Below are 68,815 nucleotides of genomic sequence, written 5' to 3' on the forward strand. Positions count from 1 at the left end.
AAGGCAGGGTCAGCATCCTGGCAGGAAAAGACATCAGGGGTTTCAGGAGAAGAAATCCCGGGGAGGGACCCCTCTGAGCTGTGGGCAGGAGGGGTGTGGAGCCCCTGGAGGGGAGGGGGGCTGCCTATGACTACCCCAGAGCTGAGGGGCGTGGAGGGGCCGAGGGGCCTGAAGCCAGTGAGAGGGGAGGCAGGCAGGAAGGCCACACACAGGGACCAAGGAAGGGAGCAGGGGAGAAGTCCCCCTCCTGGTGCCAGCATTCCCAAAGCTCTTATTCTCTGAGCTCTCGCCTGTCTGCCAACCTCGGAACCTGCGGTGCAATGTAAACAAACCTTGTCATCAAGGTGAAGGTCAGACCAGGCGGCTTTCCTCCCGGGATGAGGGAGTTCAGAACCAGCCTGGTGACAAGTTACACCAGGAGGACAGAGGCCTCCCCATGGGGACTGGCCAAGTGAGCGAAGTGAATCTTGGGGTGAGCCCGGCCGTGGTGGCTCACTGGCTGAGCACTGACCTATGAACCAGGAGGTTGGGGTTCCATTCCCGGTCAGGGCACATACCTGGGTTGTAGGCTTGACCCCCAGGGGAGGGGACATGCAGGAGGCAGCCGATCAATGATTCTCTCTCATCATTGATGTTTCTATCTCTCTCTTCCTCTCCCTTCCTCTCTGAAATTAATAAAAAGATATTTTTAGCCCTAACCGGTTTGGCTCAATGGATAGAGTTTCAGCCTGCAGACTGAAAGGTCCCAGGTTCGATTCCGGTCAAGGGCATGTATCTTGGTTGCAGGCACATCCCCAGTGGGAGGTGTGCAGGAGGCAGCTGATCGATGTTTCTCTCTCATCGATGTTTCTAACTCTCTATCTCTCTCCCTTCCTCTCTGTAAAAAACAATAAAATATATTTTTTTAAAAAGATATTTTTTAAAAATCTTGGGGTGTGAGGGACCAATCCTGTAGCTTCCTAGAAGCCACCAACATACCAAACCTTCTAAAGCAGCCCAGTGCCAGCCCAATGTATTGTAATTCCCCCCTCCATTTTTATTAAACTTCTGGTTTACCTGAAAAAAAAAGAAAAAGAAATACCCGCTCCTGTCTCCTCCCACCCTCCCATCAGCCAGTGCCTCCCGGCTGAGCACCCACTGCCCCAGCACCCACTGCCCCAGCACCACCGTCCCAGCACCCACTGCCCCAGCACCACCGCCCCAGCACCCACTGCCCCAGCACCACTGCCCCAGCACCACCGTCCCAGCACCCACTGCCCCAGCACCACTGCCCCAGCACCACCGTCCCAGCACCCACTGCCCCAGCACCACCGCCCCAGCACCCACTGCCCCAGCACCACTGCCCCAGCACCACCGTCCCAGCACCCACTGCCCCAGCACCACCGTCCCAGCACCCACTGCCCCAGCACCACTGCCCCAGCACCCACCGTCCCAGCACCCACTGCCCCAGCACCCACTGCCCCAGCACCACCGTCCCAGCACCCACTGCCCCAGCACCCACTGCCCCAGCACCTCTGCATGAAGGCGGGGCAGGGCAGGGAGCAGGCAGAGAAAGGCCCGAGGGCAGCCAGCGAGCAGAAAGTACTGTGAATAGTAATGAAGGCGCCTCCTTCAGCAGGTGGTTACAGCACCTCCGTGGCCAGGCTTTGTTCTGGGCCCAGAGGACAGGCTGGGAACTAAGACAGACCAGGACCCCGCTCCACGGAGGGGAGAACGAGGCTGTGAGGGAGGTGACTGGGCCACAAGAGGTGTTTCAACCTGAGGAAGTCCCTATAGGGCAGCGGTTCTCAACCTGTGGGTCGCAACCCCTTTGGCGGTCGAACGACCCTTTCACAGGGGTCGCCTAAGACCATCCTGCATATCAGATATTTACATTACGATTCATAACAGTAGCAACATTACAGTCATGAAGTAGCAACGAAAATAATTTTATGGTTGGGTCACAACATGAGGAACTGTATTTAAAGGGCCAGAAGGCTGAGAACCACTGCCCTATAGGGTGATCAGAGGCCACAGATGGGGAAGCTGAGGCCTGGAGGGAGGCAGGCACTTGCTCAAGGTCACCAGCAAGTCAGCGTCATGGGAAGGCCCAGTGCCCCACCCCTGTCATTTTTCCAGCCCCAGAGAGGATGCTCAGGCTTGCAGGGGGTGGACCCAGGAACTTCCGGCCCATCAGCGCCTCCCTTGGCCATTCCAGGCCCTCAACCCCGTGTGACAGGGTGGGCAAGGCCAGTGAGGGAGCCCACCGCGGGAGAGCGGACAGCGAGGGGAGCCATGCGCTTGAATTCCCAGACATTCCTGCACATTCCTGCTGGGGTGCCACGGTGCCATCCCCAAACCCCACCCTGGCCCCCACACACAGTGCCCATTGTCTGCCCCAGACACTTGGCGCTGCCTCTGCCCCCGGCCTCCGACACCGCCCCACACCCTCCCCCCACCCCGTTCCCAGGTGGGGCTCCACCAGCCGAAGCACCCCTGTCCCGGGGCCCAGACCCGAAAGGCAGCCATGGCATTTACCTTGGAACCCAGCTAGGATCAGAGCGGGGAGGTGACTAGCCCCAAGTCACATGGGCCAAAACCCAAATCCCAGGGCCCCCAATTAATTACTCTCCCTAGGAACCCCTATATCTGGTGGGCTGCGGGGCGCCCCAGCTCCCGGCTCCTCCAGGGGGCCAGGCCTGGGCTGTGATGGCCCCATTTTGCAGTCCAGGAAGCTGACTGAGGGAGGGAGGGAGCTTGCCAAGGCCACCCAGCGAGGAAGCAAATGAGATGAGATCTGGCCCACGCCCTGTGCTCCTGCAGGGAGCAGCCAGCACAGGGCAGGCCTGGTGGGCGGCACGGAGAGAGCATCCAGGAGCAAGGCCGTGTCCAAACCAAACTCGCCTCGAGGACATGTGCCGGGTCCACAAAGGCAGGCCACTCCGCTCCCGCTGGCTCACGCATCCTTGGCAAGTGTACGAGCCAACAGGGCAGGCGGGCAGGGCCGAGGCTGAGATGAGGGAGGACTCAGAGTCAGCTAGAGAGAAAACAGACTCAGATCAAGTCCGATGAGTGCTCTCCAGGCAATAAAACAGCATTAAACATCAACCCCTGAATATACCAACGACCAATTTCAGCCCCTGAAATGACCGTTCTAATTGCCCCCCACCCCCAGTTCCTCGTTCTCCTCAGTTGTCACGGTGACCTATTCTAGCCCACAACAGCATTAATCAGGACATGTTCCTGATTTCCCGCCCGGAACACCTGGAGAGAGCCTCATGGCTCCTTCCCTCACACCCTTCAGGCCCAGCTCCCCAACCCTTATCCTTCCGTCTGCCTGACCCTCGCCCTGTGCCTCCGGGCTCCTCCCGATCTCAGATTCATGACATATTTACTTGTTTTTCTTGTCCCCCCGCCCCCCGCTAGGACGAAAGGTGCGTGCGAGTTGGGGTTTTTCTCTCCTGTGTATGAGGTAGATGAGGGGAGAGAAGAATCTAGATGGACGATTAGATCTGTAACTCAGCATACCTGCCAAAACAGCTCCAAGGTCAAGACACAGATGATTTCCGGCCCCAGAAGTTCCCTGGTCCTCCCTCTGGTCAGGCCCCCCCTGCCCCCGCCTAAGGGGAACCATCCTCCTGCTCTGCCTGCTCTTGACCTTCACAGATGTGGAGCCACACGGGTGCCCCTCGCATGCCCTGGCTTTTTGTTCTCCGAGTGAGATGCATGGAGTTGCCGGTGACGGGGGAATTTGTCTCTTAAGCAAGTAGGTGAGCATTGGTACCATTTACTGAGCCGGGGGCAGCCAGACAGGAGAGGTTTGGGGGGATCCAGAGTTCTGTTTTGGGGTGTCGGAGTGGAGCAGGCAGCCGGGCACAGGACTTAGGCTGTAGATGAAAGTCGGGCCACATAAGCTCATCAGCGATGCTGGAGCCAGGAGAGTAGGCGAGTGTGAGAATTATCCAGACTATCGGGGAGTCATCTCTTGATGCCACAGATTCCTCTGCCGGGAGGTAATGAAAGGACTTGGTTTGGAAACTTAGTCCTATTTCAGGAGAGGCGCTGAGGCCCTGCAAGGGAGAGTGACTGGCCCGAGGTCACACGGCGGGTTCAGGTTGAGCCAGGAGCCCTTACTCTGCCTCGAGATCCCTGCCCTGTCCTCTGGGCGCACCAAGCCAGCTTGGGGAAGCCCAACTCCCACCCCAATAAGGTCCTAGCCCACAGTGAGGGTCTGGCCTAGCAGAGTAACCCAGGAAGGCTCCCCGCAGGAAGCGGGCCTGGCGCTGGGCCTGAGGAGCCTGGGGCAGGGCAACCCCACTGACGTCGCTGTCTCCCCGACAGTGACATCACTGGCTGGTCAGACAGCCGAGGGCCAGGTATGCGGCCCGGGCCACGTGGGCGGCTGGAAATACGTCATCGGCCCTGGGGCCAACCCATCAGCAGCAAAGGCCTTGGAAGAGGACTGGCCCCCAGGTACCCTGGAAACGAGAGGAAAGGCCATCAACGTGCCCATCACTTCCGGTCCCAGGGCCTCATTTTCCAGATAGGGAAACAGAGGCCAGAGAGGCCAGTGCCTCTCCCATGGTTTTAGAGCAAGTTAGGGGCAGCCCAGCCACCATGGTTCAGTGGTTGGCTGTCGAACCAGGAGGTCACAGTTCGATTCCCGGTCAGGGCATATGATCGGGTTGCAGGCTTGGTCCCCAGTGTGGGCGTGCGGGAGGCAACCGATCAATGATTCTCTCTCATCATTACTATCTTTCTCTCCCTCTCCCTTCCTCTGAAATCAATAAAAATATATTAAAAAAAAAACAAAACCATTAGGGGCAGATGCAGGGAGGAACCAGCCCTCCTGACCCCCAGCAGTCTCTGCCCTCCCAGCGTGTTCCCTGGGATACGGTGCCCAGCTGAGGGCATCCTTCTCAACACCCTGTTGGGTTAGGGTGTTAGGGGAGGCATGGGGACAGGGGTTGTGTTCAAGAGGGGCCCAGAGGCCGCCAGGCCAGGCCGTGGCCCATGCCCCTCAGGAGCTCACCGTGCAGGAGGGCACAGCTCAAACTTTTCCCACCACCTCGTCTCCGTGCTGTCCCCGCTGCCCAGAAAGCATGCAGCCTCGCATCCTGGCTCCCACACCTGGGATGGCAGGGAGCCGGCTCCTCAGACACCATTAAATGCTCACAAATGTTGCCGCCGGCTTTCGAACACGGTCATTATGAAAAACTAATGTATTTAAACTTGCATTCATCACTTTCTAATTTTTAAAAAATCTTCATTGCCCAGCCAGCATGGCTCAGTGGTTGAGCATCAAGCTATGAACCAGGATCACGGTCAGGACACAGGCCCTGGTTGGGGGCTCGATCCCCAGTAGGAGGCATGCAGGAGGCAGCTGGTCAGTGATTCTCATCATTGATGTTTCTCTCTCTCTCCCTCTCCCTTCCTCTCTGAAATAAAAAATAAAATAAAAACATAGTAGGTGCTCAATAAATGCTTGAATCGGTGAATGAATCCATAATGTCGAGGAACTCTAAAACTCCTGGTCTGCGCACACGATGGGATTGAAAACAAGGGTTGGGGATGTGGTCAGAACCCATCTCCACCCTTCCCCTGCCCCACCGCCTGTCCTCCCCCAGGGGCCCCAGCCTGTGGCTCCCTCCTACCCCTCACAGTCCTGACATCCAGCATGCTCCCTGCCCCTTCCCACAGCTCCTCCTTCCCCGGGAGCTTGTTGGGAGAAGCGGGAGGAATTTCTGGCCCTGAGTCAGGGGAGGTGCCCCGGCAGGCGGGAGGCAGCACACACACGCCAGGGACCGCTCCAAATTCCAGCTCCCACGAGCCTGCTGGGAGGGTGCCAAGCGGGGCCGGGAGGGGCAGGGAGACCCACTCAGCCAGGAGGGAACAGGGGATTTGGGAAGGGCCAGGGATGGGAGAAGCAGACAGAGTGGCCATGGTCGGAGGCTGATATGGCCATGGTCAGAGCCCAGATGGGAAGACTGAGGCCCCCTGGTGTCAAACTCTGAGCTCCTGCCTCGTCCTCGGCAAAGATCTTGGAGAACGGGGTGTTGTGGGGGCAAGAGGGGTTGGGGAGTCAGTCTATAACCAGAAACCAAATATCCAGACAAGAGGTGTCTGAGGGTCTATTAACATGAGGCCCCCTGGAAAGAGCTCTGAATTGGGGGTGAGGGCCGGGGGAAGGGGGTGGGTCTTGAAATGTCCCTGCCCTGGGGGGGACCGGGAAGCCCCCCTCCCTGGCTGTACCTGGAGGCCCCACTTGTTCAATGGGCGGTCGCCCCAGGAGGGCCCAGAACTCTCGGGACTTGTGAAACAGGGGCAGCAGGAGAGGGTCCCAGGGAGAGAAGGAGGTGGCGGAGCTTATGGAAGGTCCTCAGCCTGGCCTGGGTCCCCCCACGCCCCCATCCCCTTCTGTCCTGAAGCAGGGCCAGGTGCCATGAGCTCAGGCAGCGGCCCCTGCCCAGCTGTCAGCGCCGGAGCTGCCGCCAACGCCCACACCAGCACACCTGGCCGCCACCGCACCCCGCCACAGTCCCCTCCCCAGTTCCCCCTCCCGCCCCCCAGCCCCTGTGGCACCGCAACCCAAGGTGTGGCATCAGGACCACAGACAACTGGATCCAAACCTCTAGAATCAGTGCCTTTGAAGTAGGTTCTTACAACCAGAAAATTCCAGGACCATCACATAGTGGAACATGCTTCGTTCCGGGCACAAGAACTCTTAGAACCAAATCATCTCAGAAATGCAGCATCTTGCAACCAAAGATCAAAACCACCGAAACAGATTTAGGGAATGCTGGGAGCAAGGCTCTCAGAGGCAGCAAGTTCCCAAACAACAATCCCATTGTCCCAGAGGACATGAGCCCTGCGTTCTTCCCATCACCCGGACCATCAGGATGGAACAAGCCAGGCCTTGGGGGCGGGAGGGGGGGTGCTCGGTCCATCTGGCCCCTGCCTGGAACAGCAAACATGGGAAGGGAGAGGGGAAGAGAGGGGGCACTCCGGAGCAAACAGAAGGTGCTGAGGGCCTCTCTTCGGGGCCCTGGGCTGCTACCTTTGCCAAGAGAGGGAAGAGAGAGAAGGAAAAAACCCTTTGATGCCACAGGTTCGGGCGGCGGGTATGTGGTCAGAGGGGGTGGCAGGGCACCCCCACCCCCACCCAGCTTCGGGAGCTTGGAATTTTCTCCTGGCAGGAAGGGCCCACCCTCCCATGAATGGTAACAATCCTTGGCATCTGGCCCCGGAGGTGTGCAAGGTCTTAAACAATCAGGCATTATTACCCTCCCTGCCTCACCTCCACCCCCCCGCCCCCCGTTCAGTGCTGAGGGGAAACCGAGGCAGGTGGAGGCTCATTCTAAACCAAACACCTGAAGGTGCCCAGGCAGATTCCAGTGGTCCCTGTCCCTGACCACGGAATGTCAGAGCTGAGTGCCGCAGGGGTGGGGCCTCGGTCAGCCCAAGCAGGGCAGAGACCAGAGAGGGCAGCCATTTGCCCCGAGTCAGCCAGCACACTGTGGCAGTCTCTCTTTGCCTCCTCTAAGGCTCACTTCCTGGCCACCTCCTCCAGGAAGTCTTCATGGATCACACTCCCCTGGACCCTTTGCCTCTGAAGACTACCAGTCTACCTAAGGCAGTGTGTTCTCTAAGTATTTTGTGCCAAAATGTCTCATTTTCTCAGCCTATGCTATCGTGGTGTCTTCTGGAACCAGAAGCCCTGGCTGAAGCCTCCATGCTCCTGTTCAACCACCTCCCATGGCTCCCGACTGCCCCAGACAAAGTCCAACACAGCCTGGCGCTCAGGTAAGGAGGGCCCTGTGTCTGCGCTCCAGCCTCATCCCTGGGTCTCATGGAGTTTCTGGAGCCCCCACCGGGCCATTGCCCACCCCCTACGGCACCTTCCCCTCCTCCCTCCTTCCCTGGGCAGAGCATCCTCATCCCTGAGGCCTCTTCTGAGACCACCTGCCTGGACCTCGCTGGACTTTCCGCTGCAGCCCCCTCCGCGGCAGGTGACCTTAGCCTGGAGCCCAGCCCTGAGGCCGGGCTGCCTCTCCCACAAGCTGGGTCTCAGGCCACTACCAACCCTGAGTATTTAACCCACCGCTGGTCTCAGCCCTCACCGCCTTCACTCTTCAAACCCTGGCCACAAGGATAGGAAATGGATTCCTGTCTGATCATCCCCATTTTTCAGATTATGAGACTGAGGTACATTGAGGTTAAGTTGCTTCCTCGAGGTCATAGAGTCGGTGGCAGAGCTGGGATTGGGACCCTGAAAGTCTGGTTCCGGAGCCAGTAGGTCACACAGTCCAGGGATGGGAAGGACAGAAGGCCCCACGGCACTGGGGCCTCCGGGAGCAGCCAGGAGTCAGAGAGCCCGCAGCTCAACCCCAGGGCCCTGAGGGGCCCGAAACCCTTCCCCTCCGAGCACCACACACACAGAGCAGACTGGACACACGCCCTCGGCCTGGGGCGGCTGCAGGAAGCACTCCGCTGCCCCAGCCGTTTTCACTTCAGCTTTTCCTAAAAACGCTCTGAGGAAGTTGGGAGCGCTCCCCTCTCTCTCACGCGCTGCAACCACATCCTTCCCACCCGATTCTCTGGAAGCCGAAGAGCAGTGATGGAAGGGAAGGGAAGGGAGTGGGAAAGAGGCAGGAACCACGAGGAATAAGCTCATCCACAGCGGGTAGCAGGTGGGCGCGCCGTGACAGAGGCAAGGTGAGCCCCGTGGGGCATCCGTGCCGGGCACAGGGTGCAACTGTAAACAGGGGAGTTAGGGGAGGCCTCACTGAGAAAGTGGCATCTGTGTGAACTTCTAGAGGAGGGACACTCCAGAAAGAGGGGGAGCCAGTGCAAAGGCCCTGAGGCAGGAGCCAGCGCCTTGTTAGAGGAGCACTGCGGAGAGGACAGCTGGCCCTGGCGCGTGGAGAGCGGGCGAGACTGGCCCCGGCCCTGACTCGGGCTCTCCTCTGCCTCCAGGGGGGCTCGTCAGGGTTCCGGGCAGAGGAGGGGTGCATTTTTTATTACTGTGGTAAAATACACATAACATAAAATGTACTCCTACTTTTAAATGTACATTTTAGAGGTGTTAAATGCATATATACATTTTTATAACCCTTTTCATCTTGTAAAACTGAAACTCAATATGGAGAAATGTGGGCTGACTTGAGTTTTAACGGGATCGCTCTGGCTGCTGGATGGAGAACAGACATGAGCGTCCAGAACAGAAGCAGGGAAACCGGACAGAAGGCAAGAGAGGGCGGGGCACAGCCCCAGAGCGGGGACCCCCGGCTCCCCCACGCCCATGCTGCCCCGGCCAGCCGTGAACTTCAGAAAAACCACTTCATTCGTGCTTAAATGTGTTTATTCATGCCTTCAGTCCCCTGGGCTTTCCACAGATAGCATTGAACCCCTACTGTGTGCTCACCACTATGCTGAGTGCTGAAGGCACAAAAATAACTGAACAGATATGGCCCTGACTGGGAAGATAGAGCCAAAAACAGCAAAAATGATCATGTAGTGACAGTCCTAGTGCGCGCGGTAGGTAAGAAGCAGAGAGGACAGAAAGAGCGACATCAGCCCTAGCCAGTTTGGATAGAGCGTCAGTGGTTAGAGCAGCCGTGGGCAAACTACTGCCCTCGGGCCGGATCCGGCCCCTTTGAAATGATGTTTACTTTGAATTTATATTAGTTCACACAAACACTCCATCCATGCTTTTGTTCCGGCCCTCCGGTCCAGTTTAAGAACCCATTGTGGCCCTCGAGTCAGAGTTTGCCCATCCCTGGGTTAGAGCGTCAACCTGAGAACTGATGGGTCCCGGGTTCGATTCCGGTCAAGGGCACGCACCTCGGTTGCAGACTCCTTCCCGGCCAGGCCCTGGTCAGGGCACAGGCAGGAGGCAACCAATTGATGTGTTTCTCTCACATCGATATTTCTCTCTGTCTTTCCCTCTCTCTTCCACTCTCCCTAAGAAAATCAATGGGAAAATATCCTCGGGTTAAAAAAAAACAACAGCAAACATCAGAGGACCCTGACACAGGTGGGGATCAGGAGGGGCTTCCAGGGGGAGGTGACGTTGGAGCCAAGCCCAGAGGGCGAGCTGGGGTTTCCCACCGCAGAAAAGAAGGACAGGCATCCCAGGCGGGGGACAGTCTGCACAGAAGCTCCGAGGCACTGGCCTTCTGCTTCTAGGAAAGGCTCCTATCTCGCCCCTCAGAGGTAATGGGCCCAGAGGAGCCTGGGAGTCAAGCCCAGATCCCCTGCTGTGAGTGGGGGCTCTTAGCGCCTGCCTCCCCGCGATGAGGAGTGAATGAGCCAGTGCAGGGCAAGCACCAGGTGTGGCGCCTGGCACGCGCTCTACTGGGGCCACAAGAACGACGTCCCCGCCCCATACACCCCATCCTGGTCTGGGGAAGTGGGGCCCCTTGAGATGAGGTGCAAGGGAGAATCTCAGGGAACCTCCCGCTGCCCACCCTCAACCCCCTCCCCACCTGCTTCCTTCTCTCTATTCCAAACTCATTCCTGAATATGCTTTCCCGCCCTTCCAGAACCACCCATTCCTATTCATGGGAGCCCCAGTCAGGGTATCGCTCAGCCTTCACAGCTCAGCTCAAGCCTCCCTCCTTCAGGAAGCCTCCCCTGATGGCTGCAGCGCGCCGCGTCTCTCGGTCTCTCCTCACCCTGCACTGGCCTCTGGCCTTCAGAGCCCCAACCTCAGAGCTGACAGGGCCGGAGAAACTGTCCAACCTCAGCCCTCCCTGGGCCCCAGGCCTCAAACGAGAAAACTGAGGCCCGCGCACTGAGTTCTCAGGGCAGCTGGGACGGGGCCAAGCCATGCCGGTGCCCGGCCCAGGCTCTGTCCGGTACAGCACCCAGCGCGCAGATCAGACTTACGAGGGAAATGTGAAGGCTCCGCCCACGCCTCAGGAGTCCTCTGGAAAACGCTGGTTTGCCAGGAGGTTCCTTCGTCCGCCTGCTGAAAGGAACCCCAGGCTGCGGAGACCTGGCTTTCCTTCGGCCACGCTCGGGTCCGTGGGCCTTCACATTGTGTCCAGGGAGAGAGAGGAAGGGAGAGAGACAGAGGGAGAAACATCGACTTGTTGTTCCACGTACTTATGCGTCACTGGCTGCTTCTTGTGTGTGCCCTGACCGAGGATCGAACCCCAACCTTCGTGTATCAGGACAACGCTCTAACCAGCTGAGCTGCCCAGCCAGGGCACATCAGGCTTTTAAAGACAAAAGCAAAGCTGCAAACTCCCAAATGCAAAGCCTCATGTCAATCAAGCCAAAACCCCGAAAGCCAAACCAATAGCTGGGGGCTGATTGGTGCTTCGGGCTTAGTGGGCTGTGTGAGCCTGGGAGTCAGCTGCCTGCTCCGAGCCCTGGTTTTGCCGTCTGTGAAATGGGAGTAATGTCTTCTCATATGGCTGCCATCCTCTCAGTATTTACTGATGGAGAGTGTGGGCCACATGTGGAGTGTGAACCCGTGCCAGGAGCCAGGTGGGCATAGCCCTTGCAGGATCCTCCCTCCAGCAGCCTGAGTGCCGTCACGGCCCTGGGGGAGGCTGAGCCAGGACCTAGGCCTGCTGGCTCTTCCGCCACCACATGGAGCTACCTCGGTACAACCTCGAGGCCTGAAAAGGACAACTCTGGTGGCCCCACATGATGCACTGGTAGGTAGACTGGGGCCAAATTGTGAGAAGCCTTGAATGCCACCCCAAGGTGCCTGATGCAGAGTGAGTGCTTACTAAATGTTTTGCAAATATGAGTCCATGAATGTGCAGTGCGGAGCCACGAAAAGCACCGGAGCAAAGAGGGCCTGCCTTTGACGGCTTTGCAAAGCTCAGGGTGGTGCCTGGCCCCAGGAGGCGAGCGAGGTGGTAGGCATGGTGCTGGAGTACTGGGCTTGCCGCTCCAAACCAGATCCACCGTCCACCCCCTGCTCTGTGCCCCAGGGCGCTGCCCTCTAGGGCTTACGCCAGCCCAGCTCCTTTGCGGGGCTCCCAGGTGGGTTCAGCCACGGGGAGTCTCTAGCAGATCAGAGAGGGCGGCCAGTGGTGTTGGTAAGTGTTTCACAGCCAGCTCTCCGGAAGAAAGGCCCGGATGTAGTGTCACCGATGGCCCTGGTGTAAACGCTTCCACATGGAGGAGACGGGCTCACAGATGAATGGGGGATCGCATGATGTCTTAACGGGCCGTGCTGTTGCCATGCTGGCATGTTCAGGGCTCAGGCCACGATGAAAAATGAAGAGCTTGTGTCCGTGCCAAGGTGTGCTTGCAGACACTGGTGTGTGAATGGGCTGGTGTCCCCTCTGCTCGGGCTCCCCCATAACCTGGGGGTGATGAAACTCCTACCCCGTGGAAGGGATTGCTTGAGCAGCACAAGGCACATCCCTGCTGGGCAGGCTGCCCCGAGGGTGGTGGGTCTTCACACCACGACCACTGCCTGGGTCCCTGTGTGATGCCTAGGCGGGGCCACCAGGCCCCACGGATGGCCCGGCGTGGGGTGGGGGCTGCTGAAGGAGCCGTGGGGACGAGGTGGTGGCCCGTGAGGATGGGGAAGTCGGCGGCCAGCTATCTTTAGCGTCTTCTCTCACAGCACTTTTCTCTGCCTGGCTGCGTGGGGCTGGGGCATGGTGGCGCCACTTCTCCAAAGTCACATGAAGCCAGTGACCTGGAGGCCAGCTGCAGGGCCAGGGCCCGAGGCGGGTGGGGCTGGCTGTGGCTCCCCACCCCTACCTGTCTGCTAAGCGCAGCATCCCCTACTGCCCATCTGTCAAGCCAGTGGGCCCATGTGAGCCTGTGAGGGCCAAGGAACACTGGGGCCGCAGTGGCTGCTGGGCCCCCTACCCCCACCCCCACATCTCACAGGAGCCGCCAGGCCCCCACAGTTGAGTGGTTAACACGGAGTTCCTGAACCTGGGACTTGAATCCCTCTGCTTTGCCACTCCTGAGAGTCTGACCTGAGGGGCTGTTGCTCCGTGCGTTTCCTCGTTGTGAAAGCAGGAGTGGTAACAGCAGCACCGACTCACAGCTCACAGCTCACGGCTCGCGGGGCTGCGATGACCACTCGGTGAGATGCAGCATCTAAGACGCCTGGCGGGGCATATTCTGGCTTTGCGACCTCAGAGGATTCTGACTCCCTGGGCCCAGGTTCCCCATCTGTGAAATGGAGATCGCGGTCGGAGGGTTACACAAAGCAACTCTGAAAGGGCCAACAGAAGGCCCAACAGATGAGCGCCCGTCCTTCTCCCTCGAGCTACACGATGCGTTACAGACCCCTAGTAGCATGAGAAGGGTCAGAGTGAAGGGGTGCTGGTCTCCAATTCCAGCCCTACCAGTCAGACACTGTGTGCCCGCGGGCAAGTTACTCACCCTTTCTGAGCCTCAGTTTCTTATCTGTGAAATGGGATAATAATAGACGCTGCTTCAAGGGGAAGATCAAATACACAAATGTACTGTCTATACACATAGTACTTCGGGCAGTGCCTGGTAGGGTAAGGTATTCACGATACCTCTACCTGCCGGCTTGGGCACTGCCCTCTGGAGGCATCCCAAGTCATTATGGGCGCTGGGATTGTGGGCCAGGGACTGTGAAGTGGGCCCCTGGGCATGTTGTGCTGGTGGGCCCAGGGGGCTGATGGATGTGGAGGACACGGCAAGGATCCTGACATTTTAAGTTCTGATGTGTTAATAGGCCCTGAAGGTCCCCGGGTGCTAGTTCCCTCACTCCCAGGCTCATGGGCGTTCTCTCCCTCCTCCAGTGAGGTTTGGGTGAGGCCTCGCCTGTCAGCCTCCAGCCCTGCTTCTGAGCCTGCTGCTGGCAGGGCGGGGAGAGCTATTTGGGCTCCTGGGAGCAGGCCAGGGGTCTGGGCCTGGCAGAAGGAGGCATGATACTGGAGACCTTGAGCGCCAGCCTGAACAGCGACACAGCCCATGGCAGGCAGGGGACCCAGGAAAATTCAGACAAGTAGCTGCGTGCTGAGAGCCGATGGGTGGCTGCTAGGCACCTAGGGGTGTGGGGTGGGGGAATAGAACAGGGACCAGCAGGCAGCCCCCACTGTCAAGGTTGTCAGCGAGGATCCAAGGGAAGGCATTTTGGGGTGAGCCCACAAGGTGGCAGCCAGCTGCCCAACCCCCCATCCCCCAAGGCCATCCCCAGGTGAGCTCAGCAAAGTCACTGGCTGTCGTGCCTTTTAAGGCGATGATGATGGCTCCAGCCACCTCCTTGTTCCCACTTGCTCAGAAATTCCCAGCAGGTTATTTTATTTTTTTTTCCAGGAGGAATGGAATGAGACTCTTTGTTCTGTCACCGCAGGATTCCAGCGAGGCCTGTCTGGGGGTTCTGGTGACAGGAAGCACAGGCCAACAGGCACTCAGATGCACCCTTAGTGACAGGCACAGGCACAGGATGCAAGAGTCTGAGACAGCTCCCCACGACTGCAGGCCCCAGAGGTGCAGGAGGTAACATTTATTGAGCACCTACTGTATGCCAGGCCCTGGCTAGGTAGGCAAGGGGGACCCAGCGCTGCCTTTCCGGAGCTTCCTCCCAAAATCTGAGCCCAGAAGCCTCGTTTCCACCTCAGGGCCTTTGCACCCATTTCCGCAGCTTGGGTTGTTCTCCCCAACCACCACTTAGCACCAAGGCTGCAAGTCACCAACAGATGTGCCTGAGGCTTGGAACTGTGCTGGGATGTGCCCAAGGTCACCCACTGGCCAGGGGCAGGCAGAAATGATGGGGATGTGGGGATGGTCAGCAGCCAAGGGCTCAGCCCCTAGGTCAAGCAAGCCTGTCCCTGAAAATGACTCTATGCATGTTTCATGTGTGGGGACACGAGAGGTAACAGCCCTTACCTGGAGGTGTATCTGTGGTGCTGGATGTGTGTGCATGTACTCAGCCAGAGAGCAGACTACTCTGGGGGGGGCAGGAAGAGGATTCTCTGGACCCTACATCCCCAGAACCATCCTGGCTACTACATCCGGACAGAACCCTGAGCAGGGGTCAAGACCTACCAGGATGGCAGACCAGCAAAGCTCTTCCTACCTGAGCTGGGCTGGCAGCTGGGCTCCAGGGCTGGCCTAACTGGGAAGGGAGGCCCGGCAAGATGACCAAGTGGATTAGGTGGGGCCGGCTCAGCATCCTCCCTTAGACCTGACTGGACATAGGCCCCATGCCTGGCTCTGAGCTGGACTCGCAGGAGTGGAGCTTCAGAGGACACTCTGCCAATCCTGCACCACCCCCACCCCCACCCCCCCAGGGAAAAAAAAGGCCATCCTACGGGGCTGAGGGGCTGGCCCAGCCAGGTGCCACCCACTCCCACCCCCTAGTGGCTCCATCCTGAAATGCAGCTCCAGCCGCTCAACCCTGGCTCATGCAGGGTTAGCAGGGGGCGATCACCTGCATTAGCCCAGAAGTGGCCATTTAGAACCGAGTTCAGAAGGGGTTTCAGACACATGGGGGCCCCAGGCTAGACTCTCACTCAGTGTACACCAAGCCTTACCCTGCCTCTGCCTCAGGACCTCAACCTTCTCTGGACCCTGACCTAAATTTTAAGGACTTCATTCATGGGGGTGCCATGCTCATCAGAAACCAACTTGGACCACCTTAGCATCCTTAGTACAGGATCTCAACCCACCACACCTCCCCACCTGAGGAGCCAGAGCCCAGGTAATTGATGGAAGTCCTGCCAGCCTCATCTGCCCTCAGCTGGGTATGCTGATGTGGGAACAGCCTTGACATGCGAGCTGGGGTTCACGGAGGCCAAGTCCTTCCCTGAAAGGTAGGCCAGAGGGGTCAGGGATCATAGGCCTGGCTGTTTTGAGCTTACAACCAAAACACGCACCAGCATTCTGGTACCAAGCTTGGTCAACAGGAGGTGCTCAACATGGTCAGCACAGATCAGCACAACCTCCTGCAGGGGGAAGGGCAGAGCAAGGCCCGAAAGGGTCCAGTGACCACTTAGCTAGGGGAGCCTGGACAAGGTGTTTAACCTCTGCATGGCCACATTCCTGTGAAGCAGTTTAAGTGAAACCAACAGGGCAGGGCCTTCCTCGGAGTCAACACTGGCGTTTCCTCCCAGCTCCAGGTGCACTGCAGGCCTCCTGCATGACACCCCTCTCACCACCAGGACTTGGCTGCAGGCCACAGACCAAAACAAGCCTGAACTGGATCCGCTCCTCATTTGTGCACAACAGACCCCGGGTCTGCCCTGCCGCGCCGCGCCCATCAGCAACCAAACGCCCGCCACCTCCTTCCCATCTCCACAGCTGCCACCCAAGCTGTGCAAACACTTCCACAGCTGAGCCCCAGCCGCCTCACCCCGACACATTGTACACACAGCCTACTGCCCCAGGCTGGCTTCAAAGTTCAGGGGCAGACCCAGGCTCCAGGTACTGGGCCAGGCAGGGGGGAGGGCAAAGGTGACCAAAGGGAAGTAGGAAGCCATGAGGCCATGGGCAGCACAAGGGTCATGTGGAAGCAGCCAGGAACGGGAAAGGTCAAGTCAAAGGCAGTTCTCACTGGAAAATAACTTTTATTGAGACCCCACCAGCTGCACCATCTGTTCCTGACATTAGGCTCCTTCTTCCTTTGCAATCCGGTCTTTCTTGAGTGGTCCCTGTTGGGAAAGGTGAGGTTAGAGGTGGAGGAAGGCAGCTTGTCAGTAAGAACAGGCCACACTCTGGTGGGACCAGAGATTCTGGGGGGGCAAGTCTCCCTAGCCCCAGACAGGTAGGTGCTCACCATGAATGCTTTCTTCTCCTCCACTGTCTGGAAGCGGCCATGGCCAAACTTGGAGGTGGTGTCGATAAACTTAAGGTCAATCTTCTCCAGGGCTCGCCGTTTGGTCTGCACCAGCAAGGACTGCGGGCCAAGGGGAGAAAAGGTTAGTTATGAAGAGCAGGGCTTTCGCTGCACCATCTTACTTCCCAGCCTTCCCTAGAGGGCAGAGAAGCAGTCATGTCTGGCTGGTTGTATCCAAGGAACTGGCCTGGCACGTGAAAGCAGAAGCAAACAGCTGGGCCAGACGGGAATTTCCTCCTCCAGGACTTCAAAGACCATGTTGAAGGAGCAGCAAACCCCCCTTTCCTTTGAACTCCCCTCCCTAACAGCTCAGCCTGTCTGTGGACTGTTCCTGTTAATAAGCTTCTCTCCTCCCCACAGGTTCCTGGGGCAGGGCGCCACCCGGGCCCAAGCCTCACCTTGCGGAGGGTGAGCACTCGCTTCTTGGTTCCCACCACACAGCCTTTCAGCATGACGAAGTCATTGGTCACTTCGCCGTAGTGGACAAAGCCACCCTGGGAAAGAGCAAGGCCATCAGGTCAGCACGTATCACACAGGACCCTTCAGGTTTAGGTTGTTCCCAGCCACCCGCCCGGGGATGCTCTCGGAAAGAAGGCAGCACGGGATGTTTCTGCAGCGACTCGGGCACTGTGCCCAGGGCTCATTCCAGAGCCTCATCACCAACAGCTGGGCTGGAGACCCCACTTCTCTCCAGCCAACCCCATCCAGTGGACCAATGACAGGCCATTTACAGGGAACAGAGCTGGCTGCTATGCAGGGACCAGTAACTGACTGCAAACTTGGCCTCCTGAGTCAGACAGGCCCAAAGAGCCTCAGGGCCCCAGCCCTACTGGCAAGGGCCTGGGGCAAATTTCTAGAGGGTGAAATCTGCCAGACCCCAGGCCTCAGAGGCCAGAGAAGACAGCTAGCTCCTAGCTCCGTTCCTCACCAGAGGGTTGATGCTCTTGTCAGACAGGTCATAGTCAGTGGAGGCGTTGTTCTTGATTAGCTTGCCGTCCTTGATCAGGTAGCCCTGGCCAATCTTGTAGATCTGCGCAAGGGAGTGAGCGTCAGTAACACTTGGGAAGAGGACAGGCAGGAGACTCCCACACACAGGGCAGGGTGGCCATCAGGGACCGTAATGCCCACTGAGCGGTGGGCCTAGCCTGCAAAGGACTCTGGGAAAGCAGCTCTGAACTCAGTCCTGATGGGGTGCCCCAGGCTCAGAACTTATAAAGAGCTGGCTGGCTCTACATTAAAGACACTGCTATCCATCAGAGTGGACTGAGGCCACTCCAACACTTCCTGGGAAGAAAGGACAGGCTCCCACAGTTCACAATAATCAGCTGCACCAGAACCACCTTTGAGGATGGCACCTTATAAATCATCACACACCAGCCAATCACATGGACAGCTAACTCCATGTGATGCCCAGAAGCTCCCCCACCAATGGTGGTGACAAGAGACTGTAACTCTCCTTCCTATAATGGGGTCACCTTCCCCCCCCAGGGTTGAACCCCCCCTTTTACCTCCACCCCAAGCACCTCACCTTCTTGTTGATCTCAGTGCGGTGATGGTAGCCTTTCTGCCCAGCCCTGGCCACAGAGAAGGCCACCCGGGCAGGATGCCACGCCCCGATACAGGCAACCTTCCGCAGGCCCCTATGGGTCTTGCGTGGCAGCTTCTTGGTGTGCCAGCGGCTGGTGACCCCTGGAATGGACACATGCTGTTACTGGGGTGTCTGGCACTCATGACATTGGCCCTTTTCTCCTGGGAAGGCCCACCTGAGTTCACTGGTTTGTTAACACCCAATGAGAGTGCATTTCAAGGACAGAGGTGGGTTTAACCTGCATGTTACCCTCTAATGGCCATATCATCCCAAGTTGAATGCTTGTCTAGATGTGAATCTAGAGTTCAGTCCTTGGAGACCTCAGTGAGAGGTCATGCCCCCAGTCTGCGACTACAGGGCTGTTCTCAGAAGGAAGGCAGCAAGGAATGTTTCCGCAGTGTGACTCGGGCGCTGTGCCCAGCGCTCATTCCAGAGCCTCATCACCGAACAGCAGGTTGGAGACCCCTCTGCCGAGTTTAAGCCCAGCAAACCCGGCCACTGCAAAGCTCACCTTTGTAGCCTTTGCCCTTGGTCACTCCAATGACATCAATCATCTCGTCCTGTCCAAACACCTGGTTCACAGGGACCTGCTGCTCTAGCCTCTCCCGGGCCCAGTCCAGTTTCTCGGCCACCGTGCCTCCGTTCACCTGGATCTCCATGAGGTGGGCCTTCTTCTGGCGCAGAGGAAGCAGGCGCATCTAGAAGGGAATGGAAGCAGCTCAGCTCCCTGCGCTTCAAGCTCTTCTCCAGCAGAGGAAGAACGTGGTGAAGTGACTCCCCACGGGGCACAAGTCCCCTTTCAGTTCTGATGAGCCAACCCTTGCCACAGGGCCCACACCAAGATAGGTCCACTTAACCAGATCCTGGCACCAACAAGCCGAATGTGCCTGATCACTGACTGTCCTTTGGCCAGTGCCTTTGGGGTACTGCTCTAGTTTGCCTGCCCACCTACCTCGCTGTTACTACCAACAATTCACCTGTACTTTGGAGAGCAGGATGGCCCGGCAGCCACTGTATAAACTGCAAGCTTTAGAAAAGGAAACAAATGCAGGCCTAAAGCTTGTAGCTACCCCTACAGAACTTCTTCCGTGGACTGCTGTCGATCTGCGCTAATGTGGTCCCTAACTCAGCACTCGGGAACAGGGCACACACCCAGCGAGTGGCCAGAGCACAAGGAGGCACTCCTCTATCCAAGCCAGGCAAGGGCTCCTCCTGCCAGGTTTGAGATGCCAACAGGCATTATTTCACCACTGACTATTCACTACTTTCAGTCAGGCACTTGACAATGTTAGTCATGAGTCACCAATTCCTTCAACCAGTTTTCATTAAAACGGGGTATCGTTTCCCTAATAACCAAAAGGGACACAGTGCCCTCTGCTGACAAGTAAAAGACCAACCTACAAGTGGAGGCAGTGGATGTCTTACTCAGGCCACTGTCCAATGGGCCACGACCTGGCCCCAGGAACCCAGGCTTCAAGGGCAGGGCAGTGTCTGGCCTGTTGCTGTGTTAACTTCAAACCACCCCAGGCTGCTCACTGGCCTTTCTCCTACACCAGAAAAGAAGTTTTGAGGAACCTGAACCAGCCTAACCAACCCCCGAAGTCCCCAAGGCTTGGCACCAAAGCACTCTGAGGATGGACTCGAGGTAACTGAACCTCCCAAACAAGCGGCATCTGGTATTCAGAGCCCCACACGACCAGCCACCTCCAGGCAGGAAGCCGCAGACACAGCTGCCTCTCGGGCTCACTGGCAAGTGCTCACCTGGGTGTGGGCGATGACGCGGATGACCTGGCAGTACTTCTTCATGCTGTTGAAGTCCTTCTCCAGCTGCTTCTTGCCGTCGTCATCCTGCCACTTCTTGCAGTATTTGGTGAAGGCCTTCTTCTTAGACTTATGCCTTCAGGAGCAGAGCAGAGTTGGGGAGGGGGGCCGGGTGCAGGCCTTCATCACCCCTCCGAGGGGTGAGAGGAAGGCACACGGGCACCACGAGGGGATGGGGCTCATTGCCGGCTTCTAAGGAGCCTTTTCCACCGGCAAGCGGAGCCTGGATGGAGCTCATCGGGCAAAGCCGAGCGGAGCTGAGCAGAGGTCCACAAGATTAATGTAAGTCACAAACATCCAAGCACACACTAATTCTTGCTCCGGTCTAGCCATTACCCAGACCACACACCCAGGCAGGACTGCTACCTCTTGGCTTTCTCCCGGGACTCTCAATACTTCCCAGAAACCAAGAAAATACTGAAAACTGAGTCCTCAGCCAACACCCACTAAGCTGCTCCCAGCTCAGGAAACCACCAACTGCTTAAGGGCTATCTCCAGGAATTGTTCTGTTCTGGAGGCAACTAACCCCAACACCAGAGCAGCCCTCCCATTACAGCTGAGAAGCTCTGCACAGGTGCTCCTCCTCCCCACCCTAAGCTAGGGTGTCCTCTCCCTTACCAGTTCTTATAAAAGCGCCTTTTGCACTCATCACTGATATGCTCAGCAAAGATGGTTTTGAAGGTCCGGAGGCCCCGGGGGGTTTCCACGTAGCCCACAATGCCCACAACCACCATGGGCGGGGTCTCCACAATGGTCACAGCCTCCACAACTTCCTTCTTGTTCACCTCTGCAGAGAAAGCAGGTAGTCATACTTAAGTGGTCTAACTAGAACCCCCAGCAAGGGATAGTGTTTTATAGAAACTGTTAAGCGCTCTCATAGGCTGGGAGGGCAACTTGCTTAAGGTAGCAGATTACAGAAGCAGGGCCCATGTCAGCATACACTGACAACTTTTAACAAAAAATATAGGACCTGCCCGGCCAGTGTTGCTCAGTGGTTGAGCATTAACCAATGAAGCAGGAGGTTCCCCGTCAAGGAACATGCCCCACTTGCAGGCTCCATCCCCAATAGGGGGCGTGCAGGAGGCAGCATTGATGTTTGTATCTCTCCCTTTCTCTTCCTCTTTGGAACCAAATATATATATATTTATGACCCTAATAAAGCAAATTAACAGCCTGGTTTCCATTCTTTTCTATCATAGAAATCTCCATAGACAGACACATTTCTTATTACCTGGATAATATAAGCATTCTAAGTACAATGGGGTGTCAAGATATCTCTATGGTCAGGTAGACATTAGCTACCATGGTTAAGTAATCAGCATAGTGTCCCACTTGGCAACTTTTCCACTTTAAAACTCACAACCCAAGGCCATGGGTCGTCTTCAAGCCTTTTAGGGCAGCAGACTTCTCTATGCTGTGGCTCCTGACAAATTTACCTACATAGTGCTCCCTGATGTCAATATACCCCTCCACCCACAAATGGCAGTGCCAGCCATTTACAGCCTGGGAATGTGAACAGTCCTAAAACATATTAAGAACATCGTTTGAGATGTCCTGTTGATTTCTTAAGTCTGCCCTTATAGCTTGGCCCCAACTAGTCCAGTCCCCACCCTCAATTCCTAACCCCCCCCCACCAGCTTGGAGGACGGCACAGCATGTACGTACTGGATCCTGGCCTGTCGACCTCCCGCACGATGTGGGTCATGCCGGCCTTGTAGCCCAGGAATGCTGTGAGGTGGACGGGCTTGGAAGAGTCATCCTTGGGGAAGCTCTTCACCTTCCCGCGGTGCCGGCTGCTGCGCTTCCGAGGCAAGAAGCCCAGGGACCCATGCCTGGGAGCGGAGAACTTCCGGTGAGACTGTAAGAAAGTGACCACATTAGTACCTGAACTTGGAATTCACTTCTGGATCCCCAGCTGACCCGATGGTCCTATGAGGAGTCTCAGCAATGCTGGTTTTTGTAGGGTCACACACCCTGCTGTATTCATCTCAAAAGCTCACTTTACAACTCAGCAAAATGAACTAACCCCTTTTCTCTAAATCAGACAAGAGTGTGCCAGATTTTAAATCAGATTAGCAGGTGACCTTATGGTCATAAAGATCCTGAGCACCGAGAGAGACTTCTGGGACACGTGGGTGGGTAGCAGGTAATGGTACTGGAGGCTCCTCTGCCCGCGATGACACCTAGGCCACTAGAACTCAGAGCCAAATCAGAACATGACAATCAGCACAGAGTCTCTGTCCGCCCGTCAGCAAGTTCATCATCTGTGGTTTCTGGGAACTCTAGCGGCCTAAGTTGTCCCCCAAGCGTCCCAGAAGTTTCAGAAAGAGGACTCAAGACCCTCCACCGTCTCCCCGCCTGCCTCCCCACGTCTAGGTCCTCCTGGCTGAAATGCTCACGGGCTCCAACCTCGATTAGCACTAAACTGGTGAGGCCGAGACCCAGAAATAATCCACAGCTTGAAAACGGTCTGCCCCGGGCACCCTAGCCCAGCTCCCGCCGCAAGGCCTTCTCGCCAGCCGAGTGGTAGGCCCAAGGCCAACCACAGGCCTCGGTGTTTCCCGAAAATAGGCCTGGCTGCGGACCCCGCCGAGCTTCCCGTGCTCCCAGAGCAGGTCCTCGGCGCTTGGACAGCCGAGATGGCGCCGATGTACCGCGGACTCAACCATGCCGCCATTGCCGAGGAGGGAGGCGCCAAGAGAGTACATACCATCCTGCCGCCAACGCCGCCGGTAGAGGTCTGACGGCGCTCCGCGTGCGCTATATAAAGCCCAGCCTGGCTCCGCCTCTTCCGGCGTACGAGCGCGCACCCGCGGCGGACGTCGGGTCAGGGGACAAATACCGATGGCCCTTTCCACGCATGCGCGTCCTCGCCCAGCGTTTGTTCCCAGCGAGACGTGAGTTTCAGAAGCTGGCGTTGGAACCGCTACGGCGAGCGGCTGGGTTCAAACTTAGTGAAACGCCGCGGAAATGTGGCGAAGGGCTTGGCTCCAATAAACCTGCCGCTGCAGCGATGGGCGGCAGCCAGATCTGAACACACCGTTTCGCGGAAGGAAGATAGCTGGCTGCGTCGCTTCTTTGCACATTGAATGCAGTCACCTCTGGAATTGAATAACTCAGCTGTGGGCTCCTGCCCAAAACAGTGTCACACATGGGACCCATTCCCGTCCCACCCAGTAGATCGGGTTTGTTGCCATTTTGCAGGCACACAGGTGGAAAGCGTTGCCCTGCTCTAAGTCGGAGAGAAAAGATTGCACCCCTGGTTTTCTGGCTTCCAGCCGAGAGCCGCTTCCACCACACCAACTTGCCTTTAATATGCCCTGACTTGGGCCATAGTCGGATTGGCTCAGTAGAGAGAGCATCGGCCTGCGGACTGAAGGGTCCCCGGTTCGATTCCAGTCAAGGGCACAGGCCCGGGTTGGGGGCTCGATCCCCAGAAGGGGGCGGCCTTCCAGAAGAAGCTGGGGCTGCGAGGGAGCCCGGGTCTGGCCTGGCCTCGATGGGTCTCTCTCACATCAATGTTTCTTCTCTCGGTCTCTCTCCCTAAAAATCAATGGAAAAACTATCCTCAGGTGAGAATTAACAAAAACAAAAAACATTTTCACTTCATGCTGACACCACCCCTGAGAGGCAGCCCTGATAGGTCCTCAGTCCCTTATTTTGAAAATCTTTGCTGCCAGATGTATTTCCAAATCCAGTCCTTGTCATGTTTTAGATAATATGCAACATGGTGCACATGTTGTATATTATGTAATTCTCCCAAAATTCTTTGATGAAACACATTAATTAATTCTGTAAAGATACATGAATAGTCACATGAAGTGGGATAAATATAAATAGCCTCCCACCAACCAGTTCAAGGCTGACTCAGCTGCCTAAAAAATTCAGGTCAATTTGGTTTTTGTCACCAAATGACTTGGGAAGTTTTTTGATTTCAGAATTGTGGAAAGGGGATTATGACCCATATTGTCCCCTCTTACCAAGAAAACTAGGTGGCCCTAGCCGGCTTGGCTCAGTGGATAGCGCATCGGCCTGTGGACTGAAGGGTCCCAGTTTCTGGTCAAGGGCACATGCCCGGGTTGGGAACTTGGTCTCCAGAAGGGGCGTGCAGGAGGCAGCCAATAAATGATTCTCTCTCATCATTGATGTTTCCATCTCTCTCCCTTTCCCTTCCTCTCTGAAATCAATAAGAAAAATATATATTTTTAAAAAGACTTTTAAAAATAGAAAGAAAACTAGGTTTCAGGCCAAGAGGAAATAATTTGGTAAAAACCACACAATTCATGAAGGACAGAGCTCAAGTCTGACTGACTCTAGATTGAGTTTTTCACGCCATTAGGCTCGGGGTTCAATAGCTCCCTCAGTGGAAAAGGAGCTCTGGGTCCTGAGTCCCTCATTCACTTACTGAAATTCTTACTGAGCCTGCTCTGTGCCAGGTACCGCATCAGGCTGTGGGAATGAGATGGCCACCATCACAGACCAAATAAGACTAGTATTTAAAATTGTGATGAAGGTTAAAAAAGATTTAACAGCCCGGCCAATGTGGCTCAGTGGTTGAGTGTCATTTTGTGAACCAGAAGGTCACACTTGGATTCCCCATCTGGGCACGTGTCTGGGTTGTGGGCTCAATCCCCGGTAGGGGGCGTGCAGGAGGCAGTCAATCAATGATTCTCATCATTGATGTTTCTATCTCTCTCTCCCTCTCCCTTCATCTCTGAAATTAATAAAAATATATTATTTTTAAAAAATATTTAACAAACAATGTCACTGAAGGTTCTGGGCAATCTATCCCCAAAAGGAATTCCCCCTCTGCAGTCAAGAGAAAGGAGAGCATAACAGACCTGCACTGCCGTGCCAGTTGTACATAGAGCTCACTGGGATGTTGCCTTGCGTCTCAGTTTCCCCATCTGTCAATCAAGGGATTTATTCATTCATTTAACACATGTGTCCTGAGCCTGCTCTGCCTAAGAATGACTCTAAGGAGACAACTGGACTGGGAGAAGCCAGCCAGGAGGTAGAGGGCTTTCACGGTGGGTGACCTGAAAGGGGGCACTGAGGTGGGCATAACGGAGCAGAAGCAGGAGCTACTTAGGATGGACGGGATCTGGAGACGACTCCTATGAGTCGCTGGGGCTAGGGGTGGAGGGAGGAGACAGGAAGGGCCCAAGTCAGGATATCCAGTTTGGAATATTAGACAGATAGTGTTATTTTTAGAAGGGAGAGATAAGTTTATGTATGTGGGTTTGGAATCACTTATGGGGTTGACTGTATCCTTCCTCCTTCCAAGAACAGGTCTAAGGCTACAAGAAAAAAGTAAGGAAGTGATGAAGGGAAGCAAGACGGGATCTCACCCGAACACACACCGTAGAACTCTGTTTACGCCAGAGTAGCCCTCCCATTCGGTTCTGTGCATCTGTGAGGCCAAATACAAACGATGACTCCGAGGAGTAACATGGTTGACAATATCCACATGATAAAAAGAAGCCATTGCCATGTGAGGATGCAGCAAGGATGCAGCAGTCTGCAGGCTAGGAGGCAGGTCCTCGCCAGAACCTGAGCGTGCTGGTACCTGGTGTGAAACTTCCTGGCCTCCAAAACTGTGAGAAATAAATTTCTTGTTGTTTAAGCCATCTCCCCTCCCCCACCCCCAAAAACAAACCAACCAGTGGCCAGCGTGTACTGTGCCTGAAATAAAACTTGAAACAAACTTCTCTGGGGAGAAGGTTCCCCTAAAGGGGCCAGAGTGGGACGCCACTGCTGACGCCCTGAACACCATCCCACAGTGAACACACAATGGCCGGTCACGCTCAGCGGGGACCAGTGAACGCACGGCACGATGCGATCTGTGGGTGCCGGGAGCCGGTCCATCCTTGCTGCTTGACACAGTCGCTGCAGAGAAGAAACATCTGCACAGCATATGTTTCAAGGGACCTGGCGCATATGGCATACTGTTTGCTCCCCTTCTTGGGGCTATGTGTTTTAACCAAGGTCACCTCTCCGAGAAAGGTTGTTTCCCCAGGTAGGAATTTTTCCCTGAAGTTAGGGAGGGAATAAAACCCCTTAACTAAGTGCCAGGCGGGTAGTTAATCACTTTAAGAACAATCACGCTTAAGCTACATAATCTTTACTCCCTGGAATGGAGATAAGAAACAACACCCTAACCTTTGGAATAGAAATTGACAGGATTAAAATCAACTGGTATAAATACAGATGTAACAAGACAACAGGACACAGAACCTAGCAAGAGAACCTGGCTGAAGAACCTAGAGACCGAACCTAGACACAGAACCTAGAGACAGAACCTAGTGAGAGAACATGGCAAAAGATCCTGGACAGAACCTGGCTAAAGAACCTGGCTGGAGAACCTAGCAAGAGAACCTGTACACAAAACTTGGCTGGAGATCCTGGAGGGAGAACCTCGCTATGCTGATCAACTGAACGCTGCCTCTGTGTCCTTCCTTCTTCGCCGACTCCGTCCACACCTTTGGGAACCCCTGGACCTGCTGGTGCTGGACCCCAGCATGTGGGAGCTGTTTACAAGGGGCCAAAACAAGCAGGTTGGGATACCCGATCCTGGATTGCTGGTGTTTAATCCAAAGATAAAATCCAGAGTCTGGGAAGAAATGGATTGATTTTGTTTACAAATGGTCCTCCATCACCCTAGCCGGTTTGGCTCAGTGGATAGAGCGTTGGTCTGTGGACTGAAAGGTCCTGGGTTCGATTCTGGTCAAGGGCACATGCCTGGGTTGCTGGCTCGATCCCCAGTAGGGGGCATGCAGGAGGCAGCCAGTCAATGATTTTCTCTCATTATTGATGTTTCCATCTCTCTCCCTTCCTCTCTGAAATCAATAAAAATATATATTAAAAAAAACAACAACAACACAAAAACCAATGGTCCTCCATCAATACTGTCTCCAAAATGGAGCCTCTAGGAAGGAGCAGAAAAGGGCCCAAGGTTTGGCTCAAATATCTGAAGGGCAGATGTCCTCTGCTGCCACGTAAACCCGAGGTGTGGTCTGACGGGGCGGGGGGTAGGAGGGGCTGTGGGGGAGCAGAATGGGGAGGCAGGAGGGCAAGAGAGGAGCTGAGAGCGGCCGCTTTAGCCATAGGGGTGTTTCCGTGTTCATCTCCCTTACCCGACTGGAAGCTTCACGTCACGGAGACTGTGTCCTCCTCCCACGTGCTCAGCCCCGGTGCAGGGCCTGACACAGAAGCCTCTGGTTCACATTGGTCAGAGGAGGGCATGCGCACAGTAGGCCCCAGCTGGAACAGGCTGCCTCCCTTACCCGCTGAAGCAATAACGCCCCCACACCCCCTTTGACATAAGCTCACATTCTAATCTTTTGTGCTGTCATTGATTGTTGCAAAACCTTCTGGCCCAGATGACAGGGCACTGGGGCCAGAGGATCAGTCAATATGAGCTTGTGGCATGAGCACAGCTCCATGTCCCCGGGGCAGGAGGCTGGGCACAGAGCCTCTGGGACATGAAGGAGCCCACTCTCTGCACTGCCAGCTGCCGGAGAGATGCCCCTCAGAATGGGAGCCGGCTGCCCACGGGCACCTGGCAGCTCCTGCTCCTGCTCCTCCTGTTCCTGCTGGTGTGCAGCCCCAGCCCGGTGAGAGTCCACACGCCCCAGCTGGGGCTGCAGGAGGCTGTGGCGCATGCTGCCGCCCACGGCCTCTCGGTCTATTTGCTGGGCCTCTGCGTCCTGTGGTGTGGCAGCCTGCAGCTGGGCGGGGGGCTCACCCTCACCTTGAGCCGGAAGCTGTGCGTGGAGGTGCTGCTACCCGTCCAGCAGGCCTTGTGGCAGCCGCTGACCATCACCTGGGCTCGGGGCCTGCAGCTGCTCGCCACCCTGGTCCACAGAGCCCGGCGTGGCCTCCCAAGGCTCCTGCAGCAGGAGGCTGGCCTGGCCCTGCTCCCCGTGGCCCAGTGGGCCTGCTGCAGCCTGCTCAGCTCCCTCCAGGAGAACGGCAGGGCCTTGGAGCAGCTGCTGCGAGCTGTGCTGCAGCAGGAGGCCGTGTCTCTGCTGGTCTGCTGCCTGGACAAGCTGCGGGGGGCCCTGGGACAGGGGGCCCAGGCCATGTGGTGCAGTGGTCTTCGACCCCTGGAACGGGCCAGGCTCTGCTGAGCAGCCTCCAAAGACCTGGATGCAGTTACCAGCATCCTCCCAGCCCCCACCGTCCCTTTCAGCCGGCGCTTCCCCGGGCCCGACCCGGCCACCCTGCGCAGGCTCTCGGCGGCTTCCATCCACCTGTGCCTCGTGGCTGGGGCCAGCAAGGGAGAAGGAGGCTGCCGCTTTAGCAGCAGGTTCCAGAGCAATAGGACGAGCAAGATGGCCGTCGGGGCTTCATCCACGCAGGCGCGGCTCGGCAAGTCAAGGTGACCTGTGTCCTCATCATGCTTCTGTATGTCTGCACCGCCTCGCTCCTCGTGCAAATCTTAAAATAAATGATCAAGTGTGAACCGGCCTCGGGTTTGTCCCTGGCTTCCTCTGTCAGCGAGAGATTGAATAGCATCCAATCTGTTCCCCTAGGGCCAGGGGTCAGCAAACTGCGACTTCTGCGCATGGGCCACGAAGTTTCAATCGCACTGTACGTGCGCGCCCGCACGTGGTATTTTGTGGAAGGGCCACACTCAAGGGGCCAAAGAGCCGCATGTGGCTCGCGAGCCGCAGTTTGCTGACCACGGATAGGCCTGTACTGGGCTGGGGCGAGGGGGGATGATACGCAATATGCAAGACACACGCACAGCAGGGGCTGGGCCGGGGACCTGGTCTCAGCTCAGTCACTACTACGTGTCCTTGGGGAGGTCCCTGGTGTATTCTTCACTTTCTCAGCCTCAGTTTCCTTTTCTGTAGGTATAGATCCGTGGTTGGCAAACTGCGGCTCGCGAGCCACATGCGGCTCTTTGGCCCCTTGAGTGTGGCTCTTCCACAAGATAGCACATGCAGGCGCGCACATACAGTGCGATTGAAACTTCGTGGCCCATGCGCAGAAGTTGGTATTTTGTAGAAGAGCCACACTCAAGGGGCCAAAGAGCCGCATGTGGCTCGTGAGCCACAGTTTGCCGAGCCGCATTTTGCCGACCACTGGTATAGATAATGGGACTCCAGGGAAAGTGGGTATATAAAAATGGGCCAATTGTAAATTGTAGAGTGCTCTTCCCTACCTAATTACCCTATCGAGGACACTTTTATATTCTATTAAAGGTCATAAAAAGAAGACCTGAATAAATGGAGGGACATAATCAATTCATTGGTGGACTAACCTAATGTCTTTAAAATGTCAATTGTCTCCAAATTAATATGTAAAGGATTTCAACCAAAATCCCAAGGGGGATTTTGGCTGGGGGAGGGGCTGAGGGGGACTCATAAACTGATTCTAAGATTTATATGAGAAATCAAGGTCCTTACAAATGTAAGGCATTTTTGAAAAAAATGGAGCCAAGACAAGAACTTGCTCTACCAAATATTAAGACATATTATAAAATCACAGTAATAAAACCATGCAGAGGCAGAAAACCAGGCAGACACATGGGCTAGAACGCAGATCGCAGACATAAGCCAGCTACAAAAGGGAACTTGGTCCATGAGCAGGTGACATTGCAAACCAGTGGGGAGAGCATGGACCATTTAACAGACAGAGTTAGAGACACTGGTTCACTACATGGAAAAATTAATAAATACGGATCTTGCAGTTGGTTGAATAGTGGTCCCCAAAATATATGTCCACCTAGAACCTCTGAATGTGGCCTCAAAATAATGCTACGTCCAAGAGGCATATCTTGGGGTGACATATTCTGGTTTCCTTCAATGATGTTTCTGCAAAGGGAAATAGTTCACAGCCCCTTAACCAGTAGGCAGCTCTGTATCCAGAAACATGAAAAGATGTTCAAGACACATGGCTCAATAAAGACAGCAAATATGGAACAACACAAATGCTATAGTCCTATTTATTTAAAGACTAGAGGCCCGGTGCATAAAATTTGTGCAGGGGGTGGGGGTCCCCTCAGCCCAGTCTGCACCCTCTCCAATCCAGGACATTCCTCTCACAATCCGGGACCACTGGCTTCTAACTGCTCACCTGCCTGCCTGCCTGATCGCCTCTAACTGCCCCCCCTGCCAGCCTGGTTGCCCCTCACTGCCCCCCCTTCTGGCCTGGTTGCCCCTAAATGCCCCCTCCCGTCAGCCTGGTTGCCCCCAACTGCCTCCCCTGTCGGCCTGATCACCCCCAACTGCCCCCCCCCTGCTGGCCTGGTTGCCGCAACTGCCCCCCTGCCAACCTGGTCGCCCCATGCAGCCTGCTGTTTGGTCTTTGCGTGAGGGCATCCTGACCAATTTGCATATTCCTCTATTATTAGTATAAATTACAGCCTGGCTGGCATGGCTCAGTAGTTGAGCATCAACCTATGAACCAGGAGGTCACGGTTTGATTCTCGGTCAGGGCACATGCCTGGGTTTCCGGCTCAATCTCAGTAGGGGGTGTGCAGGAGGCAACCAATCAATGATTCTTTCTCATCATTGATATTCCTCTCTCTCTGTCCCTCTCCCTTCCTCTCTGAAATCAACAAACATAAAAATAAATTTTAAAAAGAGAAAAAGGGTGGGTGAGTAAGGGCACTGGTCAGGTAGTCCATACCTGTTGTTAACAACTCCCCCTACCAGCGGGGCGTTTCATCTGCACTGATATTACTACTTCCAACGGATCGCATGGAATTAGTTTTTGTGAATTGTGTGAGGCAGAACACAGCCTCATTTCTTTCCCCATACGGAGAGTCAATTTTCCCAGTGGCCCACCCATCCATTTTCAGTGCCACTTGTGCTTTTATCACACTTCCGTATGTTCGATATCCTATTTCCGGCTCGAGATTCTATTCCATTGTTCTTTTTGTCTGTTATCTTTACTCTATAGCAGTGGTTCTCAACCTTCCTAATGCCGCGACCCTTTCATACAGTTCCTCATGTTGTGGTGACCCCCAATTTCATTGTTACAAATTGAACATAATTAAAGCATAGTGATTAATCACAAAAACAATATGTAACTATATATATGTTTTCTGATGGTCTTAGGCGACCCCTGTGAAAGGGTCGTTCCACCCCCAAAGGGGTCGCGACCCACAGGTTGAGAACCCCTGCTCTATAGTTTTGCATTAACCTTTACATCTGCTGTATCTATCAGATATAACTTACACTTCTTTCTCAAAACTGTATTAGCAATTCTTGGCCCTTTGTTTTTCCATAAGAATTTTAGAACCAGTGTGTCAAGTTCCACTGAAAACTTTGTTGATGTTTGGGTTGGAATTGTTTTGACTCTACAGACCAATATTGAGTCCTCACAACTGGTTATCTAGGAATCTCTCTCTCTTTTTTAGGTCTTTATTGCCCTTAAGTTTTAGAGAACTTTCTTCCTAAAGATCTTGTCCACCAACTCCCCCCCTCCCTTTTTTTCAATCCTCACCCAAGGATATTTTTTTCCATTGATTTCCAGAGAGAGTGGAAGGAAGGGAAGAGGGGAAGAGAGAGAAACATCGATGTGAGACGGACACATTGATTCGTTGCCTCCTGAATGTGCCCCTACCAGGTCTGGGGAACCTGCAACCAAGGTACCTACCTTTGACCAGGAATTGAATCCGAGACCATGCAGTCCTCGGGCTGACAGTCTAACCACTGAGCAACCGGCTAGGGTGAAATATTATCTTTTTTTTTAATAATATATATTTATTTTAGAAAGAGAGGAAGGGAGAGCGATAGAGAGATAGAAACATTGACGAGAGAGAGAAACATCAATCGCTTCCTCCTGTATACCCCATACTGGAAATTGAGCCTGCAACCCAAGCATGTGACCTGGCCAGGAATCGAACAGTGACCTCTTGGTTCAGGGGTTGACACTCAACCACTAAGCCACAGTGGCCAACAGGCATATTACCATCTTTTTATCTGTTGCAGGATTAAGCTTGCTAATATTTTCTCAGCACTGTTTGCAACGACATTCATGAGTGAGATTGGCCTGAACTTTTCCTTTCTTGAGCTAACTTTGTCTGATTTTGATGTGAAAGTATTCTGACTTCATAAAATAAGTATTCCCACTTTTTTACTCTAAAATAATTTGTGTAAAAATGGAATTATCTCCTTTTTGGGTGGCTGGTGAAATCCTATATAATAAAAGGGTAATATGCAAATTGACCCTAATGGTAGATCGACCAGGAATGACCGGTCACTATGATGCCTACTGACCACCAGGGGGCAGACGCTCAATGCAGGAGCTGCCCCGTGGTGGTCAGTGTGTTCCTACAGGGGGATCTCCGCTCACCCACAGAGGTGGTGGCGGAAGCCTCTCCAGCCTCTTCCGCAATGCTAAGGATGTCCAACTGCAGCTTAGGCCCAGGGGGAGCAGGCCTAAGCCAGCAGGTGGACATCCCCTAAGAGCTCCCAGACTGTGAGAGGGTGCAGGCCAGGCTGAGAGACCACCCCCCGCCCCAAGTGCACGAATTTTCTGCTGGCATGGGCCTTGTATTTTATTTGTGGCTAGATTTTTAACCATTGTTTCAGCTTCTTAAATGATTATAGGGCTATAGATTAGTTTTGGTAAGTTATATTTTCCTATAAATACATAGGAAATTATTCATTTTTGTCTATTTTCAAATTTATTGGCAGAAAGTTGTTCACAATATTCTCTTGCTATCATTTTATTATTATTATTATTTTAAATCTCTGCTGCAGTAGGTATGGAGTCTTTTTTATCCTTAATATTGTTTATTCAAGCTTTCTTTTTTATATATCAATCTTGAAAGAAATTTTTCCACTCGGCGGCAGTCACTGAGCAGATCGGACTCCTCTCGTTCACGCATCTCGCTCGGCTTCTTCTGCAACCATGTCTGACAAACCCAATACGGCTGAGGCTGAGAAATTCGCTAAGTCGAAACTGAAGAAGACAGAAACGCAAGAGAAAAATCCACTGCCTTCCAGAGAAACGATTGAACAGGAGAAGCAAGCAGGCGAATCGTAATGAGGCACGCGCCGCCAACATGCACTGTACATTCCCCAAGCATTGCCTTCGTGTTTTACTTCCTGTAGCTGTTCACCTTTGCAAGATGCAAAGAGGTTGGATCAGTTTAAGTGCCTGTGCTGCTCCTTTTCACATCAGAACTACTGACAACAAAGGCCGCACCTGCCGCTCCCCTCTGCCTGGCTGGCTGGCGGGGCAGGGGGAGAACTTGCATGTTGGTGAAGGAACAAGCTGGGTGAAACGAGGGTGAAATCTAGAGTAAAAACCAAGCTGGGCCCTGACCAGTTTGGCTCAGTGGATAGAGCGTTGGCCTGCAGACTGAAGGGTCCCAGGTTCGATTGCGGTCAAGGGCATGTACCTTGGTTGTGGGCACATCCCCAGTAGCAGGTGTGCAGGAGGCGGCTGATCGATGTTTCTCTCTCATTGATGTTTCTAACTCTCTATCCCTCTCCCTTTCTCCCTGTAAAAAATCAATAAAATATATTTTAAAAAAAACAAAACAGAAAAACAAGCTGGTCCGAGGTGTCCTAAGGCTATAAAATGCAGTTTAATCAGAGTGCCATTTTTTTTTGTTCAAATGATTTTATTTATTTATTTATTTTATATATATTTTATTGATTTTTAACAGAGAGGAAGGGAGAGAGATAGAGAGTTAGAAACATTGATGAGAGAGAAACATCGATCAGCTGCCTCCTGCACATCTCCCACTGGGGATGTGCCCGCAACTCAGGTACATGCCCTTGACCGGCCAAATGATTTTAATTATTGGAATGCACAATTTTTAATATACAAATTAAAAGTTTTAAAACCTGAAAATAAAAAGAAATTTGTCAAGTTTTTGGTCTTTTCAGAGTACTGACTTTTGGCTTTATTACCTTTATTATAATATTTTCTATTCATTAATTTATGTTTTTATTTTTATTTATTTATTTTTTAAGATTTCTTTTAATGTATTTTTTTACAGAGAGGAAGGGAGAGAGATAGAGAGTTAGAAACATCGATGAGAGAGAAACATCGATCAGCCGCCTCCTGCACATCTCCCACTGGGGATGTGCCCGCAACCCAGGTACATGCCCCTGACCGGAATCGAACCTGGGACCTTTCAGTCCGCAGGCCAATGCTCTATCCACTGAGCCAAACCGGTTTCGGCTTATGTTTTTATTTTTATAAATATTTTTTGTTTCTAATTTTGGGTGGTTCACTCTGTGGATCTTTATCTGATTTCTTAATTTGGTTGCTTTACTCATTAATTTTCAGCCTTTTTTCTAGTGTAAGCATTTAAGATTTAAGAAATTCCTTCTGCATACTACTTTCACTGTATCCCCCAAATTATAATTTTAAGTGTTTTTTACTTTTAAGTATTTTCTATTTTCTTTTTTTAAAATATATTTTTATTGATTTCAGAGAGGAAGGGAGAGGGAGAAAGAGAGAAACATCAATGATGAGAGAGAATCATTGATCAGCTGCCTCTTGGATGTCTCATACTGGAGATCAAGCCCACAACCCGGGCAAGTGTCCTGACCAGGAATCAAACCAGTGACCTCCTGGTTCACAGGTCAATGCTTAACCCCTGAGCTACGTCGGCCGGGCTGATCTTTCCATTTCAGAGAGAGGTATGTACATTCATTATGTTGCAGAATAATTTAAGGTTCTCTTAATTTTTAATTGAACATATTTTGCATCTATTTTATTTGCTATAGTGAAAATTAATAGATAAGCGCAACTAACATTGCAGTCAGGAAGGCCTGTAGGGGGCGCTCCCATGCCCTGCCGCTCATTCTCAATTACCCTAAACAGGAAGAGACATACTTGGCATCTCCAAATGGGAGGTGCATTTACTTCCCTACCCTGCAGCAAGAGGCAAGGTTTTCCTCTTGACCTGCAACAAGCCCAGACAATAGAAAATGCCACAGCTAAAAAAAAAAAAAAAAAAATGAGAAGCTATTTCACCCTGACCTCTTACTTTCCTCCAACGAACTTTCATTTTTCCTTTGCTAGTGACTTCCTTGGCCCACCCTACGTTCTATTTTAAATGATTCCTCAGGGAATCTCTACTTGCTAGATGAGATCTGCCTGATTTTATGAATCATTTAATAAAGTCAATTAGATCTTCAAATTCCCTCAGCTGAATTTTGTTTTTTAGGGAGAGAGGAAGGGAGAGAGAAATATTGCTCAGTTGCCTCCCACCCTCACCCGGGATTGAACCCTCAACCTGGGTATGTGCCCCGACCAGGAATCTAACCTGCAGCCATTTGATATATGGACAACGCGCCAACCCACTGAGCCACACCAGCCAGGGCGGTTCTTTTTAATTTCTGCCGGATTGTTTTTGGCAGTCTCTGGTTCCTTTCTCATCCTTTCGATTCCTTCATTAGCTCTTCGGTACGTCAAATGTTCCCGTTTTATATCAGGATCATGACATCTGAATCCTTTGCTGGCCTGATTCTGCTACTTATTATTTCTGCTGATTTTATCTTGCTATCTTGTTTATTCATGTGTTTTGTGACTTATTTTTTAACTTTGAGCTCTTTTTTGGGGAAATTTTTATCTGCTAGAATTTTCCACGGCTTCTATTGAGATGATTTGCATTTTCCTGGGCCCTGAGGGGGCCACCAACCCAGCACCATTTGAAGCGAAATTCTCAATCTGGGATTCTTCGGAGTCGGCAGAAAGGGTGAATTTCGGCAGAAAGGGCTGGCTGGGTAAAGTCAGGGTCCCCCCATCCTGTGTGAAGCCCACTGTTGCAATGTACCCCGCGAATCACAGAAGGACGCCTCAAGAAGTCGAATTAAAGAGTCACATTTGAGTCCTCTTGGAGAGATCGAAGATGGCGGCATAGGTAAACACCGGAGATTGCCGCCGTAAACAACCACTTCAAAAATACAACTAAAAGTCGGAACGGACATCAACCAGAACCACAGGAAGGCTGGCTGAGGAGAGACTCTTCAACTAGAAGCAAAAACAACAGCATTCCGACGCTCAGAGGAGGCGCAGTGTGGAAAATTTAAAGGTACGGTGGTGCGGTGGTGCGCGCGCAAAGCGGGCTGGCGGCTGAGGGCGCAGTTGTCGTTTTCAATCAGGAGTGAGTCTCAGACTCTGGGCTACAGATCCGGGCGAGTCTCTAGGGACCCAGACTCAAACGGGAGAAGCGGGACTGTCTGGCTACGGCCCCTCCGAGGTTTGCAGCGGTTGCTGGGACAGAGAGGCAGAACCCCTGGGGACGGACTGAGAGCGGCCATAGCGGCTCCCTCCCCCCGCCCTGTTGATCCCGCCCGCCCAAGCCCTGCGCACAGCCATTTGCCGATCGCCTCAGGCAAAGGCTGGATTAGCGCCTCCCCAGAAGACAGACGTTTTCCGCACAGCTGATTCCTACAGCCAGTCGGCCTGGTGGTCAAATCCCTCTAGTGTTAACTACAACAATTAAGGCTTGGCTAGAACAAGACTGCACACAGAGACCACAAGGGGGTGCACCAAGAAAGCATAAAAGATGCGGAGACAAAAAAACATGACAGAAATGGAGGATATGGAGCTAAGAATCGCAATTTTGAGGGCTTGCCATAAATTTGTGCAGAGCCTCACGAAAACTAATGAGACCCTCGATGCTACGATAAAGAAATTAGAAAGTAAGCATACACGGACTGAAATAAAGAATATTATACCCAATAGCAGACCAGAGGAGCTCAAGAATCAAACCAAAGATTCGACAAAAAACACCCAATTGGAAAAGCAAAATGAAAAAAGAATCCGAAAGTGTGAAGATAGTGTAAGGATCCTCTGGGACAGCTTTAAGCGGTCTAATATCAGAATTATTGGAGTGCCAGAAGATGAGAGACAGCAAGATATTGAAAACCTATTTCAAGAAATAATGGCAGAAAACTTCCCCCACCTGGAGAAAGAAATGGACTTACAGGTTCAAGAAGCGCAGAGAACCCCAAACAAAAGGAATCCAAAGAGGACCACACCAAGACACATCATCATTAAAATGCCAAGAGCAAAAGACAAAGAGAAAATCTTAAAAGCAGCAAGAGAAAGAGGCTCAATTACCTACAAGGGAATACCCATACGACTGTCAGCTGATTTCTCAACAGAAACTTTGCAGGCCAGAAGGGAATGGCAAGAAATATTCAAAGTGCTGAATACCAAGAACCTACAACCAAGATTACTTTATCCAGCAAAGCTATCATTCAGAATTGAAGGTCAGATAAAGAGCTTCACAGATAAGGAAAAGCTAAAGGAGTTCACCACCGCCAAACCAGTATTATATGAAATGCTGAAAGGTATCCTTTAAGAAGAGGAAGAAGAAGAAAAAGGTAAAGATACAAATTATGAACAACAAATATGCATCTATCAACAAATGAATCTAAGAATCAAGTGAATAAATAACCTGATGTACAGAATGAACTGGTGATTATAATAGAATCAGGGACATAGAAAGGGAATGGACTAACTATTCTTGGGGGGAAAAGGGGTGTGGGAGATGCGGGAAGTGACTGGACAAAAATCATGCACCTATGGATGAACACAGTGGGTGGGGAGTGAGGGTGGAGGGTGGGGTGGGAGCTGGAAGGAGGGGAGTTATGGGGGAAAAAAGAGGAACAAATGTAATAATCTGAACAATAAAGATTAAAATAAATAAATAAATAAATAAATAAATAAATAAATAGAGTCACATTTATTGCAATCCGGTACTATGAGGGGCCATTCCCCAAATCTCATAGTGATAAGATGGTGGCAAAACCAGACTTATATAGGCAAAGATCACAAAGGTATTGATTACATCTCAAGGTTTAGAATGAGGAACCTGGTTTGCAAAAAAGCAGTTTACAGAAGCAGAAGCAGCATGTTATCTAAATTACAGTTTGGGGTCTCTGGATCGCTGAATTGACAGAAACATTATCTAGAGCCCTCGGGTCTGGAATGAGGAACCTGGTCAGACTCAAGCATGTTATCTAAATTACAATTTTGGGTCTAGAGCCCTTGGGTAACCTGGGTTAAACTTAGGCATGTTATCTAAATTACAGTTTTGGGTCTCCAAACACTGAGTCAACAGGGACACGTTAACTGTGCTGCCCTTCCCAGGTAAAGGAAAATGTGCTTTCTAAGACCAGTATGACCACTACCAATGGGATTTCACATTACAATCAATAGGGTATTATTTAATCAAATGGGATGATTTATATAATTCAGAAAATCAAAATAACTTTTCTATTGTTAAACAAAGCAAATAAGTACAGAAGCCAAACAGCAGGGTTAAAGTTAAACTATAGTTTCTACCTGAGATGGTTGCTACCATACTTCACCACGACAGCCTGTGTTCTTTGCCCTCTGCCCTCTGGCTCAGGCCGCCCCTGGGAGCACGTGCCTCTGGACATCGAGGCCTCCTGTGGGGTCCAAATCAGCACCACACCGTGGTGGGCCCAGTGGCCTCCCTGGTCGCCAGTTCCACCTCAAGGCTCTGGCCATGTCAGGGCAGCAGGGAGCAGACACTGTGTCCGGGAAGCTCGCCTTCCTTCTTTTTTGGGCCTTTTTACCATCCATGCTTTTTTTTTTCCTAGCATTTTAATTTTTTTGGCTACCTAGACGTTCCTACTGTTGGTTCTGTTTTTTTTCTTCTTAATATTCTTTCTCTGAGGCCTCCTGATATGCTTATTTTAAAGATAAAGTCTTATCTTTCTCTAACTTCCTCGTCCGCTGGCTGGGAGTGGTGGATTTGTGCCTATGGGGTTTCAAGGAGGCGTTTGGAATTTGGGTTTCCAGCCGCACGTGGAGGGGCAGGGTTTTGTTTTAGGGTTCCACCTCAGGGACACGCTGGGGACACTGGGCCTCAGGTGAGGAGCCAGCGGGAGGCTTGCTTCAGCATTCGCTGTGCAGCTAAAGCTCTGAATCCCTCTCCTCCCGCCCTGCACCCACCGCTTTCTCTAAGCCAGGGTCCCAGGCAGGGACCCCTGCCACTTTATTTTTTGCTCCCCAATGGCAGAGTGCCACCCGTGTCGCTGTCTTCAGACAGAGGCCTGGCTCCTGTGGTGCCTCCTTGGACCCAGGAGCCCAGCGCCCTGGCTTCAGCCCTCTCCCGTGGCTCTGTGTACGGGGCGGAAGTTTCTGTTGAGCTGTGGTCATGGTTGTTATCTATTCCTGTGCAACAAACACTCCGTAGCTTTGTGGCTCAAACAACCGCCGTTTTATTATGTCAAGATGTTGCCCTTCAGGTCACCAGATCCACTCCGGGTCAGGGCATATGCCCGGGGTTGCGGGATCAATCTCCAGTAGGGGGCGTGCAGGTGACAGCTGGTCAATGTTTCTCTTGTGGATGTTTCCTTCATCCCTCTAGCCCTCTACCTTCCTTTCTCTCTCTCATACACACACAAAAAGAAAAGAAAAGAAAAGGTGCTTGAGGCAAATTTAAAAAAAAAAATATGTTTTGTTGATTTTCTAGAGAGGAAGGGAGAGGGATAGAAAGTTAGAAACATCGATGAGATAGAAACACCGATCAGCCGCCTCCTGCACACCTCCCACTGGGGATGTGCCCGCAACCAAGGTACATGCCCTTGACCGGAATCGAACCCGGGACCCTTGAGTCCGCAGGCCGACGCTCTATCCACTGAGCCAAACCGGTTCTGGCAAATTTTTAAATTTTCGTTGTGCTGTGGCTCACCCACTCAAATACAGTGAATGTCTTTCCCCTCTGCCCAGGCAACTCCACACTCACACACAGACCTAACACCTTCTATACCAAAGCGGCCTCAAGGGGGCAGCAGGGGAGCAAAGGCGGGATGCCGCTTGGCCTGGGCTGGGATTTCCAATTGGCAAGATGTAGGCAGCTCTGGGTTTGCAAAAGCTTGACCTACAAAGAACAGCTTGACGCCTTGCCGCTAACGCAGAACGTAAATGCAGAAGGTAGAAGAGAAGATGTTTCTAAAACCTGCAGTGCTAGCTATAAAGTAGGGGTTCGTGGAGGAGCCTGGAAACCTACTCCCCATTTATAGCTTCATGTTTTTAAGAAAATGCCTCCATATCTTGCTGTATATACCTTGTTGAAAACCAGCTGGGATGGGGAGGCTAATGATGTCTACTAAGCTCATTCTTTTCTTTTTTTTAAATATATTTTATTGATTTTTTACAGAGAGGAAGGGAGAGGGATACAGAGTTAGAAACATCGATGAGAGAGAAACGTCGATCAGCTGCCCCCTGCACACTCCCTACTGGGTATGTGCCCGCAACCAAGGTACATGCCCTTGACCAGAATCGAACCCGGGACCCTTGAGTCCGCAGGCCGACACTCTATCCATTGAGCCAAACCGGTTAGGGCCTAAACTCATTCTTTGTTTCAGGCACTATTCTAAGCACATTTTATGCATTTAATCCTGACAGTAATCCTCAGAGGTAGCTACTATGCTTATTTCTATTTTTTTTTTTCAGATGAAGAAATAGGCCCAGAGAGGAGAAACCATTTACCCACGGTCACACAGTGACTGTCTGGGGAAGACAAGACTTTCATCCAAGAATATCTGAAGATATTCGGAAGATTAGAGGCAGCCTCTAAATCCTTCAGTCTTATGCCCCCAGGCCCAGCACAAAGCCTTGTGCAAGGTGGGCTTCGAAGAAATATTTATTGAATGAATAAATGAATGACCATTAGTCACTGATCTGAATATTACTCACTGTTTGGCCCATCACACTCGCACACTTTTTTTTTTCTATGTTATAATTTTAAAAAGTAGATATAATTTATAGTGAAGATCACCCTTTTTGTGGACAGTTCTGCAAGTTTTGACAAACACATACAGTTAATTATGTAATCATCACCATAAAGAAGATAGAAAATGATTCTACCATCCCCCTAAATTTCACATGCTCCTTAGAAGTAAATTCTATACCCTCCCCTGTCACACCAGCCCCACTCCCAGCCCCTGGCAACCACTGGCCTGTTTTTTCTCCCTATGGTTTTGCTTTTGCATGGATGTCACATAGAGAGAATCATGCAATCTGTAGTCTTTTGAGTCTGGCTTCTTTCACTGAATATAATGCATTTGAGGTTCACCCATGTTGTTGTATCAATCATTTGTTCCTTATTCCTGAGCAGTATTCTACTATGTGGCTGTTCACAGTTTGTTTACACATTTCCCAGTTGAGGGACAGTTGGGTTGTTTACAGGTTTTGGCTATTACAAATAAAAACTGCTATAAATATTACTGCACAGAGTTTGTGTAAACCTAACTTTTCATTTCTCTGAGGTAATTAGGTGAGCAATGGCAAACTATATGGTGAGTGTATAGTTAACTTCATAAGCAAGTGTTTTCCTAGGTGGCTGTACCATTTTTGTATTCTCACCAGAAAAGTGTAAGTGTTCCAGTTGTGCCCTGGCCGGTGAGCTCAGTTGGTTGGCGCATCACCCTGTGCACCAAGAGGTTTCGGGTTTGGTACCTCATCAGGGTTCATTCCGGAGGCAGACAATGGATGTTTCTCACCTCTCTCTCTCTCTCTCTCTAAAATCAATAAAAACATACCCTCGGGTGAGGATTATTTTTTTTAAATGTATATAAGGCGCTCTCACGCCCACCACACATTTCCTCTGGTGTCCTGAATGCAGACGTCCCTGTCCACCCTGCTCCTGGGACCACCACTGCAGGTTACCTGGAGGCACAGAGAGAGGCCCCGAGGACTCCAGGCCAGAAGGGCCAGCCCTGGATGGCGGGTCTTCCCACTGCACCCGGCACTGCGGCACCCAGCCTCGGTTTCCCCGAGACCTAGAGCTCCAGCCGAGGCAGAGATGGGGTGATGGGAACTAGGGTCTATCTACTGAGCACTCACTGTGTGCCACGCCCTTGGCGACATACAGCAGGGCGCAAGAAAGACAAAATTCACAGGCTAGCGGAGGAAAACCAAGAACAAATAATAACATATGTAATTACTGGGTGAAGGAAAAGAGTAGGGCGCTGGGGTCGGGGAGATGTCTCTAATAGAGAATGCATTGCTCTCCCTCCGCCTCCGCCTCTGCGCCCGGCGCGCCGGCCCCCGGCGCTGGGGGTGGCTGGTGCGCAGGCACCGGCACCCGCATGACGTCAGTGTAAAGCCAGGTGAACAGTCCTCCGTGCAGTGGGGCTTTGGCGGCTCTGAGAGAGGCTTCTTCCTGCGCAGTTCATTCATTCGTTCCCGAAATCCTCCTGCGGCACCTACTGGGTGCCGGGCCCTCTGCGGAGGACGAACGCCGTCCTGCCCGCTCCCTGTATTGGAGGTAGAGAGCGCACAGGAAACAAGCCGATAAATAAATAAGGAAGATGGTTTCAGCCGGAGCCTTAGGCTGGGGGGGGGGGGGGGTGTTATGGGGAGGGGGTCAGGTAGACCGGCAGCCCCAAGGGGGGACACATGCCGCATTTACTGCGCACACCTCCTCCCCAACCCCCAACCTCTCAAAGAGGTCACCGCGAGCGCGCCCCCCGCCGGTTCCGCAGCAGACGCGCCTGGCGCACGGGGGCGCGCGCGGCCGCCTCCCCCCACCCCCGCCCACAGCCCCGCGCACAGCGCCCTCTCGCGGGAGCCCGGGCCGCGCCGATCGAGCCCGGCCCGCGAGCCGGGGACCGGGCGGGGGCGCCGAGCACGCGCACGGCCCGACGGCGCGCGCCGAGCGAGGGGCACCGTGCGGGTGCAGGCACGATGGAAGGGGGTGCGTACGGAGCGGGCAAAGCCGGGGGCGCCTTCGACCCCCTCACCCTGGTCCGGCAGCCCCACACCATCCTGCGCGTCGTGTCTTGGGTAAGGACGGTGGGGTGGCTCGGCCGCGCCGGGGGTGGGTGCGGGCACGGGTCAGGGCGGCGGGCACGGGCGGACCCTGACCCCATCGGACCCTGGGAAGGGCCGCGGCACCCGGGGAGAGCGGTCCTAGGGACGACCGGTGCCCGCCCCTCCCTCTTTCCTGGGCCCCGGCGGCGGGGGTCTCGACGCTCGCGGGGAGCGCCCGCCGCCGTTCCCGGGGCCCTCGCTTCCCGGTGACTCCAGTCCGTGCGCTTCGCCACCCCCGCCCCCCGCCGTCGCCGTGACCTCCAGGCCGCGGCCCTGCAGCTCGCGGCTCGGGTTGCGCGCGGCCGCCCGCGCGGACCGGCGGCCGTGGGGACGGAGCCCGGTGCCCAGGGGCCTTTTTGGGTGGCGGATCCGGGCGGGGAGCATCTGGCGGGCGCACGCCGCGCCTGCGGTGGACGTTCACGGAGGAGGGGACGGGGTTTCTGTGGCTGATCCGGCGGGTGTGGGGCGATGCCGTGGGAGCCGGATACCTGGCCACCACCCGGGAGCTGCCTCTCCTTCGCAGCGTGACCTTGGGCTGGAAACCACCCAAGACATGTTCACGGGGAACCAGCAGTTACATTCTGAGCCGGGAGAGTCACCTCCTCTCTCGGCCTCAGTTTCCCTATTTGGGGAGGAGCCTCCTTGAGGCCTCCTGGAGCTCGGGAATCCCTGACATCGCCTCCCCGCAACATACACCTGGATGCCCTTGGGGGTTGGGAGACGCTGGGGAAGGTCCCCTCCCCACAGCGAAAACAGAAAGCCCTGTTCTGGACCTTCAGCCTGGTGGTGGTGGTGGTGGGTATAGGGGGGCAGAACACCCCAGTACAGAGGGCTGAGTGGGGTCCCTGTTCAGAGCTGAGGAGGAGGAGAGGAGGCTGGGACCTCAGGGTGGGGTTCGCCTGGCTCGGGCAGCACCCCAGGGAAGGAAGGCTGGCTGTGGTCTGGGGAGGGGGCACCTGGGCTCCTCAGGGTCGGCTGGCCGTTGTCCAGACGCCCTCACTAGAGGGTCTTGCTTCTCCAGGCCTGGGGACAATTCCTGGACCCCCAGACCAGGAGGTCCTGGATTGGAGATGCTGGTCAGTGTCACTGTGGGTGACGCCAGGGGGCCACACCTAGAGCCAGCGAGGCCTCCTTTCCTGGGTTTTCAGGGCCACATTAGGGTCCGAAGGAGCCGCCTTTTTTTGGTCTAAAACCATTCAAACCTCTTGGTGTCACGGAAGTTGCTCACCGTACGAGGAGCTCTGTTCTGTTCGTCCCTGGGTCCCCAGTGCTGGAACAAGGCCTGGCACCCTTGGCACATCCATGAGGGTCTGTGGCACTGAATTCATTCATCTGTGCCAGCCTCCAGCTCCCCAGAGACCCAGCAGGCCTCTGGCAAAGGTAGAGCTTCGAGGCGCCACCTGCCTGGCCAGGTAGGGGCTGGCTGTGTGCCTTGCTTCCCCTTTGCTGGCTCCTGGGCCACTGGCCTGGGAGGGCAGAGCCGCTGGCTTTGTGCGGGGGTTGGGCAGTTCGTGTGCTTGGGCCACTTCTGCCTGTGATGGCTTCATCTAGCGAAGCTTTATTGAGTCTGCTGGCCCCGAGGGAAGGTGGCGTGACTCAGACTCAGCCCTGAGTCCCACAGAGGAGTGAGCCAGGCACCCTCAGGCCGAGGGGTGAGAGCAGGGGCGGGGTTACCCTGCCTGCCGTGGGAATCTGAGAGATTTCGTGGAGAAAGCGATGTCACTTGGGGCCTGGAAGGATGAGGAGGGTTGACAGATGTGCACACTTCGGGGAAGACATGCCAGGCAGGAGGGAGAAAAAGTAACTTTGAACGAGCACCGCTGTGTGCGGGGCGCTGGGGCGGTTCCCCCGCGGTTCCGGTTCCGGTCCTGCAGCGGCCTGGGGCACACTTGAAGAACCTGGGGCTCGGAGAAGCCACGGTGACAGCATGTCGGTGGGAGATGCGGAATCGGGACCCAAATCTTCCTGCCCCCACGGCCTCCTCACCCTTATAGTTGCACCGCCCTGTGTCCCGCCCTGTTCGTCCCCCTAGGGAGCTGGATGCTTTTACCCATTGATAGACTCTCAGATACGGACAGATGACATTCAGAGCCATGGAACGTGGTTTCTTAAGAATGTAGTCAACTCGCTTTTAACTGACCTTGAGAGTATGAACTTATTTCTAAAAATTGCATTGTATACCACACCCGGGCATATGATTTCAATTATATAATACTAGAGGCCCGGTGCACAACATATTTTTTTTGTATTATTTTCTAAAATATATTTTTATTGCCGAAACCGGTTTGGCTTGGTGGATAGAGCGTCGGCCTGGGGACTGAAGGGTCCCGGGTTCGATTCCGGTCAAGGGCATGTACCTGGGTTGCAGGCACATCCCCAGTAGGAGGGTGTGCAGGAGGCAGCTGATCGATGTTTCTCTCTCATCGATGTTTCTAACTCTCTATCTCTCTCCTTTCCTCTCTGTAAAAAATCAATAAAATATATTTTAAAAAAAGATTATATACTCAATGATGCGGTATATACAATTAAAAAAATATATATTTTTTTATTGATTTCAGAGAGGAAGGAAGAGGGAGAGAGAACTAGAAAGATCAATGATGAGAGAGAATCATGGATCGGCTGCCTCCTGCACGCCCTACACTGAGGATCGAGCCCGCAACCCAGGCATGTGACCTGACCCGAATAGAACCATGACCTCCTGGTTCATGGGTTGACGCTCAACCTCAACCACTGAGCCACACCGGCCTGCCTAAATATAGTTTGGTGTGTTTTTTCTGGTCATAAAATTGATACCTGTCAGTTATTGGAAAATATAAAAATCACTTGTGATGGTTGCACAACAGTATAAATATACTTAATATCACTGAACTGTACACTTAACAATAGCTAAGGTGGTAAGTTTTATGTTATGTGTGCTTTATCACAATAAAGAAAAATTTGGGAAAAAAGAAATCATGTGAAATCCCACCACTTAGGGAGGGCTGCTGTCTCCTTCCAGCCTTTTTCCTTTTTAAATGATCTTCTCGAGAGAGAGGAAGGGAGAGGGAGAGGGGTGTGAGAGCAAAACATGGATTGGCTGCCTCCTGCACACCCCGCACCGGGGATCCAGCCTGCCGCTTGGGCATGTGCCCTGACCAGGAAGCAAACAGGGAACTTTTCAGTGTACCAGACAACGCCCAGCCAACGGAGCCACACCGGCCAGGGCTTCTCCGGTCTTTTTCAGACGTCAGTGGTGTGCTGAGACATTTTAGTATGTCGGGGAGCATACCTTCACCCTCATGCTCCCTAGGACACGGGGCGGGGAGCTTCACCTTCACTAATGAAGCCTGCCCTCCAGGGCTCGGGTGACCAATTCTTCCTGGTTCGCCGGAACTTTCCCAGCTTTCGCATTGAAGGTGCCAGGTCCTGGGAGCCCCCCAGCCTCGGACAAACCCAGCCTGTGGGTCACTCCATCCAGGACTCCTGTGCTGCCTGACTCCTCCTGCAGCTCCCGAGCCGCCCAGCCATGTGAGCCGTGGGCGGGTCATTTTGTAATATCTGTAAAAAAAATCTTTTTCTGAAAGAGGGTCCCCGAACCATGTAAGCTTCAGGGCCTCACCAGACCTGGACCCACCTTGGAACCTGAGCCTCTGAGCCCCCAGGCCCTGGCTGGGGCACAAGCAGGCCCTAGGACCCCCTTGTCTCTTGACTGAGGCTTTTTCAGCTCCCCTCTGCCTCTGTGCTACCCCCCCCCGCCCCCCTCCCCCGCCACACACACCTGTCAGGGTAATTACAGCAAGAATCGAGGGAGTGCGCATGTTGGTAAAGGTGGGGAGAGAGCCGGGGAGCCCTCTGACAGCTCCTGCCCTGGGTGAGGAGGGGGTGGCTGTTGGGACAGTGTCTAGGGCAAGCCCAGAGCCGCTGGCTCTGAACCAGGTTGTGGGGAGATGGGGCTGTGCTGGGGGGGGGGCGGGGGCGGGCAGGAGATCTGTTGCCACTCCCTGCTGTACCCACCCCTTGTGCCGCGATCACCCCCTCTGCTCCGAGACTGTAGCCTGTAGGGACTCCTTTCTTTTTGCTGGAGCCGAGGGGGACAAAGGGAGCTCCAGCAGGAACTGACCGATTTGATGTAACGGACCACCTTCTATTTAGAATTCATAGCCTGTCTGTTAGGGGGTTCAAATGACCTGTGGGGGAGAATATTGGTGCTGGTAGATGAGAGCGTGTTTTAAGTTAATTCTCTGTTTTGGCAAAATAAATCAATAAAACGTTTGAGAGTTTGCCATTTTCAGGGTTGATCTCTTAAGGGCATTGGCTGTAACACCGGGATTCTGTAAGTGGGGTGTGTGTGCACCCCACCCCCCCCAAGAAGACAGAAGTTAGGCACAGTGTGGAGGGAACTTGTCTACCGTTCCAGGCTCAGACTGTCAGAGGCGCAGTTTGAAGCCGGTCTCCGGGTCTTCCTTCAATACCCACTCCCCGTGGCTTCCCTGTCTGGGTCGCAGGGGCACCAAGGGGTAGCTCGGGGGGAGGCTTTACACGCTCTTTTTTTCATCATCCCCTTAATCATCACAAGTGAACACTGAGTATAAAAGCTGACCTCACTTTGCAAACGCAGCAGCTTCAAGACAAGACCCCTTGTCCCAGCTCCCAACTAGATTACACGATCTTGTCATCATGCTTCAGATGGTTGTACGGAAGGGGTCCCAGTGGGCACAGAGCCTTCGGCCTTCATTCGTCTATTCCACATGTGCCAAGTCCCTGTCAGTGTCGGCCTGTGTCCCGTCAGAGATGCTCTCAGTCCAGTGAGAACAGGATTGAGTTGACAAGCACAATCTAGGAGGCTTGGGACGCTACAAGGAGATCCAGTGGGGTCTAGCTACCTCTGCAGGTGGAGGCACGGAGGGCTTCCAGGGGGAGGTGACTCCTGAGCTGATTCTGATAAAGAAATGAGGAGGGGGAACAGAATGTGCACAAGGTCTGAGTGGGTTTTAGAAATGACGGTGAGTTCTTGGGGACCCCGGTATATCAATTCGAGTGATGAGTCAAAAGGCCAGTAGGGGTAGACAGCCCAGCAAGGCCTCGGGCGACAAGCACACAAGCTGGACTGTAGCTGAGGGCCCTGGGGAGCCATGACAGGCGTTTTAGCAGAGACGAGGTGTGTTTCGGAAGCTCCCCGTGACTGCCAGCGTGTCGTGGAGAGGGCTCTGGGGCAGGTGTCTGGCAGGAAATGGGTGGTCTTATCTAGCCTGTCCTCTCCCAGCACGTCCCTGTCACTTACTTAGAGACTGAGGTCCATAAAGATAGGCCCAGTGACCTCTGGCATTTATCGCTAACAGTATTGGGACCTTTCTCGCCTCTTCACCTGCCTGTGGCTCAGCCTTGGCTGGTCCTTCTAGCAGGTAGGTGTAGGGTGGGGCCAGCCGCAAGGTGGTCTCCTGGCGAGGTTGGCTGATAGGATTCTGCCAGGTGTGTTGGCATTTCCTGTGTCCAGGGGCAGCGCGGGAGCCCGGGGAGCCTGGGAGAGTTTAGCATCAAGAGCAGGACCCCCAGAACGGGACCTTGGAAGATCCCCGGCCTCTGGGAGCCTCCGTGACATCTGTGACGTGGGATTGCGGTGCCTGGGTTTGTGGGCAGATACGAAGGTTTGTAGAAATGAACTTTTAAAGGGCCTGCCGTACAGTCCACTCCTCGTGGCCACGTACCGTCCCGGTCCAGGTGGGTTTTGTGGCCCCCACTTTGGGTGAAAAGCTGAGGTGCGGAGAGGTTAACAGAGTTGACAGGGTCACAGCCCACAGTGACTTCGAGGACGTGGCCCCTGCTTCCTGCTTCCGGGTGTCCCCACCCCGGGTCTGCTTGGGCAAAGCTGTTAGGCTGTCAGGCTGGCCTGAGCCTGCAGAGAAAGAACAAAGGCTGGGGGAGGAAAGGCAGAGAGGAGTTAAACACAGGAGGAGGAGGGAGGAAAGGGAGAGGGCAGAAGGCAGCACTGGCGAGGGAGCCACACTTCATACCCAGGAGGGGCCAGCTGTCTGTCCAGGGGGAGGAGGGGCAGGGCAGGGTGCTTTCTGCACCCACTCCCACCGGACTGGCCGCTGACCTGAGCACGATGCCATGCTCTCTGGGCCTCAGTTTCCCCACCTGCCAGGTCGGAAAAGGATGGTCCGGATTGGGCTGATGGTTCCCAGCCTTTCCATGCTCAGAGAGACCCCCTCTTGCTCCTCATGGCTTGTAGTTGGGAACTTTAGAACTGCTTGGTCTTTAAAGAAGTGACGTAAGGACCACTGCTCCCTCGCCCCCCAGTGTTTTGTGGGGCCTGGTGGGGCAGCCGTGCCTCTGTGTTTCCGGGGGAGCCCCTCGCCCCCACCCCGGGGCATGGACTTTTGCTCAGCTCCTCTCTGCAGGGAGGAGGGGGTGGGGAAGAGGACTTTGGGAAGGGGCAGCTGATGGGGACAGCTCCAGGCTGTCCGACCCAGACTGCTTAGGAGCTCATTGCCCAGGAGCCCGACAACCCGAACTCCTCCAGTGACTCACGGGGGACAGGACAGGGCCTGTGTCCCCACCCTCAGAACGTCCCTAATTGTAAATTGCACTGTGACCGCGCCTCCCCCCAGGACCTGCTTCCCCTCAGTGGGGGCCGCTCTTCCCCTCTCCCCCTCCTCTGCTGGGCCTGGAGGTGGGACGGTGCTTCTGGCTCCGGAGGCAGCTTCCAGACCTTTCTCCCCAGATTTGAGTCTCACACCAGCCCAGGTCACTGTCCCTCTCCCTCCGCGATGCCTACGCTTGGTGCCGCGCCCTCCAGTACCACCGCTGCCTTCACGCCTGGTCACTGTAGTGTCTGCTGCCATGATCCTTCTTACGTCTTGGCCTCTCACTTCCTTGGCTGCCCTCCTCCCTCAATCGTGTCCTCACCTGCCTCAGCCACTCGCCAGGTTTCCCTGGGCCTGCCCATCTCCTGCAGCTGCACACACGCAGGCCGCTGCCTCCCCAGCTCTCTCCCTCGCCCACCCTGATCCCAGCCGTCCTGGGGCCTGGGGCCTCGGACCACTGACCCTCCTGCTGTGCACGCCCTCACCCAGGTGGTCCTCCCTGGACCAGACCCGCCCTCTCACCTACTCAAGGACTCTAACATTCCCATCTTCCGCTCTCCCCGACCCCAGTCTTGTCCTCCCACGTTGGCTCTCCCGCTTCACCTTACACATGTGCTGTCCCATCCCCTCGCCATTCCTGGGGCCTTCAGATTTGCCCCCGGTCACCATCCCCAGGGTTTCTCCTCCGGTTTTCTCGCACAAGCACTCGCCAGGCGTTCTCCCCCAGCTCTCCGTCACCCGTGACCTTCACGTTGCCAAATCCCTTGGCTGACTGTTATTAATGGATCTCTCACCGCGTCTGGCAGGCAGCGAGGGTTATATGTCCTCCCATCGGGCCCAACCGCCACAGACACCCTGCCGTCTTCTATTTAACGCTCACATTGAGCACATGCTGGATGCCTGCTCTCCGGTGAGGGAGATGTGCTGCAGAGAAACCAGGTAAAATAGGGAGGTGAGCATAAGACCTAGTGCAGGGGTCCTCAAACTTTTTAAACAGGGGCCCAGTTCACTGTCCCTCAGACCGTTGGGGGGCCGGACTATAGTTTTAAAAAAAACTATGAACAAATTCCTATGCACACTGCACATATCTTATTTTGAAGTAAAAAAACAAAACGGGAACAAATACAATATTTGTATTTGCATGTGGCCCGCGGGCCGTAGTTTAAGGACCCCTGACCTAGAGTGAGGGAGCACTCGCTTGGGTCCGGGATGGGCGTTGACGGTAGGGTCAAGATGAGAGGGGTGGGGTCGGGGGGGCAGGGAGTGGGGGAAGGAGTTCCAGGCAGATGGAAAGGCCGAGAGGCACGGGGAGCAGTGAGAGGCTGCCAGGAACCGTGTCTGTTACGTCAGTGTCTGTTGCGTCACTGTCACATCCCCAGCGCTAGACCACGCCTGGCATCGTGTAAGGACTCTACATGTGGGTGAACTAGGTTGTGACGTGCACTGCTCTGCCTTCCTCCTTCAACCCACCATCCCTCTTCCAGTCTCCCACCTTAAAGGCCCAACTCGAATATCACCTCCCCCCTGAAGCCTTCCAGGATTCCTCCCAGCGCACTTTGCCCTCCCCCTTCCCTTTGGCTCTGTGACTGGTTGGAAGAACTCTGAAAGCCGAGGGCTTTCGCCTTGTGTCTTTCTTTTCTTCTAGAACTCGAGGCAGGGCGCTGGCCGGCGTGGCTCAGGTGGTTGAGGGGCCTGTGCACCAAAAGGTCGCCAGTTTGATTCCTGGCGACCCAGGAACATGCCCAGTTTCTGGTTCGATCCCCAGTCAGGGTGCATGCAGGAGGCAATCATCACTGTTTCTCTCTCTCTCATCAATGTTTCTCTCTCTCTTTCTCTCTAAAATCAGTAAAAACATAATTAAAAAAAAAAAATAGAATGCCAGGCAGGGCCTGGGAGCGGACTCCCTCTCTGAAGACCTGGAGCTTTCACAGGGGAAGCAGGCGGGCAGGATGCAGGGGCGGCAGCAGAGGCAGGCTCTGTGGTGAGGAAGAACAGACCCCTGCTTCCCAGCTGGGGACTCACGGAGCCTCAGTTTCCCTCCCTGAGGCGGGGGCTCAGCTGTGCTCAGTTGGTGTCACACCCCTTTCCAGGGCTGGCATCGCTCGCCTCGCCCACCTGTTCCCCCGCAGGGAGGGCAGGGACAGCAAGGCCGGGGCTGTAGATGAGGGGTGGGCACCGGTAATTCTGCCACCAAGTACGAGTCCTGACCCCTCTCTGGGCCTCAGTTTCTCCCTCTCTAATGGGCGACTGGCCCCTTGTTACACAGCCACAGGAGGGTGCGGACGCGGACAAGGCGGAGGGAAGGGAGAGCCTTCAGGTCACCCAGGCTGAGTATCAGCATTTGGGGACGGGGCGGGGGGGGGGGGGCTGCTCGGCAGGCCCCTGCCCAGAGGAGCCCGTTCCCCGCCCCCACCGCCCACCACCGAGAACCAGTGGGGCCGGGACAGCTTGTGGGAAGATTACAGCTTAATCCCCAGCCGGTCACATCCAAGGCTGCAGAACGCGGTGCCTGGCGGGGAGGAGAGGAGACCCCGGCGCCCCACCCGCCCTGCTCAGCCCCGAGGCTCTCCAGGAAGCCGAGTGGTTGCCCAGTGCCCGTCACGCGCCCCTGCCGTGGCTTCAGCCGTTTTCCTCACATGACCCTGGGGGAGGCAGGGCCCCATTCTCGGGAAGGGGGGCCCTTGGCAGCCTGACTCGTTCCTCAAAAGCACGGCGGCTCCTTTCTTCACCAGCCTTTCCCCGGGGCCCGGAGGCAGGATGGAGGGCTTGGGCGGGGACACTGGTGGGAGGCAGGTTCAGCTGGACTCGGCAGCCCGCTTGTTAGCGAGGGAGTGAGCTCCCCGTGGTCACAGGTATGCAAGTGGGGGGGCACAAGCCAGGGGTGCTGAGGAGAGAGTACTCCTTTCTCCCGCCTTCTGAGCTGCCTCTGCCTCTGTTCATCTGTCAGGCTTACTGATTGCTTCCCTCAGAGCCTTTCCTAACTCCCCTCTGGCTCCGGGGATGAGATGTACACCCAATCAGTGAACCAATAAATAGCAAAATATAAAGTAAAATCACATAATGGTATTATCAAGAAAATAAATGGAGTGATTGGAGAATATTGTAGATCTGGGAGTCTGGTCTGGAGGGCTTCTCGGAGGAGGTGTCGCACATTGAGATTTGGGTGTTGAGAAGGGACCAGTGGGAGCCAGCAGGAAGATCTGGGGAACTCTAGGTCTCCCAGGCCTAGGGCACAGCCAAGCGCAAAGGTCCTGAGGCCGGAACGAGCTGGGGAGGCAGCCAGAGAGCTGTAGGAGAGGAGCCTGAGCCCTGACGGGGGTGGGTTTCACTGGGAGTGTGGGGCGGATGGTGGGATGGAGAGGGGGTGGGTGACATGACCTGATGTGGGTTTAAAGAGATCTTTCCAGCTGCTATAAAGGGACAGTGCAGGGGGCGGGAGTGGACGCACAGAAACTGGGAAGCTGCTGTCATCGCCTGGCAAGAAGTGATGCTGGCCTGGGCCAGCAGGGAGGCGTGGAACGACTCGAGGGCTATTCTGGGGAGGAGGGAGCAACAGCCTGGCTGCCAGACGATAGGATTTGAGGATCGACCCAGTTTGGGGTCTTGGCAGCTGGGTGGGAGCCAGTGAGGGGGGCGTGAGGTCACTGAGGGGCTGGGAGAGACGAGGTGAGACCAGTAGCCCCAATAGGGGGGTCTCGGAGCTCGCCTAGGGGAGGGACCGTACCCTCGGCCGGGAGAGGGCTGGTGGGAGTCGGGATTGACGAACTGGAGCTTCTTGGAGGAGACAAGGGCGCCTGTTGTCCCTCACCATGTCACCACCCCACGTGCGGGAGGGGCAGGCCACCTCACTCTGCATCTTCACAGAGAGAGGAGGCCATGCTGGGTTAGGTAAGCGACATTGCCACCCGGAAGACGACAGAGTGGGGAGGAGTGAGCAGAGCAGCCAGCTGGTGCCTGCAGCACAGGGCAGGGGCAGAGACGCCTCCCCGCCGCTCGGCCTGGGGACAGATGTCCCGTGCAGGGCGAGATGGGTGGTGCCATGTGGCGCTGGCAGGCCCACAGGGCTGCGGGCCCAGATCTCATCCCTCTACAGCTTATCTGGGGGAAACTGAGCATCTGCCCAAAGACGTTGAAAGCCAGGGCTCTGGGAAGTGCTGGGTGAATGGCAGTGGCCTCTGCCACTCCCCCCGCCTCCCACACCGCCTGGGCCCAGCTCGCCCTGGAGCCGGGTCAGCCCAGTGCCCGGCAGTAGCCGCACAGCCTGCCAGCTCTGGGTGCAGATGTGGAGTGAGGCGGGCCCAGCCCCTCCCGCACTGTGGGGTGGTGACACTGTGCCAGACGGCAGTGGCCCCTCCTGGATCTCATGCTGATCCTAGAGTCTGGAATCTGGAATTCACTCCTTGAGTGGCTTGGTCCCCATTCGGGAATGGGGCTGGGGCAGGCTTCCTTGCTGTGGGCCCCCAGAGTCCAGGCCTCTCTGAGCCTCAGCTTCCCTCTCTGTGAAATGGACCAAGTAAGTCTGTTTTGTGGGGGTGTTTTTAGGTTTTACCTTTAGAGGTTTGGGTGAGAATTAAATGAGATGCTTGCTGACCAATGTCCCAGTGACGCAAGGCCCTTGCGGGGGCTGTGGGCCGTCTCAGGGGCTCATGGGGGAGACAGCGGTAACTGAGCCTCAAGCAGGAGAGTGTGCGGGGTCAGGGCTGGGGAGAGTGACTGGGGAGGAGGGTGCCAGAAGGTGGCTAGTAGTCCCCACCTCCCAATAGAGTTTTGAAGGGAGAGAAGGGGTTCACTCCTATTTGAAAGATGAAAAAGCTGGGGAAGGGCATTCATCTGGGGAGGTGGGAACAGCAGGGACAAAATTATCAAACAGCGCCAGCCCCAGCCCCTGGGATGGCTGCGTGGGGGCTGGCAGGTCTCTGCTTCTGTTGGTACCTGAGTCCAATAGTCCAAGATCCTGAAATGCTGAGCTTCTGCAGTTCCTTCCCGTTTGTTCTTCTGAGTTGGGCACAGCTCTGCTCCAGGTGCCATCTGGAGTCCATTTTTAAAAAGTCCCGGGATTGGATTATAAAGATGGCAAAGAACACAGCCTTGGCTTGGCTGGCTTACCAGGAAGTGTTTGTTTGTTTTGTGTGTGTGTGTGTGTGTGTGTGTGTGAGCATTTCTCTGTAGCGCCAGGGAAGGTGTTTCCTATGGCTGCCAGCAACCAGCAGCCTCCCTGCACCCTCTCCTGCTCCTGCGCTCCTGTCTGCGTCCCCGCAGCAGACCCGCTGGTTAGGATGAGTTCCCCTCGCCGCTGCTGCTGCTGCCACTGCCACCGCACAATTTCATTCTGGCTTAATTTCCGGTTCTCCATGGCCGCTGTGTGCCCCTGGCTGGCCCTGCAGATCTGGCCCTAGCAAGCCACCCCGGAGGCCACAGGGCGCCGGCTTGGATTTAGAGACTCGGGTTTGAGGTTGGGTTCCCCCTAACCAGCCGTGTGAGTGACCCGGGCAGGTTCCGGAAGCAGCTGTAACATGAGAGTAAGGACGTGGACCACAGGGGGTTAATGAAGTCCCTGAGTGGCCCTGAGGGAGTCCCTCTTTATCTGGCCAAGGTGGGCCCCAAGGGGCCGAGGGACAGAAACCGAGGTGCTGCCTGCTCCTGGGTGCTCCTCCCACTCCAAGTAGGGAGATGGCAGCTAAATGGAGACGTTAAACGGGGCTTAGGATCCTGGAGGGAGGCTGGGAGACCACAGGGGGGGCTGGTCGTGTGCCCTTGGCAGCGTTCATTCCCTTCCCCGAGCCTCCGTTTCTCCATCTGTGGACTCTCAGGCCTGGTTCAGGTGAGGCTCCCCGTCCGGCCCAGCCCTGCAACCTGCAGGGGACCGAATGCGCACGCCTCTGTTCCTGATTGTCAACCCCTCCCAGCCTGCCCTTCCTTCCTCCTCTCCCCCAACAGCAGACCTGTGAGCAGGTTCTGGTGGCTTTACTCTCAGAATACATTCAGCACCGCCCACTTCTCAGCATCACACTGCCCACACCAGCCCCGCCCTCATCCCTCATCCCTCACCCCTCACCTGGGCCCTACTGCCTTTTTTCTCCATCGCAGCCAGGGTGATTGTTTTTAAACCTAAGTCCGAGCAAGTCACTGGCCTGCTCTTAAGCCTGTAGTGCCTCCTGAATTCCCTCTGCCCTCAAGGCGCTGGAGCCAGCCCCTGCTTACCTGTCACCTCACCTCACTGACTGTGCTCCAGCTACACTGGCCTCCATGCGCCTCCTCAACACACCAAGCTTATTTGTGCCCCAGGGCCTTTGCACTTGTCGTTAACTTCTTGAAATATTGCTCTTCTACTCAAAGGTCACTTCATCAGAGCCCCGCCCCCCAGTCACCTAGTGCGTCTCCTGTTGCCCCGCTTTATGCTTTTTCAGGACACTTGTCAGGACTTATCTACATGTTTGTCAGCTTAGCATTTGTCTCCCTTGGTGAGAACAGGGACCTGGCCACCTTCTCAGCCTCTCCCACAGGCCCTGGCACGTACCAGGTGCTCAGGAAACACTGTTGAAGGAATGAACAGCCGGTGGCAACCCCAACTCTCTGGCCTCCAGGATGAGGCCTCCCAGGCCGCGATGCAGGGGGCCTTCTAGGTCCAGAGCAGTCAGGCCCGACAGCACATGCCCAGCAGAGGGGCCACCTGGCAGCTCACTCCACCTCCAGGATCATAGAAAAGTTAGTTATAGCCCTGGCTGGTTTGGCTCAGTGGATAGAGCCTCGGCCTCTGGACTGAAGGGTCCTGGGTTTGAGCCCAGTAGGGGGCATGCAGGAGGCAGCCAATCAATGATACTCTCATCATTGATGTTTCTCTCTCTTTCCCTTACTCTCTGAAATCAATAAAAATATATTTTAAAAAAAGGAAAGAAAAGTCAGTTACAGCTCAGGACCTGTGGGTGGGAACCAGCTTCCAGAGAGTGAACAGGGCCACGGCCGTGAGAAGGTGGGAGAGCAGGTGTTTGGTGGGAAGTGTAGGGAGTGAGGCCTGGACCATCCGCCTAGAAGCTTGGATTGTATCCAGAGGGCAGTGGGGAGCCACTTAAGTGACCTTTGTGCTCCAGGGGGTAGGGATCCACCATCCACAGAGTGAGACCTTGTCACCCCTGTGACTTCTCACTGCATTTAAATTCAGCGTCCCCACTGTGGCCCACCAGGCCTGTCCCTCCTCCCTTTTGTACCTCTCTAGTCCCAGCTCCCTGCCACACTCCGGCCACGCTCCTTCTCCCATGTCCAGCCTTTGCCCTTTCTGTTCCCCTGACCTTGGCAGGGCTGGCTTCTCAGCTCAGCTAGGAAATCACCTCTTCTGGCTCTGCTCCATCCCCTGAGCACCTCCCTCCTCCGCCTGGGGCCAGGCAGCGGGGAGCTGAGTGTGGCCTCCTCCTTCCCTCCTCCCCCGCCCTGGGCCCTGCCCTCCCTCGGAGGGTGTTTTGATCCTGCTCCTTACCCTCTTGGGACACATGGTCTCCACACTTTCCTCCTGGTTTCTCCCAGGACTCCCTGCTTCTCTCCCCCAGAGGGGCCCATCCTAATGTCCCTCCGCTGCTGTCCCCACAGGGACTTGCACCCTCTTGCTTCCCCTCCCACCTCCTCTGGTCTGCTCCTGGGAGGGGATCCACCCTGTCCCCACCTCTGGCAGCAGCCGCAGGGAGTGTGCCTGTCAGGAAGTGCTTTGAAGTCAGCATTCCTCCTGTGCCCCAGCACAGACTCGGCCTCCAGTCACACTGCCCGATCCAGTCACACTGCCTGATCCAGTCACACTGCCAGATCCAGTCACACTCACTGCCCCATCCAGTCACACTGCCTGATCCAGTCACACTCACTGCCCGATCCAGTCACACTCACTGCGGATCCAGTCACACTGCCTGATCCAGTCACACTCACTGCAGATCTAGTCACACTGCCTGATCCAGTCACACTCACTGCGGATCCAGTCACACTGCCAGATCCAGTCACACTCACTGCCTGGTCCAGTCACTGTCTGATCCAATCACACTCACTGCAGATCCAGTCACACTGCCTGATCCAGTCACACTGCCTGATCCAGTCACACTCACTGCGGATCCAGTCACACTGCCTGATCCAGTCACACTCACTGCGGATCCAGTCACACTGATGCTTTCTTGCTGACCCTCAGGTCTCAGGAAAGACCACTCGTCCTCTGGACCTGCCTCCTGCAGCTGAGAGTCACCTTGGTCAGGTGGACTGAGAGTCAGGAGACCTGGGTTCGGGTTCAGCCTGCACTGCTAGCAGCAGGGTCACCTCTTCCTGAACCTCAGTGTTTTAGTCTGTAAGTCAGGGCAGTACAGTCGCCCTCTCTGGTTCACGATTGTGGAGACGCAGACCCTGTGACAGGCGGAGCTGTGAGCCAGGACTGCCCGGTCTGAAGGACTGACTGGGTGTGTGTCCCTTCCCAGTCAGGACTGGCCGACGTGTGCCCGTGGCGGACCAGGACACAGCCCCATAATCCTTTTTTTTTTTTTTTTAGTTGCATAAAAACTCACATAACATACAATAAACAATTTAAAGTATACAGTTCATTTAGTGCATTTACAGTAACCACCATCTCTCTCTAGTTTCAAAGCTTTTTCATCATCCCATAAAATGCTCTGTACCCACTAAATAATCATTCTCTCCCGCCCCCCACCCCCCCATACCCTGGGAACCTCTAGTCTGCTTTCCGTCTCTATTACAGATATAGTATGTGAAAGAAATCATATAATATTGACTTGTGTGTCTGGCTTTTTTCGTTTTCCACTTGTTTTAAGGTTATCTGTCTGTGGCATATATCAGAACTGTGGTCCTCCCTGTGGCTGAATAATACTCCATTGTGTGGATAGGCTATCACTTGCTTCTCCATTCATCCACTGGACATTCGGGTCAGAATCCTTCTGAGCACAGAGAGTCATGAACCAGTGGTGTCCTGCACTCCTTCAGGAAACATTTTCAAATCAATCCTCCATTCAACATGGACGTATTTGTTTTATATACATTACTACTATGCCCATGTATCCAGCACGTTATAAAACCCATGTAAAGTGTAGACATCTTAAAAAGATAAATAAAATAATACTGCTTCTCATATTTTTCCCCACACCTGCCTTGGAGTCACTAGCCATCCTAGGTGTCAACTGAGTATGAAAATATGTCTGTCTTATATTGAAACTAGAGGCTTGGTGCATGAAATTTGTGCACTCAGGGGAGGGGGGGGTGTCCTCTCAGCCTGGCCTGTGCCCTCTCGCAGTCGGGCATCCTTAGTGTTGCATGGAGGTGGGAGAGGCTCCCACCACTGCTTGCTGCGCTTGCCAGCATGAGTCTGGATTCTGGCTGAGCAGCACTCCCCCTGTGGAAGTGCGATGACCACCAGGGGGCAGCTCCTGCATTGAGTGTCTGCCCCCTGATGGTCAGTGCACATCTTGTCATTCTGCTGTTTGGTCAATTTGCATATTAGCCTTTTATTTTATAGGATTATAGTTTGTTTGTAGAACAATTAGAAAGCAAAGAGCAGTGGGAAATGGATGATAAAAACTCCCTCTGGCCGAGGCTCAGCCTTCTTGCATGTGTGACCGTGGGTCGGGGCCTGCTCATCCTCACAGTCTCAGGGCAGGCAAGAGGCAGGAAGGAAAAGCATGAACTTTAGAGTCAGGTCCCTGAGTGTGAAGCCAGCTCTGCCACTGACCAAACATCACTGTGTGATCCTGGGCACATTCACGAGTACCTGCACCTTAACTGCCTCATCTGCAAAATGCCGATGGCACTGGTTTTGTATTAGTTAGCTATTGCTGCGTAACAAACTACCCCAAACTGTAGTGACTTAAAACAACAAACATTTGTTATCTTACAGTTCCTGTGGGTGGGTATTTGCTTAGCGAGGTGCCGCTGCCTCAGGTCTGTCACAGGCTACAGCGAGGGACTGTGGGCTCATCTGACGGTCAGTGTGGATCCATGTGCAAGTTCACTCACATGGTGCTGGCAGGACTCACTTCTTTGTGGGCTGTTGGGTTGAGAGGCTCCGTGCCCTTCTGGCTGTTGACCCTCAGTTCCTAACCAGGTAGGCCTTCCCATGAGGCAGCTCAAAACATGGCAGCTGCTCCCATCAGAGTGAGCAGGCAAGAGGGGCCACGAGCCAGAGCCTGAAACTTTCTCACAGAAGTGATATCCCACCACTTTTTGCCATATTCTGTAGCAGTCACTCGGCCTCGCCCACAGTCCAGGGTGTGAATACCAAGAAGTGGGGTCCTGGGGCCATCTTAGCCAGGTGCCAGCCAGACTGAAAGAGACCTGTTGGGGGGTTAAGTGAGGGACCCCATGTAGCTCACTCATGGTGGTGCAGGTTCCCCTGTAATTGGCAGGATCATTATTTTTCCATCCATCACTCCTTCCACGTGTCAGGGCCTAGACGACAGGGAAGGGTGGGACCAAGGACAGACAGGTGGGACCTGAGGCCTCCATGGAGAGAAGGGGTGCACAAGATGGGGGTGGAGGCTGAGCAGGTCCCCTGCCCAGGAGCACATGAGACCACTGGTTCTGGGAGTCCGGGTCCAGTCCTAGAGGAACCTTGGTGTCAGGGTGCAAGAGGCCTTCTCAGGACCTGGCTGGCGGGGTGTGGGGGTGTGGGGGGGGCACATATCTGCAGTGAGAGGGTCCTCAGATCTGGGGCTGAGGATGGAAGCCATTGATCCTGCCCTGTGCTGTGTGACCCCAAGTAAGTTGCCCTCCCTCTCTGGGCCTCTCTCTGAAATGCCTGCTATTTGGGGTGAAGAAAGGCAGCATCAGGCTGAGAGGTGTTGGTGGGCAACCCCTTCCCCCCCAACACCGGCTGGTACTGGCTGGGGCCCGCCTGGGTCTCATGCCTCCCCTGCCCCTCCCCGCCCTCTTCAGGTATTCTCCATCGTGGTATTCGGCTCCATCGTGAACGAGGGCTACCTCAACACCCCCTTGGAGGGTGAGGAGTTCTGCATCTACAACCGCAACCCCAACGCCTGCAGCTACGGTGTGACCGTGGGCGTGCTCACCTTCATCACCTGCCTGCTCTACCTGGCCCTGGACGTCTACTTCCCGCAGATCAGCAGCGTGAAGGACCGCAAGAAAGCCGTCCTGTCGGACATCGGTGTCTCGGGTGAGCCCCCGCCCCAGAGTCTGCAGAGGGCTGTCCTGGCCCGGGTCCCCTTGATGCCCATGCACACCTAACAGGCGGGTGAAGGTACAGGCTTGGGGGTCACAGGGCTGTCACAGGGAAGCGTGGGACCAGTGCTGGCCTGCAACCCCAGTGACCACAGCTCCACAGCGAGGAGGGACTGCAGCATCCAGGGGCGCCCTCTCTACTCAGTGCCACCGCCCTCATGGGCCCCTGAGAACTAAACAGCGCTGTGCCTGAAGGCCCTGGCACACAGTAGGTGCCCTGGGAGGGTCAGACCCTGGAGCTGGCAGCCTAGGTGGCCTGCTACACTTGCCCTTCAGAAACGGCCTTGGCAGAGGTACCCTGACCTCCGTCCCACGAGTTTGGAGAATCTGATTGGTGGAGGCTTAGGTTGAGAGTCAGTAAGAAAGACATCAGCCTCACTAGCCTAAGGCCATGGTCTGAGGTCTGGCAGGGACCTCCCTCCATTTCCAGGCCTGGGACTCAGGATGAGCCTGGCGGAAGGTCTGGGGGCCCTTAGACCTGAAGGAATAGAATAAAATTCATAGTTCTCAAACTGTGTCCCACAGAGCCTCAGGGTGCCCCAGCAGTGCCTGTGGGCGGGTCTGGGCTCCAGAGGCCCATCGCTATAGAGGTCGAGGCTCAGGCCCACTGGGGTTACACCACACCCTTGCCCTAGCCCCCCTCCCCTTCCCCCTGCTCAAATCTCTGTGAGGCTGCAGTCAGGGGTGATGGGGTGTCGGGGTGCTCCTCCCAGGAAGCTGCAGGCTTCGGGGTGGATGGGGGACAGTCAGGGACAGCTGGGAAGTCTGCTTGGCTGAGGTTAGAGGAAGGCCGGCCCAGGCTGATTGATGTTCTCTCTCTCTGTCCCTCCCTCCTGGCCTCCGTCCCTCTCTCCCTCCCTCTCCCTGCCCTGGCTCTCCCTGGGCCTTTGCTGGATCCTTTCCGTGACCTCTTGGTTGCATCTGACTGACCTCTCTGTTCTCGCCCCACCTTCCCTGTGCTCCCCTCTCTGCCCCCCTCGGGGGTGGGGGGAGGGCTTGGGAGATGTGCTCTTGAACCTCTCCCTGTTCCTTCGTTCCCCATTTCCTCCCAACTTACCCCCTCTCCCCCACGCGTGGACTGTTCGGCCTGACCCTGGTGGACCCCCCAGCCTTCTGGGCCTTCCTCTGGTTCGTGGGCTTCTGCTACCTGGCCAACCAGTGGCAGGTCTCCAAGCCCAAGGACAACCCACTTAACGAAGGGACGGACGCAGCCCGGGCCGCCATCGCCTTCTCCTTCTTCTCCATCTTCACGTGGGTGAGTAACCACCTGCCCAGCCAGGCTCCGGGCTGCGGCCTGCCAGCACAGCAGGGGCTCCATCCTGCTCTGCCCTCCGCCCGGCGGGGCTGCCCCGAGGAAGGAGACTGCCACCATTGCAGAGAGGACAGTCACGGGGTGATGGCAGACACTGGCTTGGTGCAGAGCGCCCACCACGGTAGCTGGGTGGGTATTCTCTCTCCTCGGTAACAGGCGACAACGCTGAGGCTTCACGGCAAGATGAGGCTCCGAGGCTTTAGGCTGGGAAGGAGCCCAGGCCTAGGACGCAGGAGACCTGGGTCACACCCTGGCGCTGCCTCTAATTTTCCGGGCCTCTGTCTCCCCATCTGTAAATCGGGAGGTTAGATTGGGGGAGGGCATCACAAACTCAGGTGCCCCCCTGGGGGGCCAGGCGGCATGTCCATGCCTGACCTGCAGGGCACCCTCTCCTCGGCCTGTCCTGAGGCAGGAATGAGGCCCTATGGAGGCCGGGTCTTCCGTGTTCCGGAGAAGCCAGAAGTCTGAGTTTCTGTGTGAATCTGCTGTTTGTGTGTTGGCAGTGTATTCGAGTTACTAGTGAGAAAACTTGTGGGTCAGGGAGAGCGTGTCTCTGAGGCAGCACTTGCGGGCTCTGAGCCCAGTGGTCTTGAGCGCCACCAGCGAGCCAGCAAGACCGCCCTGGAGTGAGGCTCCAGGGCACCTCAGCGTATCCCTCCCCTCCTCTCCTGCAGATGCCTGGGTCGCATCGCTCTCACCCCACGGGTCCCCTCTCCCCAGGCCTTCGAGCAGCCCTTGGCCGAGCCTTCTGCAGGGAGGAGCCCCCATGCCGCACCCTCCTGGGCCTGCCCTGGGGCGACTTCTGTCTCTTGTGGAGGCCCCTGGATGTCCATTTCTCATGGGACCCCTCGCCCTGATGCCATATTGGGAGCTAGAGTTTGCAAGAGGAGACCTGTGGTTCAGGCCCCAGCAGGCCAGCTATGGTCACTCCAGACCTGTGTCCTCAAGGCTGGGAGGGAAACCCAGAGACCCTGGGTATTCAGACCAGAGAAGGTCCCCTGGAAGCGGGCCGTCCGGCCCTCAGGGAAGAGTTAGGGAGCAGCAAGCCCTGAGATGACAGGGCGCTCCCAGAGGAGTGGGTAATTGGACACTGAACTTCCAGAGGAGGGCGATAGGTACCCGCCGGCCCACTGAAGCCGGCCTCCCTGCGGGCCTCACCCCTGCTCTCTCCTGGCAGAGCCTGAGCGCAGCCCTGGCCGTGCGGAGATTCAAGGACCTTACCTTCCAGGAGGAATACAACACGCTGTTTCCCAGCTCGGTGCAGCCGTAGGCCTGCCCGGCGTCCCGAGGCAGGGAGCCCTGTGTCCCGCCCCCTGGCGCGGGTGTGGGGCACCCTACTGCCTGCAGCGGCCAGGATGCCCGGGCATCTAGGGCAGTGGAGGGCTGGCTCGAGAGGCCAGTTAAGACCCGCCACTTTTCCGTTACCTCTTTTGTTTACCCTTCATCTGTTCATTCATTCAGTAAACATTTATTGAGCAGCTGTTTTGTGCCTAGTGATGAATCAGATGGGGTCCCTGGCCCCGGAGCCCATATGCAGGGGAGGGGAGACCGCCAAACCGAAATCTCCCTCAATGGACTGCCATGGGCTGTTAGAGGGTGGGAGGTGGCTCCCTATGTGGGCTGCCAGGGTGCTGAGCCGTGGACAGTGTGAGCGCCTGTGCCACGGCTGTGGCATGAAGGCTGATCTTCCAGTCCCAGTGGAGGCTGGCGGCCAAGGGAGGCCTGGCTGAGGACATCAGAGGACTCCAGTCCTGATTCTGCTCTCATGTGCTGTGTGACCCTGGGCAAACCCCTGCACCTCTCTGAGCCTCAGTCTAATTCCCTGGACTGAGGAGTGATTATGGACCAATCTCTCAGGGCCATTATATGGATGAAGCAAAGGCTGGCACAGAGATGCTCAATAAATGTAGGCTCTTTTGTTCTTTCATTTGTTCCCTCATTCATTTACTCACTCAGTCATTTACTCATTCATTTATTCACTCATTCTGTCCAAGGAGTCAGGGACACGTCCACAGTCTTGACTTCGGGGTGATTCTCATGTGGTGAATCCTTGTTCTGCTGAAGAACTTTGGCCTCCAGTTCTGCACAGGTTCCCTCCTTGGGGCCCTCAGGTGCCTGGGCAGGCACCCCCCTGTCCCTCCACTCTCTGAGTTGAGAAGGTGATGGAGCACAAGCAGGCCCCAGAGCAGAGCACACAGCGTGAGCCTCCTGACACTGGAGGCATCCAAGGGCAGGCTGCTGAAGGCACAGTGGAGGCTCAACAGTGCGCCTGACCTGCAGAAGCAGGGCACGTGGACACCAGGTTCCTGGGCTCTGAGCAGAACTCCCAGCCTCCCCTCCGCAACCCAGTCCAGCAGGGGCCCACGTGGCTCCTTTGCTCCTGCCTGTGGCCCCTTGAGCTGGATGCTAAGGGATCCTCGGCCCAGGGAGGGCAGGGGAGTGTCCACAGTTGGCACGAGGTGCCTGTGGTCAGAGGCCGCCCTGGAAGGATCCGCAGAGGTCGTTGCTCCAGCCCTCTGTCTCCCTGCAGGAAACCAGCCTGGACGGGGAGCCAGGGGCCCCGGGAGAACCAGGTCTGCAGATGTGTCTCTGAGGGACTCATTCATCCCTTCCCCATGTGCTCCTGCGAGCTTGCCCATGACTCAGGGTGCTGAAGGCCAGGCGCCACCGCAGGGGGCTGTCCCCCTCCCTGCTTCTCCGGGCTCCTGCGTGTGAGCTGCCAGCAGCCAGGACCTCATACAACATAGAAATACAGCAGGGCCCCCAGCTTTCCTCAGCCAGCTCCTTCAGGCCGGCCTTTCCCCTTTAAACAGCCACTTCCCAGGAAGGGCTGCCCCTCCGAGCTTCCTCCACTGACACAGATCGGAAGTTAATGCCTAGTCACTGGGCTTCTGGAACTTTCTGGAATTAAACACCAAGCACCTGCGTCAGACCTGATCGCCCTTTGGGGTTCCTGGTTGTTTGGTGCTTTGTCGGGGGGCTGACCAAGGGAAGGAGGTGTGGCCTGGGAAGGCCTGTGCTCAAGCATGTGTTCTGGCACTAACTCTGCCTTGAGGCCTCCCTTCTCTAGGCCTCAGTCTTCCCAGCTCAAAAATGGGGGTGTGGGGTTCCCATCACAGGCAGGTTACCTGGCTGGAGAGACTCTGGGGAGCGCTCAATGTAACCCTGTAAACTACTTTTATAGGGACATTTCACTTCCTCCCTGGCTTGGTGTGGTCAATGTCATGGTCCTTAATAACAATATAGTTGCTTTTACTGGAAAAGAATTTCCCACCTATGCACGGATGCGGGAGACAAGTTTTTCCCAACTGAAAACAAAGGGCTTCAGTGGTCATATCAGGGTGGTGATGTGGCTGTAGCTTCCCCCTTGGGGACCCAGCGAACATTAAATGGCCAAGGCTCCGACAAGCCCTGTGCTCCTGAAACTGACTGTTTAACTCCGTTTCCCAAACTCATCAGACCGAGTGGTTTCCATTAGAATTAAGCTCAGCAGCAAACAACAGTGGTTTAAACGGAGCCCAGGTCTGGGAGACAGTCCGAGGCTGGCATAGTGGCTCCAGAAGCCTTTAGTGACCCAGGCCTCTTTCATCCCGACAACTTGGCTCCTGGACCTCATGTCCATTTTAGCAACTAGAGCTCCAGCCATCACATCTGCATTCCAGGCATCAGGTCAAGGGTGAGCAAAGAACTTGGGGTGATCTATTGGCCAGAACTTATTTGCCGCAAGAGAGGCGGACGCCTTTAGGAGACGGCAACAGTTCTCTGTCCCACCTAGAAACTTCCTTTTCCCCATCCCGCATAACAGCCCTGAGAAGGAAGTGTGGGCCTTTGGGCCATTTTAACACTCCACAGTGGAGGCTAGAATTGTTGGTGGCCCAGAGCGACCTCTGGGTTTGGGGGACACGGGGCAGGTGACTTCTCAAGTTCTGGAGGATGTGGTTGTGGGCCTCTCCAGGGCTGCTGCAAGGACAGCTTTCTGCCCATCGGCCACCTTGGTTTGTCTTTGGTGCTTTAGGATATTTAACCCTCTGTTGCCTGTGTCTGGTGAACTAACCGCCACTAACCCGGTGCTCTCGTCTGTCTCTCCCCTAACCATCCCCTCCCCCGTGTCCTCGTCCCCCCGGCCCTCGTCCCCAGGCAGGCCAGGCTGTGCTGGCCTTCCAGCGGTACCAGATCGGCGCCGACTCGGCCCTCTTCTCCCAGGACTACATGGACCCCAGCCAGGACTCCAGCATGCCTTACGCCCCCTACGTGGAGCCCAGCGCCGGGCCCGACCCCACCGGCATGGGTGGCACCTACCAGCAGCCAGCCAACGCCTTCGACACCGAGCCCCAGGGCTACCAGTCGCAGGGCTACTGAGCCGCAGTGACCGCTTCCTCCTCGCCCAGTCCCGGCCTGCCCCAGCCCCAACTGCCCCCTGCCCCCCCACACACACCCGGCCCCCTCCCTCCCAGGCTGCCCTGCCGAGCTCCTCATCAGCCTCCCAGTTGTTCCTCTGAGGCCCAGGGCGGCTTGGGGTGGGAAGGGCAGTAAGGAGTTGCAGGGGGTATGTCTACATGTGTGTGTCCAGCAGGAGCCTAGAGTGTTTGCATTCATCCATTCTGTCATCGAGCATCCATTGAGCACCTACTGTGTGCTGAGCCCATGCTTGGCATGGGTGTGAGAGACATGGTGTCTGGGAAGGGGGAGGAGATGTGGAGGAGGCCTTTTGGTGCCAGCGGTGGGAATGGTGAGAAAGACGGGTGATGCTGGGAAGGTCTCGCTGCAGGGTAACTGAACACCCGCAAGACCGTAGGGCTGTCACCTGCTAGGTGTGACACAGCAGCCCTGCTAGGAGCATCAGGCTGTCTGCGTTTTATGGTTGTAGGAACTGAGGCCTGGGGAAGTCAAGGTCACTCGTCCAGGGTCACTCAGGCAGCCAGTGATGGAGGTGGGGCCAAGCCTAGGCTGCCTGATGGGAGGGCACCTGCTGTCCCTGGTCCCGGTCTTCCCCACCCCTCAGCCTGGGGCTCCAGTGCTTGGTGCCCCCATTACTCTGGGAGGCCTCGGGACCTCAGCCCTGAGACACCCCGATTCTGCTGCAAGCTGGGGGCCTATTCTGCCCTCGCTCTTCCCCAGCTGGACAGTCCTGCCTCCAGGCCTCTCGCCACGTCCCCACCGGCCCCTCCCAGGGTGGGCGTCCTCCGCATACCACTCTGCTGTGTGTGCCCTGCTGGGAGCTCAGCACCATTTTTGTGGCTTCCCGAAGGACTGACCACCGTCCCTGCCCCAAGGAGAGGCCAAGACCCCGCCCACGGCAGGTGGAAAGGAGACCCAGAAGGGGAGCAGCTGGCCAAGGTCACGGAGCGTGAGTGGCAGAGCTGGGCATGCTGCCTGGGTCTCTTGGCCCCAGCTGCCCAGCAGGTGGCCCGATTCCCTGCCCTGTGACTCCCAGGAAACAACTGATCTGGGACATTGTCTCCCCTTGCCCTCCTCTGGGGTCAGCCAGCCTGGGGGCTCCAGGAGCCAAGGAAAGGAAGGCCCCTCCCCTGGCCGTCAGGAGGGGCCGGTCTCCCTGTGGGAGGCTGAGTAGAGAGGACAAGGACTCGACCTGCATGGCCAGCCTAAGAGCTGCTGCCATGGTCTGAACTGCGCCAAGATGAACGGTGAGAGCCCTGGTGCAGGCTAGGCTCGGGGAGGCCACAGGCTGCAGAGGAGAGAGTAGCAGGTGTCCCCAATGTACAGGGAAGATTGGGGGGCTGTTGCACAAGGTGGGCTCTTTATGGAGCCTCGAGTGACAGGGAGGCCTTGAACGGTGAAGAGAGGTGTTGGCTGTTCTTACCACGAGCACCTGATGCCCACAGAAGAATCCTAAGAGGCAGGTAATAGCAGCTATGGGGCACCTGCTGGGATTAGGAGCTGACAGCTGGTTAGAGATGAGCACTAGGCCCACCATGGACCTGGGTGCACGCTGGGCTGAGGCCCCAGGAGGGTCCTGAGGATGGAGGAGTCAGCACGGCGGAGAGGGAAGAAGGAACTTCCTCGCCAGAGAAGTAGCATTGTTGTCCCCACTTAACAGAAGGGGAAACTGAGGCTCAGGGAGTGTGAGTTAGCAGTGGGGCATGGATTCGAACTCGGGTCTGCTCAGGTCTTCCCCAGGGGCAGCCCTGAGGGGAGAGGACCCCAGACGGCAGGGCAGCAGCTGCTTGTTGCTGACCAGCTCCCGAATCTGAGTGGCCCGGCTGTGCCAGACCAGAGGTTTCGGAGCAGTAAGGGGGTGGGTGGGGTGGGTGTGTTTCTGGCGGAAGTTCTGAGCCCATGCAGGAGGCAGCGAGAAGTCCTTCCCGTCCCCACTCCCCACCAGAAGCCTCCCCTGCTGACGGGCACTAGGAGACCCCGGGTCTGCCCAGCTGTTCTCCCTGAGCCCCGCTGTGGTGGTGCTGGGCTGGAGGGCAGGGTACGTTTCCGCTTCATCCAGTCCCTGGGTGTTTATTGCAGACTCCCTGCCACCCTGGACTGGGAGAGTTCACAAGACCCCTGGCAGGAGTGGGGGTCACTGACTCATCTCACTCAGCATTCTGGGGTACAGCCCCAGACACTCACCATCAGGCAGGGGCCAGCCCACGGTGGAGCTGAGAAACAGGGCGAGAGATGTCGGAGGGCAGGGCGTGGAGGGGACCCACGGCTCCTGACTCCCCTCCTGGGAAGTTGGGGAAGCCTGTTCTCTGTGTTGGCTGAGGACCCCTGGGGGCCCAAGCTGGGAGGCCGGCAGTATCCCC

At 55.2% G+C, this 68,815-nt stretch overlaps 3 protein-coding genes and 4 non-coding genes across 9 annotated transcripts in view; 2 read left to right on the plus strand and 5 right to left on the minus strand.

Moving 5' to 3' along the window:
• Positions 1 to 16,488: 16,488 nt before the first annotated feature.
• Positions 16,489 to 22,931, minus strand: RPL3 (ribosomal protein L3). Its single transcript, XM_070411152.1, has 10 exons — positions 22,897 to 22,931; positions 21,852 to 22,044; positions 20,805 to 20,973; positions 20,127 to 20,262; positions 18,877 to 19,063; positions 18,306 to 18,466; positions 17,706 to 17,807; positions 17,176 to 17,271; positions 16,718 to 16,837; positions 16,489 to 16,592 (listed from the first exon to the last, which is right to left on the minus strand). The coding sequence occupies exons 1-10, from the start codon at positions 22,897 to 22,899 to the stop codon at positions 16,548 to 16,550; spliced, it is 1,212 nt and encodes a 403-aa protein (XP_070267253.1). The 5' UTR covers positions 22,900 to 22,931; the 3' UTR covers positions 16,489 to 16,547.
• LOC139007921 (small nucleolar RNA U83B) lies at positions 17,354 to 17,444 on the minus strand. The gene has a single exon (XR_011471047.1). It is a non-coding gene; the product is annotated as a small nucleolar RNA U83B (small nucleolar RNA).
• Positions 18,724 to 18,817, minus strand: LOC139007919 (small nucleolar RNA U83B). Its single transcript, XR_011471045.1, has one exon. It is a non-coding gene; the product is annotated as a small nucleolar RNA U83B (small nucleolar RNA).
• On the minus strand, positions 20,263 to 20,318 carry LOC139007939 (small nucleolar RNA U82P). The gene has a single exon (XR_011471064.1). It is a non-coding gene; the product is annotated as a small nucleolar RNA U82P (small nucleolar RNA).
• Positions 22,392 to 22,455, minus strand: LOC139007850 (small nucleolar RNA SNORD43). Its single transcript, XR_011470995.1, has one exon. It is a non-coding gene; the product is annotated as a small nucleolar RNA SNORD43 (small nucleolar RNA).
• A 10,128-nt stretch (positions 22,932 to 33,059) lies between the features above and the next one.
• LOC139005784 (thymosin beta-4-like) lies at positions 33,060 to 33,250 on the plus strand. The gene has a single exon (XM_070407999.1). It carries the CDS (start codon positions 33,060 to 33,062, stop codon positions 33,192 to 33,194), a length of 135 nt encoding a protein of 44 aa, XP_070264100.1. The 3' UTR covers positions 33,195 to 33,250.
• A 9,497-nt stretch (positions 33,251 to 42,747) lies between these two features.
• The window catches only part of SYNGR1 (synaptogyrin 1), a 26,925-nt gene continuing 857 nt past the window's right edge, over positions 42,748 to 68,815 (plus strand). The window contains exons 1-4 of one of the 3 annotated variants that reach the window (XM_070411155.1): positions 42,748 to 42,944; positions 60,443 to 60,680; positions 61,855 to 62,000; positions 66,261 to 68,815. The exon at positions 66,261 to 68,815 is cut by the window's right edge and continues 857 nt beyond it. In XM_070411155.1, the coding sequence (XP_070267256.1) occupies positions 42,846 to 42,944; positions 60,443 to 60,680; positions 61,855 to 62,000; positions 66,261 to 66,416 (639 nt within the window). In that variant the 5' untranslated portion in view covers positions 42,748 to 42,845 and the 3' untranslated portion in view covers positions 66,417 to 68,815. Of the gene's footprint in view, positions 42,945 to 60,442; positions 60,681 to 61,854; positions 62,001 to 63,234; positions 63,985 to 66,194 lie in introns of those variants that run through there. The other 2 variants (XM_070411154.1, XM_070411156.1) reach the window with 2 other exon arrangements.

The sequence above is a fragment of the Myotis yumanensis genome, unplaced genomic scaffold (genome assembly GCF_028538775.1).
Source record: "Myotis yumanensis isolate MYYU_CA2020_CCGP unplaced genomic scaffold, mMyoYum1.0.hap1 SCAF_3, whole genome shotgun sequence".
Classification (NCBI taxonomy): Eukaryota; Metazoa; Chordata; class Mammalia; order Chiroptera; family Vespertilionidae; genus Myotis; species Myotis yumanensis.

What these genes read in the sequence shown, in the direction of transcription:
- RPL3 (XM_070411152.1), bottom strand. An exon ending in AGGCGCTTTTATAAGAACTG is followed by an intron (nt 20,263 to 20,804) that starts GTAAGGGAGAGG and finishes CTGCTCCTGAAG; the next exon opens with GCATAAGTCTAAGAAGAAGG. An exon ending in GCGTCATCGCCCACACCCAG is followed by an intron (nt 19,064 to 20,126) that starts GTGAGCACTTGC and finishes ATTCCCTTCTAG; the next exon opens with ATGCGCCTGCTTCCTCTGCG.
- LOC139005784 (XM_070407999.1), top strand. Translation starts at nt 33,060, where the DNA reads ATGTCTGACAAACCCAATACGGCTGAGGCTGAGAAATTCGCTAAGTCG.